This window comes from Saccopteryx leptura, chromosome 2 (genome assembly GCF_036850995.1).
Source record: "Saccopteryx leptura isolate mSacLep1 chromosome 2, mSacLep1_pri_phased_curated, whole genome shotgun sequence".
Lineage (NCBI taxonomy): Eukaryota > Metazoa > Chordata > Mammalia > Chiroptera > Emballonuridae > Saccopteryx > Saccopteryx leptura.
In genome coordinates this window covers 111,185,918-111,258,006 of record NC_089504.1, presented here as the reverse complement: position 1 = coordinate 111,258,006, position 72,089 = coordinate 111,185,918, and positions in this window count along the sequence as shown.

Genomic DNA, 72,089 nt, shown 5'->3' with positions numbered 1-72,089 from the left:
ACTTCAACATTTAAAATTTGCTTGAGTGTAACATATCTGCATACCAAAAATAGCTGTCCAAAGAGGACACATCTCTGTTCCATTTGGTGGCTTCTTCATTACATATTACTAAAGGCAGTGGTTTCCAGACTGCAAAGTACAACCTATTTTTGGATCATGCAATCAGCCTAATGGATTGCAAATAGCATTTTTAAATGAAATAGAATTTCATAGAAGAAAATGGAATTGAAAATAATATATCGCATTTAATAAAAATAGGTATTATTACGGAAGACACACATGCATTAGTGTGTATATGTGTGTGTGTGTGAGGTGTTCCTTTAAAAAAATCCATTTCTGACTGTAGACAAAAGGTTTAAAAGGCACTGCCCAGAGGATATTATTCCAATCCTTTACCTTCAAATGCCATTTAAATGTCAGTGATTGTGAAATGCGTATCCGTGTGCTAATTTTTTCTCTTGAACTCCAGCCACTTATTTTTAATTATCTGCTGGATATTGTCACTTAGTGCACAGGTCCCACAAATGCAGTATAATAGAATAATTAAAACAGTGGGCTTTGTAGTCAGACAGATCTCTGTTTGAATCTTAGCCTGTTTTCTCTCATCCTTATTGAGGTAATTGAAGTGTCTAAATAGAGTTGTTATAAGAATTTGGCCTTACAACAGAGCCTAGCACATAAAAAAAACAAAACAAAACAAATATTACATGAGCACCAACCCAGGCATTATTCTAGGCACTAGAGATTGATGAGAAAAGTCTGCCTTTCCAATAATAGGATAGTGCTGCTTCTCAGTAGTTCAAGAAAGGTTATGAAAAGAAATAAAACATCTCCTGAATGTTTTACTGGATACATACTGTAATCCTTTCATAATACAATCTATCAATACCCTTTTCAAACAGCCTTTTTGAAGTTTACTAGCTTGTGACCACAAGAACGACCTTCTCCCTGCTGAATGTCAGAAGGTCTCCTCTCCCCTCTGAGTGTCACAAGTTTTTCCCTGCCCTTGCTGGCCACAAGGCAATTTTCAGAGAGGTCTCAGTTGCACTGGGCTATATAGAAACAAATTTGTCATTTTGCTGTTAAAGAATTTGGATGTAGTGTTTCCTAAGCTCTGGCAAATAAGATGAAGTCTTTCTTACTCCTTCTGGGCTGCCGTAACAAAGCACCACGGACTGGGCAGCTTCAGAATAAGAGAAATTTATTCCTTAAAGTTCTAGAGGCAGGGAAATCCAAGATCAGGGTGCCAGCAGATTCAGTGTCTGCTGAGAGCCCATCTCCTGGTCACATACAGCCAGTCTTCTCGGTGTGTCCCCATATGGCAGAAGAGACAGAGGAGCTCTCTGTAGTCTTCTTTAGCAGGGTACTAATCCTCCTCACGAGGGCTTTGCCTTCATGACCTAATCTACTCTCAGAGGCCCTACGTCCTAATACATCACACTGGGGATTAAGCTTCAACATATGATTTTGGGGTAGGAGGGACACAGACATTCAGTCCATAGTGATGTCCTTTTCTTTTGAAAAGCTGTCTGACAGTGAACACATAAACAATCTGTGGTAACCTCCCAATTGACCTTTCTGCTGGCAGATCCACCCCCCTTTAATGCCTCCTTCACAGCAGAACCATAGACCCCTTTTAAAATGGTGTCTGGTCCTTTTCCTCCAGTTTCCAACCCTCCAATGACTACCTATTGCCATATGTAGAAAGTCTAACTTCTAGTGGGATTGCCCAGGCCCTTTACGATTTTATCGTCATCTCTCAAACATAGTCTGGCCTCCAATTCCATCTTCCTTTCAATCAGGATGATTGACAGTTCCTGACCCATTTAGCAGCCTCTGTCACTGCTTCTGGGAAAGCGTTTGGTGGGCCACAGGCTTTTCACTTCTCACGTTCCTCTCCCAACTTGCACCCTTCAGTTGAGGGCATGTTAAAATAGTTTATGTTCTTGATCCTCTCCCCTTTCTTCAAGAAGGCATGAAGGAAGAGGCTTTACAACTAAACAAAAAGATATTTGAAAATCATTCTTTACCTTATATTGAGGCCAATCTGTAAAAAATCTTTATCATTTATGAAATGATTGGAATAAGAATTCAGTAACAAACTGACATTATTTCAGGTGCAAAATATTTAATAATAAATGTGTTTTTTTGTATGTATATGTGTGTGTGCCTATGTCTGTGTTTCAAGGAAAGGTTATTTATCGTTAGTAAAAATGCTGCACTTCTTTCATATGCCTGTAACCTCATTACAGTTTACTGTTCTTATTTGATATATTTTTAAAATTTTATTTATTTTTTTAAAGACTTTAAAAATTTATTCATTTTATTTTATTTTTTTAATTTTTATTAATTTTAATGGGGTGACATCAATAAATAAGGGTACATATGTTCAAACAAAACATGTCCAGGTTATCTTGTCATTCAAAATTTATTCATTTTAGAGAGGGGGGAGAGAGAGAGAGAGAAAGAGAGAGAAGGGAGGAGGAGTAGGACACATCAACTTCCATATGTGCCTTGACCAGGCAAGCCTGGGATTTCAAACCAGCAACCTCAGCATTCCAGGTTGACGCTTTATCCACTGCGCTACTGCAGGTCAGGCTAAATTTTATTTAGAAAATTAAATTTAACAGGGTGACATTGATCAATAAGAGTACATGGGTTTCAGTTAAAAATTTCTATAGCATTGAAACTGTTGATTATGTTGTATACCTATCACCCAAAATTAAATCATTTTCTGTTACCTTATATTTGTCCTTCATAACACGCTTCTCCCCACCCCTTCTCCCCTCTCCTGTATGTCCCCCGCTTCCTGGTAATCACTTCACTTTTACCTATGTCCATGAGTCTCAGTTTTATATCCCGCCTATGTGTGAAATCATATAGTTCTTAGCTTTTTCTGATTTACCTATTTCACTCAGTATAATGGTCTCAAGTTTCATCCATGTTGTCATAAATGTCACTATGTCATCATTTCTTATGGCTGAGTAGTATTCCATTGTATATATGTACCACATCTTCTTTATCCAATCCTCTATCAAGGAACACTTTGGTTGTTTCCATGTCTTGGCCACTCTGAATAATGCTGTGATGAACAGGGGGCTGCATGTGTCTTTATGAACCAATGTTTTAGAGCTTTTGGGGTAGATACCCAGTAGAGGGATTGCTGGGTCATATGTTAGTTCTATTTTTAATTTTTTGAAGAACCACTGTACTTTCTTCCATAATGGTTGTACTAATTTGCATTCCCACCCGCAGTGAATGAGGATTCCTTTTTCTCCACAGCCTCTCCAATCTAACATGTGTGAGGTGACATCTTATTGTAGTTTTGATTTGCACTTCTCCAATAGCTAGTGGAGATAAGAGAGAGTCTTTTCATATATCTGTTGGCCATTTGTATGTCCTCTTGGGAAAAGTGTCTGTTCAGGTCTTCTACCCGTTTTTTAATTGGATTGTTTGCTTGTTTTTGCTGAGCTTTGTGAGTTCTTTGTATATTTTGGATATTAACCCCTTATTGAAGCTGTTGTTTGCAAATATCATCTCCCATTTAGTTGGCTGCCTATTTGTTTTGTTGTCAGCTTCTTTTGCTGTGAAGAAGCTTTTTAGTTTGATATAGTCCTGTTTATTTATTTTTGCCTTTATTTCCCTTGCCTTCGGGTCAAATTCATAAATTGTTCTCCATGGCTAAGGTTCATGAGTTCAGTACCTATGTTTTTTTCTATGTAACTTATTGTTTCAGTTCTTATATTTAGGTCTTAGATCCATTTTGAATTAATTTTTGTGCAGGGGGATAAACTGTAGTCAACTGTCATTGTTTTTGCATGTAGCTTTCCAATTTTCCCAGCACCATTTATTGAAGAGGCTTTCTTTTCTCCATTGTGTGTTTTTGGCTCCTTTGTTGAAGATTATTTGTCCATATGTATATGGTTTTATTTCTGGGCTCTTGATTCTGTTCTATTGGTCTATATGTCCGTTTTTCTGCCAATACCATGCTGTTTTGATTCTCGTGGCTCTATAGTATAATTTGAAGTCAGATAGTGTGATACTACAATTTTATTTTTTTCCTTAGGATTGCTTTGGCTATTCAGGGTTTTTTATGGTTCCAAACAAACCTGGTAATTTTTTGTCCTATTTCTTTAAAAAATGACATTGGGATTTTGATGGGGATTGCATTAAATCTGTATATTGCTTTGGGTAATATGGCCATTTTAACTATGTTGACTTCCAATCCATGAACATGGATCATTTTTTCATTTCATTGTGTCTTTTTCAATTTCTTTCAATAATATTTTATAGTTTTCAGTATATAGATCCTTTACATCCTTTATTAAATTTGTTACTAGGTATTTTATTTTTTTGTTGTAATTGTAAAGGGAATTGTTTTATTTTATTTTTTTATTTGAGTTAATTTTTTGAAGTTTCATCATTGGCATATAGAAAAACAATAAACTTTAGTACAATATTTGTCAAATGAAAAAATGAATGAAGATGCTGATGACTGAGGTGGCAAAGAGAGAATCCACGTTGATAATTATTGTTCTTAGAAAGAGACGCTTTATCCTTTTACAAACATGAAGTTGTCTAAGCACTTCTGCACCAGCTTGGGCAAGCTATATGCTGATTTGGAGACAGCTTTTTCTACTCCTCCCAGCAGGCCTTCCATGACCTTTGCCAATTTTTCAGCCACTATTGGTGGGAACTATTCATGTTTGGAAGTAAGGTTATGTTTATTTCCAAATGGTCCTTAATCAGAATTTTCACTCTTTACAATAAGCCTTATCTCTTAATTAGTCCAAAACTGAAGCTTATATCCCCAGTGTAATTATATCAGCTTTTTTCCCTTAGTCTCTTCTTTTCTCATTTGTTCCATTAGCTGTAAGTGGGGTTGAGAGAGAAGAATAAATTGTTTTCTCATGATGAGAAATTGGAATAGAATAATTAGGCCAGTCAACTCCCAGAGTGCAAAGGCTAAATTTTCTTCCTTGGATATGTACCATATATCTGAAAACTACAGCAAAACAGTTAGTTATCAAATATTCTGCAAATGTGTTCACATAGAACTCCCTCTGAGGCTGGTCAGAGAGGCTTAGTACAGATCAGAACAGATTTCACCTAAATGCTTACTGTGCAGGAGGGAACTCTGTGAGGAAAAGTTTTCCCCAACTTGTTTTATTACTATTAATATAAGAACAGAGGAAAAGAAGAGCTGGCTCTGTGGCTTTTCCTGTTCTGCGTAGCAGGTCATCTGTTTTATTTTATCTTTTTTTATAGGAAGTATTGAGTTGAAGGGTGAGGAGTAGAACCACTTGTCATTCATCTTCCTGTATCAATATTCACCATGTAGGAGCAAGAACATTTTGTTCTGACTGGTACAACCCAGATAAGACCAAATAAACTCCTTAATAAGGAAAATTCCCAAATGTCCTATATACTAAGTCAAATTTGCCCATCTGCCACCATGGTATGGGCCCCACAGAAGTAAATACCTGGGCTCAAAGCAATGCTCAGTGGTACCAATGAGGAAAAAGTCAGGCAGAATCTTGGGGTTTTCAAGGCCATGCTTCCCTTCTGTTTTATTTAAAAGAAAAGGTAAGTATACACAGTCTGAAGATTTGTGAATGCTAAATTTGATGATAGAAAGCCCTCCATTCCCACAGGAAAAGATAAACCAAAGAATGGGTTATGACCTTGTATACTACTCTTACTCCATTGGGCATTATCTGGCATATTTAAAGAAAATGGGGTCTTTGTTTTTTGAGACTAACACACACACACACACACACACACACACACACAAAATATATATATATATATATATATATATTTAGAGATCTTGAAGGTTGGTTGTCACTACATAAGCATGAGAATTATGTCTGAACAGACTCATTCTTGTTTTGGAAAAACCGTTTGAATGGGCCCTTGAGCTTCACTAATATAAATAAAATACAGAACCATACATCAGGGAAGAACTGTGAGGTTATTATCTGAATGCAGATGTTCAGAATGAATTAGATTCTATGTTATCACTCTCCTATCTGCTTTATGCTTTTATATATTGTGGTTCAGGGTCACAGCCCTCTTTTATTTTTTTTGAATAGGAAGTTTCTTCTCTCTGTTATTTATCTTGTTTTAGGGTAACTTATGAAAGAACTATGTGGCAAAATTATATTATTATGTCATTTAAGACTGAAAATGATATGTCATGCATTTTAGATATCTGTCTTATCACTATATCAACTCTATAAGGTGAGTATACTGGGTTTCTGCCTTCTTGGGGAAAGGCATAGTCTATCCCTGTTCATATAAAAATTGATTTTGGCATTTTATCCATCTTTTGGTGGAAAAGGTTGGGCTTGCTGGGCATTGTCTAAAAGATTGGAGTTTACTTGCAAAAGTCACCCAATTGACTATGCATCATGAAGATAAGGGACATAATTTTTTATTTTGTTTTGCTTTTTGATTGTGGGGAAGTTACATTCTATTCTCAGCACAGTGCCTGTCACAGAATGATTCTCAATACGAACTTGGATGAATACTACCAGACTTCAGTAAACATCAACTCAACGGTTTTTGTTAGCAATGAGGAACAGAATGAGGGCACAGTGGGGCAAGGAGGATGGCACTGCAAGCTTGAAGAACAGTTAGAGTCATGAAGTCAAATGTCATTTGTCCCAAACCTAGCAGCCCAGCAGACACTATCACAAAACACACAGATTCTCATTCAGTAGGTTAGGGTGGAGGTCAGGAGACTACATTTTAAAGTTAATCTGCTCTAAGCTACCCCTTGTTGATTCTGATATACAGCTAGACTTGGGAATCATTAGATCAAATCATTCTTAAGGTCATAATTGCAATGACTCTCTAAACATATAATTAACTTTTTCCTCAGTAGGAGCTATATCATCTTCAAATCAAGTTAAAACATGTGGATTAATTATTCATTCTTTCATACAACAGAGATTTGTTGCAAACTTTTAAATCCACAAACCACCTTTTAAGTATATACATGTGTGCTCATTAGGAGTGAGATGGGGCTGGGTGAGTAGTGATACCTCAGGCCTTAATGAAATTACATATAACACAGATAAGATATTAAAAAATAATTAGGGACTCATAAGGCATTACAGGAACAAAAATTCCAGTTCTCTCTCCAACACTGCCAAGCATTCATAAAGTTTCCAAAACCACAAATAGGGGAGTATCAACTTTCCGTGCCATCCCCTTCCCTTCTTTTTGTGATATGTGATCGTTTTTCTCTTTCTTCTACATAGTTCCTACTTCTCTATACTTATAATGTATCCCTAGAACTTTGTACAAAGAGCTTTTTTGATAAAGATATGTATCAAGTACATGTGCTCTGTGTACAGTCAGGGGGGAGTAATATACAGTTTTCATTTTTTTTTAAGGGAGAGAGGGGGAGGAAAGAGATGAGAAACATCAACTCATAGTTGCTTCACTTTAGTTGGTTTTTTGATTGCTTCTCACACATGCTTTGATAGGGGGAGGAAGGGACAGTGTTGGGGGGGGGCTCAAGCTGACCCAGTGACTTTGGAGTCAAGCCAGCAACTTTGGGATCATATTCATGACCCTATGCTCAAGCTGGCAAGCCCATGCTCAAGCTGGTGACCTCGGGATATTGAACTGAGGCCCTCCATGTCTAGGGCCGATGCTCAATTCACTGCATCAGTACCGGTCAGGTGATTTATTAGTTTTTAAATAAATCAATTACCAAGCAGAGGAGAATGGTGATTAGCTTCTCAAAATGGTTTCAGTTTTGTGCAAAAACAAAGAGGTATCAATAGGGTTCAAAAGACAAGAGAAAAATTAAGCAGAGAAAAGGGAATTGAAAAGACAAAAAGCAGCTCCGTTTTGGAGTGGCAGAGACCACTGTGATGGTGTAGTGTAAAGCAGCTACTGCATCAGAAGCAGCAATGTAGCAGTTGACTATCAGAAAGGTAAGATGAGAGGCAAAAGTTACACCATGGTGGCACCTCATTGGTCTTTGAAGACCAAAGCATAGACCACCTCTAGCAAGTGTAGGAAGTGGAAGATAAAAGCAGAAAAGAAGAGAGGAAAGTAGAAGTAGCTGCAGGCTCAGCAGAAACCCCTGAAGCAGTTAGTGTGGTACTGGTTCCCCACGGGGACCAGGCCAGAGCAGGTCTGCCTCAGGCCATCTGGTGGCATGTGCGTCTTTGGACTTTGTGCAGGGAAAATTTCACAATACAAGTTCAGGTGATTTTGAGAGTACATTTATTAAAGCTAGGGACAGTGAAACGAGGAAGGGTTTAGGATAGAAGAAGCAACAGGAGAGAGCCTAGGCGAGGCTGCTCTGGCTCTCTAGAAATGTTATAGGAAAGAAGACAGCCAAGGAGGAGCTGCTATTGTCCCACTGAAAACTCAGAAGAAAGGGGCCTGGGAGACAGGTTTAGAGGTTTTGTTTCCCCCTCTTCCCTGGTTGTAAGTCTCATGGGTGCCTGCACAGTTTTAAAAAAGCATGTGCCCGAGAGAAGGTCATTGTGCACTCTCAGGAGGGCGGCCAGCATCCCTTGTTTAGGGCTTTCATCTGTCTTCTGCAGGTGAGACTCCTAGGGGAGGTTTCAGGGGAGGGTATAATAGAATATTCATTAGTTTTCCAGATGTGTCCTTCAGTTCGTTGCTTCATCAGAATGAATGTATAGAGGGGTCAGGGTCATTTTCCGGTCAATTTCATCTTTAAAGAATGTCATTAAAGAGGGATTGGGACCAAGGTGGCTTTACCCCTGCAGGGTCTGGAATATGTAAATCATTTGCTTCTAAGTGTCCTTAGTTAGGGAAGATAAGACTGCAAATTGCTCAACTTGTTTGGTCTTGTTTAATTCTTTTGTCTCAGTTTCCCCATTCCACTTACCAAGGAATTTTTCTAGCTTTTTTTTTTCTTTTGTGATAGAGACAGAGAGAGGGACAGATAGGGACAGACAGACAGAAAGGGAGAGGGATGAGAAGCATCAATTCTTCGTTGCGGCACCCTAGTTGTTTATTGATTGCTCTCTCATATGTGCCTTGACCGGGGGCTACAGAAGACTGAGTGACCTCTTGCTCAACCCAATGACCTTGGGCTCAAACTGGTGAGCCTTACTCAAACCAGATGAGCCTGCACTCAAGCCAGTGACCTCGGGGTTTTGAACCTGGGTCCTCCGCATCCCAGTCTGACACTCTATCCACTGTACCATCTCCTAGTCAGGCATCTAGCTTCTTAAACTCCTGCTTCAGTACCAGGACCAGAGTCTGTGGGCTGCAGGGTGGGGTCTTTTTGTCATACAGGAGCCAGATGATAAGTCATCTGTCCCATACTCCACAGGGCTTTATGTCTTCCTATAACTATACCAACCTCACAGTATGATATTACTGCACACTTCTAGCAGTCACCCTGAGTGAGCACTTAAAGATCATATGATGTTAAATACACTCTTATTAACAAGGTAGGGGAGGAGATAGGCAAGATTTATCAACTGGTTTACTGTGAGCTTGATTCTTTATATGAAGTACATCATGGTAACCTCAGACCAAGCTATTGATATAAATACTACTATCGTTCTTGTTTTACTTTTAGACAATCAGCTAGTTGTGTGCTGGTAAATGTTTAATAACTAAAACATCCCTGATTTACAGTGTTTGCCAACTTCTTTAGTATAAATACTCTCTCATATTGGCCAATTCAAGCTACCAACATGATGTCACTGAATGCAAAGTTGGAGAGAGTTACACATTAGCACAACATTGTATAGTATAATGTAGTATATTTGTAGTGTACCTAAGAATATAATATAGTATACTATGTACAAAAGATGGAAATAACTTCAAGAACATAGATACTAGTAAAATGTAGTAAAAGAATAAGAAAATGGTGAGTACGGACTATTTATTAACTTTATTTTAAACATAATTTACTTAATTTTAACTTTATATATGTTAATTTTTAATAATGGCTATGTTTAGCAACAAGCTTATGAAGTTCTTGAAAATTTAATGATCAGTTCTGATGAGCCAGCATTGAGCTGGCTCCAGCACACCTCCGAGCCCATTGTGATTTGAAATGCATTCATAATTTTTAACCATTCCCGAAAAACAGTGGATTTTAAAATATCTTGCCTCTTTCAATCTTGTATTTTAAATTCTGTTTTCAGGATTTCCAAATGATCCAGGTAATCAGAGTCCTGCTATGGAGAAGTCTAAGACTGAGCTATGCAGAGGGAGGCATGAGAGACACCAGGAAACAGATGTCAGTATGAGAATCAGTATTCAGCCACAGAAATCAAAATACTTTTAAGTAGACCAAAACTTAATATAAAGACAGATCTTATATGCAGACAAGGTTGGACTTAATCCTGGATATGGAGAGTTTTGAACTTGCAGGGCAGGGTAGGTGAGGGATTGCACTTGACTAATGAAATGGACCTTGAGGTTGCCTCTCCAGTACCCAGGCCCCTGCCCTCCCCATATTTTTGTCATTGTGGAGGGGAAAGATTAAGCCACGAGCGTTAGAGCTGCTGACTCCAAACTGGACTACAAAAAAAGGCCATATGCTGGGGGGCTGAGAAAATCCGAGTATTCTCGGCTTTGAAATAAATAGTTTATTCTTCAGCGAGTGGAAGTATGGTGGTCCTGGAGGTTGTCGGCAGTCATGTTGGGACCGCAACAGCACAGAAGCCTGAGCACGGAGCTGATACATTGGAATATTAGAGGAAAGGAAAGAAACCAGGGCCTTGGCGATGCAACTGTGGCCCCGGATCATATCAGTCCTGATATCTACACACGTCTGGACTTCCAGTGATGTGAACCAGTAAATCGTTTTTATGCTTCAAGCCAGTTTGAATTGTGTGTTTTGGGATACCAGTGACTAAATGCATTATAACTGATACAGCCTTGAAACTAATCAAGCGGGTGTTTACTGAGGGTGGAACATGGCTAAACACGCCAGGGACGCAAGAGAAAAGAGTCAGAGGAGGCTTGAGGAGCTGCTGTTGCTGACGCCGGTGGCTCTCTTCAGAAACGCCTTTGAAGGAGATGTAGATGTGGCAGCTGCAGAGGGAACAGGCCTTCCGCAGGGAAGGCGTGGCCAGCAGGGAGGAACGTGCTGGGACTGGCTGAGCCCTTTCCCTTTCGACAGCTATGGGAAGGAATTCATTCACTTTCTGGTGAGCAGAGACTGCATCAGCTTGCTGGGCCGGCCTGGCATCTGCTCCTCAATCAGATATGGCAGGTAGAGGAAGTGAACGCCAAGTTGTAAAAATAGAAGAACAGGTAAAGGGAAGTTCTCTCCAATTTGCACCTGGAAGAACACAGGGGAAGTAGAAGCCAGTAAACCAAATTGCTAGTAATCCACGCATCACGCATAGATTATGACATGGTCATGAACAACCTTCTTTGAAAAACTTACCTTGACTGTCAAATGTGATTATTTTGGTGATGAGGGAAGAGGGGATGGTTGATTTTCTATAATTAGTTAAGAAAACTGTCTAGAATCTAAGTTAATGTACAGAACAAACCAATGGAATCAGAGCTGTGTGATGCACTCAGCCTGGAGATACTGTTCTTCAACAATTTGATAATCTGGCATCTGCCCCACACTTGGTGGTGCCACATCGACTCTTATGTGAACATAGAAATGGAGCTAATGAAGCTTATTAAGCCAAAATAACATGTAGCAAAAATCTGGAACTTAAATGGTAAGCTACTCAGTAGTGTGCCTTCCTCCAGCTGTCAACAAGAAATAAGGGAAAGTGTCTGAAACTGTCCTTAATAACTCAACCTGTGTCACGAGTGGTTTCTGGCCCTAACATGCTGGCAATTCTCCAGGACTTTCTGAAATAATAGTTTATAATTGCAGATAACCCTGCTGTAATTTTAGATACCACAGTCTCTGCTGATACTATTCAAATTGTTTCCTTTTGATAAGTTTTTTTTCCCCCATTAAATTTACTGCTCTGGTGTCTCTTCCTCTTCTAGGAGTCTGAAATTTCTCACACAAGCTTACATCAGAATATGATACATATCCTATTCCTCCACCTCTCTCAGAAAACAAGAATGGGGCAAGAATTCATGTGTGTGTGCCATAGAATATATAGAATTATCTGGAACCTTATCTGGAATTATCAACACAATGACCTTGAGATAAACCCAGACTACAACCAGAGTTCCCTGAATCATGGAGGCTATTCCAAATGCACTCACATCTCTTTGCACATCCAGAAAAGAACAAAAAGGTTTTCAAATTTACAAAATAATTTTCTTATAAAAATGAGAATTTTTTATAAGATTTTTTACCTTATGACCTAAGTTCTGTTATGAATTGAAACAAACTTGTCATCAAATGACTTTTTCAAAGAAGCAAGGTGTCATAATGGAGGAAGTCCAGACCCTGAAATTAGACAGAAATAGGTATGAATCCAAGTTCAAGACCAGCTCTGTCACTTCCAGCATATTACTTAGTCTCTCTGACCCTTGTTTCTCCCTTTGCTATAAGAAACGGCTCTTGATAACTGCATTTTAGGCATGTTGTATGATTTATAAAAAATAAAAAAACACACATTGTAACTGATACAGAACAGACACTCAACACACTATACTTAATTATGATTTTTAAAAGCAAACTAAGTTGAAACACTTGGAAACCAACCTATGCTTTTAGATCACTGTATGAACCAAGAAGGTTTTTCCCCCATAGAAATTTCCTGTAATTGTTGTGTATACTGGCTGCGAATCAAGTTATGAATCAAGGACAATATATTTTAATGACTCCTATTCCAGATTAAAAATAAATTCTAATGACTTGCCTCAAAAAGGGAAACAATCAAGATTCCCATCCAGACAAATTCAGTAACCACAAAAGCATACAGAGCTAGACAAGAGAAGATAGCACCATTCTTTCCATGAGTGTGTGATTCATTTTCAACTCAAAGACGGTGCACAGGAAACAAGGCTCATTTACAAACTAGACTGCCCAGAGCCTGCAGGGATACAGACCACACCCCACTCATTTTGCACATATTTGGGCAAAATGTGATGTCCTTCTTCACTGGACTCAGTTCCATTTCTACAGGTGTAACTTTTATAAACAACACTTTGGGGGGAAAGTGTCATTTGGGAGTTTATCCAATGCCCATTAGATGATGATTCATTCATTTGGATTTCTCTTTAACTTTTAGGCAGAAGAACGGCCTCCCAACTATTCTTGAGAAGCAAGGGCAGGGGGCCAAAAACATCAGAAAAAAATGTGATACTTCAAACATGTCTGAAAAGGACAGGTGTGCACTTTTGAAGAAGCCTTTCCCTCAGAAGTTTTAGCTTTTTTGCAAGCAGCCCAGATGTAGTTGACACTGAGGCTCTCCCACTTGGCAGCTTGATGGATACGAGTTTCATACTGTGTATGGGGAGATAATGCACCCAATGTAGCAGACAGTTGTCCCTGTGTTATCAAGCAGCCGTGTTCTCTCATTTCACTAACAAATGTGCAGACAAACGTACATTGTGGCAAATGCAAGGAAATGGCTGGTCTGTGTTTGAAATTTAAGCCTCCCCATTCTTTAGAATGGAGCATTATTCAGGTCAGCCGGGATCACTGGTACCAGCATAATCCTTTCTTCCTCAGACTCCTTGAAAACTCCAGAACACCACAATAGCTAATATGTTTCAGTGTTTGAGTAATTCTGATTATAGATAGACCATTAATGTGAAGACACTCTCATGATAATAGTTGTACCACTAAAAATAGTTTCACTGTAAAATTAAAATATTCAAAATGGACACTGTATTAGGGTGATCACTTGGTAAGTTATATGAATGTCTATTCACTATGTTGTACACCTGAAACTAATATATTATGTGTCAACTGTAATGGGGCAGGGAAAGTTCAATTAATCTCAAATATTCTATCATAAGAACTTTCCTTGCCTGATCTGTGGTGGTGCAGTGGATAAAGCATCAACCTGGAATGCTGAGGTCACTAGTTTGAATACTTGGGCTTGCCTTGTCAAAGCACATTAGAGAAACAACTACTAGGAGTTGATGCTTCCTGCTCTTCCCCTGCCCCCCATTCCCTCCCTCTCTCTAAAATAAATAAATAAATAAATAAATAAATAAATAAATAAATAAAGTAAAAATCTTACCTACATCCTGTATCATTTGAGCATGGTAATAAAAAAAATTCCATACTATTGAGAAAAAGTACTGTAAACCAGCAAACAAACAAAAATACCCTCAAAAACAAAATGAACACCAGCATTTTGCTCAAAAATCTGCCTCTTGTAAAGAAATCTGTTAAATATTTATCAAATAAATGAATAAAATGAAAAAGATATTTTCTGTGGCTTTTTATGCCCTTCTTTGGGATAATTGTTTTGCATTCAATCATAACTCATTCCTTTGAGATGAGAATGTTTAGACACAAAGTTATGAAAAGCTACCAACGTCATAGAGTTAAGAGTAGATTCAGGAACTCTATTTTTTTTTGCCTGTTCCTTCATGCAGTTCCTTTACTTTCTGAAAAAAAAAATCCCCTCTTCTTGGTACTTCCACCCCTGGAATATTTATAGGCTGATACCCTCTTTAGTCATCACTGAGCTAAGCTGCAATCTTTTCATCAGTTCTCAGAAGTCCTTTTCTCCACATGTTTAATCACTTCACTTCTGACTCCGCCCCATGTGCTTACTTACATCCCTTAGACCGAAGGTGCCAGAAAATGAAACGCAGCCCTTAAGGAAACCAGAGGGAGGCCCGGCAACATGGAGGCTCTTGATACTAGAACATGTCCTCACATGTGACTCCACAGATGTTTGGCTGTGACAGTCTTTCATTATTTGTCACCTTTTGGGCCGCTGCAGTCTTTACCAGAGCCCCAGGGGTGGCGCTGTCGCACAGGAGAAAGTCACTGCTGTGGGTGCGGTGCACACCTGGGTCCAAATCTTGGCTCTCTGATTTATTACTTTCATGACCCGAGGCAACTTATTTAGCCTTTATAAATCTCAGTTTCTTTGTCAGAAATACTAGCTACATCATAGGACTCTGATAAGAAATAAATTAGTTAATAGATGTGAATAACCCTATATAAAGTATATAGAAGTCTTTATAAAGTATATCTCTAGAGCTCTCTAATAAATACTTACTTAGCACGTAGTATGTACAGCACTCCCACCAACCTCCAAATCTAAGAGTTAAACCAATATCTCTGTCTCTTACCAGACTCTGCTCAGTTTACCGGGAATTTTTGTCCCTTCTTCCTTTGTTTTTTATGAACTCATCAATTCTCTCCACTTATCTGAGTCATGATTGAATCAGCTGCCACCTGATCTGAGCCACCGTCATTTCTTACTGGGACCGCTGTAACAGCCTGCTCCTGAATCATCGCCTGGCTTTCATTCTTGCCCCTGCATTCCATTCTCTACGAAGTATTGATGTCATCTTTTTCAAAGATTTATTAGATCAGCCCACTTATTTGAATAAAACCCAGCATAGATTTCCCAGTACACTTAGAAAAAAATCCAAAATTATTTGCATGGACTTCAGGGCCTTATATGATCTATTCTTACCTGTATTTCTGAAATTATTCTCTTCCATCACTTATGCTGCTTTTAGCTACTTTATTTATCTATTTATTTTTTTTAAAGCTTCTTGAACCCACTAAGCTTATTCTGATCCCAGGATATTTCCCTTTGCTGTTCCCTGAGCCTTGAATGTTTTCCCTCAGGTCTCTATATGACTAGTTGCTTCTCATCATTCAGGTCTAAGGCTGGATATCACCTCCTCCAAAAAGCCTCTCTAAATCACCAAATTCCATATTGATTGTCTCTTTCCTGGTTCCCCAGTCACTTTCTACATAGTATATTATTTTGTCTTTTTGTGCCACTTATCACTATCTGAAATGACCACATTTATTTATTTGCTTACTTGTAGAATGTCTAATTCGACATTATGAATTAGATGTGGGTCACATTATAGCCTCAACAGAATGTCAACTCTATGAAAGAAGGACTTCTGTCTACCTTGCTTATGTCTGTATTATCACCTTCTAAAATAGTGCCTGGCAAGAAGTAAGCACTCAATACATATTTTTCAAATGAAAGAATTGGTGTTATTAAGCCTCCTGGAAGAACTGAGCTCTGTCATACTTGCTGTGAATATAAAATCACCAAACGAGATAATGCATTCTTAAGGTGTCCCCATGAAAGTTTAATATCCAGACCCTAGATTTTGCATGACTGAAAAATTCTGAAGCATTACAAAGTGGCTCAGAACACAAAACATGTTTTAATTCTAGCTTAGCCATTGCCTATCTGCATGACCTTGTACAAGTTAGTTAACATATTACTACTGGTTTCCTCATCTAAAAAAAAAAAAATAACACATACATTAGAGAGTTTGTGAAGATTAAATGAGCTAAGCCTCTTGCCCAGTTCCTGGAACATTGTGCCCACTTAATAAATGGTGGTTATTATTATTGTTGTTATTATAGTAATTAATTCTGGCACCATGCTTTACAAAGGACAAGGACATATTGGAGCTTATCCAGAGGAGAACAAGCAGTCTTGTGAAGGGTCTGGAAACCACAAGTTGTGCAGAACGACCGAAAGTGCTCAGGATGTTTACCCTGGAAAAGACACATTTGAAGAGGCAACATGATAGCATTTAAAAAACACTGAAAAGAACTGTCTCATGTAAGAGGGATTAGATTTACTCAATGCTGTTCTAGAAGATACAGTTAGAGTCAAGGAAAAAATCTTGAACAATTTATGGTCTAATAATCAAACTGCCAAAACCAAAGTAGCACTAAATTGTTTATAATAGTAAATAATTAAGGCATGGTTATATACATTTTGATTTAAAAAATTATAGACTATATGAAGCCATTTACAATTAATGAAGATTTTGTGTGTGTGTGTATGTGTGTGTTTTAAATCATAAAGAGGGCATTAAGCTGTTCAATATCATTATTTTCTTCCAATTAAAACAGGCAAAATATACCTAATTCCAAGAACCTCAAAGAACTGGGCTCTATGGTCCAATGGGGACATCATGGTATCAAGGAGTAGATATTTCTGGCCACTATTTCTCTTCTGCCCCAGTAAAAGCCTGTCAACCTCCTTGAATCTCATTTTCTGGATCCTTTCTTGAAAAGGAGGAAATTGCATGCTTTCTAGTTCTAAATGACCATGATTCACCTGATTATTTTGTTTGATAAATATGAGTGTGGCCAACAGACTTAAACACCACCTGAACTTTGTAAATAAGGAGTTTCCAAGAACCCTAATGAATTTTAGGAAAATTTTGGTCCAAATATCAGGGAGTCTTTTTTCCCTGTCAGGTTCAGAAGCTAGTAAATGAATGGTTCCTTTTATAATTCAATGGGTGAAAACTTAAACTCTCAGAGCCAGGCATCCCTGAGTGAATTTTTATACTACAGGCTCTTTGTTTTATAGGCAAGGTGACATTAAACAGTCATCTACATTGGCTTCTTAGCCTTTGATGAAAAAAACCCACTCCAGCACTGCTGTTAAAGTTCCAGGAAGGGCTTTGCAGACTGTCCTCATCCTGGAAGGGCCAATAGAAGGAGGATTGTCCTTTTCAAGCACTGAGGACATTATCTGATCTTCCCGTGAAGTTAACCCCTCTCCCATTTTATACCTCAGATGATTTACAGTGGTGGCAGAAATGTGTACTTTTCCTTTCCCACTCAAAGAACTAACAGATGTACTCCCTGATTAGGCATTAGAGATATTGTAAAGGAGTGACCCCGCAGAACTCAAGACATCATCTCTAGAAGACTGGAGAAAACCCTGTTCTCTTCAAGTTTTTGGTTATAATTCATATAGAATATTTTGTGGGAATAACACAAAGTAAGTTCTGCTGAGTCATGCCCCCATGGTGAGAGTTCTGACTCCTATTTTTCAGAAGAAGAAATTTTAACATAACATAACAATGGTGAGAAAGACCGTGGCCTTTATGTCCAGAATTGACCCAGAGTCTTCAACACAATGACTTCAAGCTCAAATGGCTGACAGTTGTAGGAAAAATAGCCTTCTATTTCTTCCGGAGTTCAAGATTCTTTTTATTGTTAATTCTTTTAAAACAATTGAGGTAAAATTTACATAACACAAAATTAACCATTATAAGTGAACAACTCAGGGAATTGAACATATTCACAGTGTTGTACAGCATCACCTCTATCTACTCTGAAAACATTTTCATATCCTAAATATCCTAAATAATTTCATATCCTAAAATAACTCATATCCATTAAGTAATTACTCACCAACACTCCCTTTTCCCAGTCTCTGGCAAATATCAATCTGCTTTTCATATAAATTGAATCATAGAACACATGACCTTTTAATTTTGGGAAAACAGACTTTTAAATCAATTCCAAGTACATATTTTATGAAGAAGCCACATTTGTGCCTGACCAGGTGGTGGCATAGTGGATAGAGCATTGGACTGGGATGCGGAGGACCCAGGTTTGAAACCCTGAGGTCGCCAGTTTGAGCCCAAGGTTGCTGGCTTGAACAAGGGGTCAATTTTGCTCAAGAGTCTGCTGTAGCCCCTGGTCAAAGCACATATGAGAAAGCAATCAATGAACAACTAAGGTGCCGCAATAAAGAATTGATGCTTCTCATCTCTCTCCCTTCCTGTCTGTCTGTCCCTCTATCTGTCTCTCTCTGTTTCTGTCACAAAAAAGAAAAAGAAGCCATATTTGTATAAGGGAATGTATATAAATTGTTGAAGAACAAGATTTCAATCACATAAATTTGAAGATTTTATTTTTTATTAGTGTGGATAAAAAAAATAAAAGAAGGGGCCACATGCAGAACCTGGCAAGCTCAGAGGAGGCCTGCATGGTGGCCTTGCAGACTCAGAGACCTAACGTAACCACACAGGATGGTCTGAAATGAAAACTTTCTAACAAAAAGCAGGTCGTGGTGGGTAGCCATGTCCTAGGGAGGTATTTTTCTCTAAACAAAGGACAATGCTTACTTTACTGAAGTCTGCCTGTTGTCTTTTTGCATCTATGATAAAGTACCTGAAAACATGTCTTTGAAACATCAGAGTCATCTTCTTTTCCTGTCTGCATCAGGGCAGGCATCCCACCAGAGCAGGAACCAACAGACCCCTCATTGTTATAGTTATCATGTGAATCATTAACTGCTAACTGTCTTGTTCCTGGCTGTGTAAAAGAAGTTTCAGCACACACACTTTTACTGTTTACCCAATCCCAGAGATTTCCCCACTTTGCTTTCTCCGGCCTCCCTAATCGATCACCAGTCAATTTTATGCAACCCCCTAATGTCCTCCCTTTTGATTCTGATGTATAAAACAAGTGCTCAAAACACCATTTTCCAGAGCACTTTCTCAACCTGTTGAGACTTTACTTCCTGGCAGTTGTCGACAGTTTGGCTCAAATAAACTTATTAAAAAATTCTTACAAGTTTGGAAGTTTTTTTATGTTGACAATAGCAAAAAGAAAAGATTGTTTCAGGCCAGGATTATCTTCTTTTTTGGAGAAAAGAAACACTAGGGGGTCTTATGCAAATTCTCTCACTACTGCTAGTCATGAAATTTCAGACTGGTGATTGTAAGGCCAGTCAGTAGCCGTGGTCATTGTGGCCATGCATATGCAGGTTCTCACTGAATTCGGGCAGACAGTAAAGAAACAGCGGAGCCAAAAAATAGTGGGCCATTTCTTTATTCACTCTCGTACCGGCCGACGAGCAAACACACAGGGAAAACACTTCCCTCTTCATTCAGAGCTCACAAAGCTACTGGCACATTACCCGGTTCCACAACCAGGAGAATCTTTTCTGGTTCCTCCTAGAATCAAAGGCCTCACCAGTCCCAAAGCCCCTCACCTCTGGTCTCCATCTGCCAACATGGCTTCTTACTCTGCAAAACTGGCTTCTCTCTCTTTCCCTGCCATCTTGGCTTCTTCCTGCTCTCACTCTGCAAAAAATGGCTTCCCTCTCCCTTTCTCCTTCTCCTTCTCTCCTTTCTTTTAAAACTTTTCTGGCACACAATAGCAAGACAATGGCCCTTCCCAAGCAGGGAGGTAATTTGCAATTTCACAGATCACATTCCTGGCGCTGCCCAGCACCATTTTTAACAATACAAGTGAGCAAACTCAAAAAAACACAAATTTTACAAACTCATTTGCCCGACAGTGGTTTAGGGGTAACATTTCTGTGAGAGGTTAAAACTGCAACTAAGTCTTAGTTTGTTATTGTTGGAGCAAATGTCTCCATTTGGGCCTGTGTTATTTCTTTCTTAGCAACATTATTATGTTGATTTTCCTAAACAAGTATTTTATTTATTTATTATTTATATTATTATATTTTTAAAGATTTTTTTTTGTTTTTTGAGAGAGGAGAGAGAGAGAAAGAGAGAAAGGGGAGGGGGAGGAGCTGGAAGCATCATAGCAGCTGTTTCTCATATGTGCCTTAACCAGGCAAGCCTGGGGTTTTGAACCAGCAACCTCAGCATTCCAGGTTGATGCATTATCCACTGTGCCACCACAGGTCAGGCTACCTAAACAAGTATTTTATTAAGAACTGGCATTTGCAAAATACCTAAAGTGACTTAGGAGCACAAAGAAGCCCATTGTCTTTGTACCGTGGGGAAGGGTAAAAAATAATTTTATCCTACCTTTCTGAATTTTTCTGGCTGAACAAATAATCAAATTAACAAGAGACAGATTAGCAGGAAAAAAAATGACCAAATTTATTATGAATGTATATACAGGGGTTCCATAAGAACAGGAGACCCATGAACATATTGGGTAGTTGAGACTAACATGCCATCTTAAACTAAGGAGAAAGGGGTCAGTTTGGGACTTCAAAGGGCAGGAAGGCAATTCACATGCAGAGAGAAAGCAAATGTTTGATAAATAAATGTTTGCTGGGTCTCTCACAATGGGACAGGAGAGGACTCTGATGGAACAGGGTACGGCTAGGTTCCTCCCTGTGACCCCAACTTCATATTAAACTATAGTTATCTATATTAATAGCTCCCCTCCTGGAGCAGGTTTTCCTTCTAAAGTCTTTCGGCAATTAAGAAAAGGTAAAAGGTTTTTCCCGAGTCTTTCATTTCTTAAAAATAAGCTGCTTAAAATAATCAAAATACCAAAAGGCATAGTTGGGGTGACAAACTCTGCTTCCCCTCAATACTCAAAGGATCCACAGTTTGGGAAGAAGGTAGCAGAGAAAGAGACTGAGAGCCAAGCAAGAGAGGCTACTTACTTATTGTTTCTAGCAAGCAAGAGAAGCAAAGCAGAAAAGGGAAGCTTGGAGCTCGGAGGTTCTCTCCTGCCCACATCAATAAGAGGTCCGTGTATTAGGATTCGTGGTTGCAGGTTCCAGAAATTCAACTGAATTAGCCTAAACTCAAAAGAGGGAAATTTATTATGGAATGGCTGGGGGCTACAGCATGTGATAGTAGAACAGAGCCTAGGCTCAAAAGAGAAGCTCAGTGAGCTTTTTTTTTTTTTTTTTTTTTTTTTTTTTTTTTTGCACTTTAGTGTCAGTTCATTCTTTGTTCACTGTTCATGTAGGCAAAAGATGGTCATTATTACAGTCCCCCAGTTTCTGTCTCCTCTGTTCTAAAGTGGACCTCTGGCATGCAGGAGATCCTGGGCTCCAGAGCCAGACAGGGGTGAGTCTATATCCCAATTCAGCTGTTTACTGGCTAAGTGACATTGGACAAGCCACTGAACCATTTTAACCCCTCAGTTTCCTCATTAATAATGCCACTTACTATAAGGTATTTTTCCCTGCCGAGAAAGAAGGAAGGGGCCGGAGCCACAAAGTGTGGAATAATAAAAGGCTTTATTGAGTACAGTGAACTTCCCACCTGACAAGGTCCTCTAGGTCGGGGGGAGGCAGAGAACAGAGGAGTTGCAAGGTGTGACCCGTGTGAGAGATATTTAAAGGGTCCCTAGGGTGGTCGAGCTAATATGATGTGGTGAAATCTCACTGGCTAACGGAGGTGTTGCTCTTTTCCAAAGGGTTCCTGAGAAGTTTCTTTTGGTGCGCTTGATTGTTCCCGGCTAGGGAACCCATGTGACCTTCCTCCATTGCCCACCGACCTTACACTTACCTTACAAGGTTATTAAGAAATTTGAGAAAACACAGGACTCCCCCGCCCCCCACAAAGATATCAGAAATTAGAGAGAAGAGGTCTGGAGTGAGACGTTCCCAGTGGAACCCAGGCCAAAGGAGGACCAGGTCAAAGAAGGAGAAACATGTTTCGAGCTTCCTGGGCTTAGATTAGAGGTCTCTCTTGGGCTAGTCTTTAGAAGCTTTGCTGTTGCTTATTTAATTCAGCTGGTGTTGATTAGCTAACCTGGGTTTTGAAATCATTATTTACCTTCCTTTTTTTTTTTTTTTTTTTTTTTTTTATCACGTTAGCTTGCTTGAGTTGTTTTTTTATTCTAGCTGACCTTTAATTTTAAAGTTATCTTAATTGTTGTTAGCTTATGGCTTTCTTGCTGAGTAAGAGGTCATTTATTTAACCTAGTTTTAGCATCAATTAATCTTTTTTTAACTGTTCTATCTTATTTTTTATTCTAAGTTTTATTGCTGTTTTTAACTGTCATATTGTCTACAATTTTTAGTTCTCTGAAATACTGTCAGTAAAAAAACCAAAATCAAACAAACAAAAAGCCCTGTAGATGTTCTGAGGGATTGAATTAGAAAGATGGCCCCTTCCCCTAAGAGGCTGATGGGTGCCCATTTCCATTTCAGCCATCCTATGGGAGCTGCCACCCCTGAAGCCGATCTCCACGCCAGTCTCACAGCACCTCCAATTCCCCTTGACTAGCCCCTCTGCTAAGGGTTTCACCTCAGGCTTTTTCTCTCCTCACTTTGTTTCAACTGCCCAGGGAAAGTGTCTGCCGTCAGTAAACCAAGTAGGCAGTGAGCCTTACTGCTCTGGACAACCAAAAGATCACCACTCTGCCACAGAATCGGTGAGACAAGATGAGCCACTCCAGATGAACTAGGAGGGTGGAGGTGGGATAGATGGTGACGGAGGGAGACTTGACTTGGGTGGTGAACACAGAATGCAGTATACAGATGAGGTGTTGTTGAATTGGGCTCCGATACCTGTATAATTTTATTAACCAACGTCACCCCAATAAATTAAATTTAAAAACTTTAAAAAAAAAGAACAACAAAACAAGGTTTTCTCATCACTGGAGAACTACAGGACAACCCTAGTGTAACTGGACCACTTCCGGGCCAGGGCTGGCCCCACCCCAGCACAGTCTGGGACCTTTTGCGTGTCCGGCAGCCTCCAGGTTCTCAGGCAACCTCCAGGTTCTTGACTCATGCAGGAGAAATTTCAAGACACAAGTCCATGTGAAAGTGACAGTAAGTTTCTTACTTGGGACCATGAGGCAAAGGAAGTGTCCCCTGTAGACAGGATCGGGGGTAAACGTGGGGTGAGCTGCTGCTGCCCACTGCTCCCCTGGGGGCAAGTCTCACCGGGACTCTTAGAGCTCAGGATAGAAGAAGCAAAGTATACGCCTGAGGAAAGAGGCAGAGTTGGGGGGAGGATTTTAACAGAATATGCATGATATTTCTGGGTGTAATACTGGTTGGTGGCTGAGGTTAGGCAGTTTCACATTGGATTGGTAGAAACTGCAGATCCAGAAAGCTTTGGGCCATTTCTGTTTAACAGAGTCTCCCAACAGTGGACAAGCAAACAAACAGGGGAAACTGCTTCTCACGGCAGCAGGCAAATGAACAGCAAAACAACCCCTTGCAGTGGTGGGCGAACCATCTGTGCCAAAGGAAAGCACCCGCAGCCTTACATAGGCTATACGCACGTGGCCCTGCCATGTGCTTGTGCACTAATCATGCCCAGCGCAAGTGAGCAAGTGTAACACAGCTGTTTTCCTAACATCAGGTATGTCACTTAGTGTGCTGATGTATTGAAATGAGCACATTATAGCATTTGGGGTCATTCTCTGGTTAGTTTTACCTTTATCTTGGATTAGTCTGGCTTTAATTGTGGATTTTTTTGTAATCCATCTCTCTAAGGTAATTTAAACAACCTGCTCTTAGGTATCTTTCATTAGGGAGGATAGAGTCTTATGATTTATCAGCTGGCTGTGAATTGCTTGGTTGTTTTGGCCCTTTGCTCAACCATTTGTCTCAGTTTCTTCAACCCAATTGCCAGGGAATTTTTCTGGTTTCTTAATAACCTCCCACACTAGGACTTCTCTCCTCTGTCCACACTTAGTAATTAGTCCTTGGTTGATCTCTTAGATACTACCCACACGTCTTCAGAACTGAGCCTCTTTGCTGGACTCCATCAACCTCACTTTCCACCGATATCTCAATTTAAATGTTCAACAGACAACTCAACCTTTTTGTGTCCCAAACTAAATTACTGATTCCCCCCTGCTAAAACCAGTGCCTCCCAAAGTCTTCTCTCACTCAGGTAATGACAACACCATTCTTACAGTCACCTAGGTAAAAAACCTAGGGGCCATCTTTTACTATTTTTTTCTTTCATATCCCATCTTCAATTAATCAACAAATTTTGTTGGTTAGAACCTTTCAAATTTCATCACCTTTCACTGGGGTTGTAGCCTACATACTAGTCTCTCTCCTTCCATACCTTCCTTCTAAATTCTATTCACTATATAATAGCTAATGTGATCCTTTAGTTATTTTTGTCAGATAATATTCTGCTGAGAACCCTCCAATGGCTCCTCATCTTATTGAGACTAAAAGTCTTAGTCTTGCCTATGAGCTACAGGGACAGACATACATGATCTGGTCCACCATCTCTTTGCTCCCAGCTAGCTATCTAACTTAATCTCTCAACACTTTTCCCTGGTTTACTCCATTCTGACTCTGTTGGCTTCCTTGCTGTTTCTCTAACACCAATTATGCTCCCACTTATAAGTCTTTTGCTTTCTTCCCTCCTCCTGGAACTTTCTTCTACCAGATATTTACATGGTTTAATCCATCAGTTCTTTTGAGTTTATACCGAAGTGTCACATTATCATCTTATATAGAATAGTACACTCTTCGTCATTCTATCCTCTTGCCCACTCTGTTTTTCTTCAAAGTATTCATCACCATCTGCCACAGTTGGTTATGACCTGCTTCCTTTTACTAAAATGTGAGCTCCAGTACAAGAGAAGATATTCTTTCCAATTTGTTTACTGTTGTGTCCCTAATGTCTAGAATAATATCTGGCACTTGAAAATGCTCAATAATTGTTTGACAGCTTATTGAATGATTAAATAAATAATTTAGAATTTTCTGATATATATAATTGAAACAGCATTTTCAAACACTGAGGAGAGGGATATTGGGAAGGGGGGAAAGAAAATAAAAAAGAAAGGTATCACCTATTGATTGATCACCTGGCACCTCTGTGCCAGGCACTGTGTTAGATGTCTCTTCTGGCTTATTGCTTTTAACCTAAATTTTGCAAGATACATGACAATATTTGCTAAGCTCTAGTGGGTTCTCTGAAACCTATCTCCCATTATCTATTATCTTTTCACTCAAGCTATAGCACCGCTTGCCTGTGAGAGATATAGTCTTTAGAAAATAGGTCTTGAATTTGTATGATTTTCCCCTGTCTATAGGAAAACAATTATGACAGGTAAAGGTGGACCGGCCATATTTATCCTGGTGAATTCAAAATAAAATGTAATCCATGAAAAAGGATACGAAGTATTACAGGTTTATAATGAAAGGAGGAATTAACCTTAATATGTGGAATCAAGGAAGACTTTAGTAAGAAAGTGACATTTGATCTGGGCCTCAAATAATTGACAAGCTTTGTAAACTCAGAAATCTGACACAATGAAAATATAGTGTAAGAAAGGGCAGGGACCTCTTAAAGTGCATGGTGTGCAAAAATCTTTACATAAACAGATAGGCAGCCTCTAAAATGCACCCCTTGCCTTCATAAACCCTTTCCTGGTTTTTGTGCAGTTGTGTAATCCTTCACTTGACCAATGACTTACTTCTAGCCAATAAAATAAGGTAATGTGACTGGAATGTCACTTCCATAATTAGATAACTCAAGATTGAGGCTTCTGTGTTGCTAGCAGTTTTTCTCAATTTCCTTCTTGGCTTGTATACTTCGATAAAACAAGCTTTCACATTGGAGAAGCTCAGGTGGCACGAAACTGCAGGAGTCTCTCTAGCCAAGAGTCAAGGAGTTGAGGCCCTCGGTCTAATAGCCATCCCTGGTCAAGCCATAAAGTGAGTCCCGGTCCTTGCTGACACTTTAATTCTAGTCTTGTGAGAGAAACTGACCCAGAGGATGCAGCCATGCCAGGATTCCTGACCCACAGAAACTGTGAGATAATATTGTGTGTTGTTTTAAGCTAGTAAGTTTTGTGGTAATTTGTTACACATAAATACATAACTCAGTAAGGGATAAATAGAACATTAGCATTTTCCTTCAAATCTTTTTTGTAGCAAATATTTTAATTTATAATTCAAGCATTCATTCAATAAATATTCATTAGGATACTTCATGTAATTACTGTTGTTAGTTACTATAAAGCTTGGAAAAGTCAAGCAGAGAAAGACTCTACCCTCAAGAAGTCTTGTGCATATAGTAGGTAAAATGTGCTCACAAATAACTATCAAACGAGGTAGAAAGGACTAAGTCACCAGAAGTATTCAATAGTTAGAGATGATCCATCAAGGACTAACAGTAGAAGGACATTTGAGCTGAATCTTTAATAGCATGTTGGGCATGCAGAGATAGGCAATGTACTGTGCACAAACAAATACATGGTGGTGATGACTATGGGGAAATACAACAGATGGAAGCAACTCCTCTTGGCTATAAAATAGGACACATTCAGGCAGGGTGCGGTGGCCATGCAGGTGAATAGACTTGTGAAGTGTCTTCAACCCTGGGTGAAGGGCTAATAGTTGCTACATTTTTATTGAACATTTGTTCAAACTCCATTGCCAAAATCAATCCAGTTTTATTTCCTATATGAAATCTTCCTAATTCCATAGCTAATACTTTCAAATATTGGGCCCAAGGTAAAACCTCTTGGACTTTTATCTTGTCCCAGTTCATTCAGTATTCCCACTGAATCTCATCTCATCTCTGTCCACACTTAGTATTTAGTCCTTGACTGATCGCTTAGATACTATCCATATGCTCTCAGAACTCAACCTCTTTCTTGAACTCCATAAACCTAAGTTTCCACTGACATCTCAATTTAAATGTTCAATAGACAACTCAACTTTTGTGTGCCCCAAACTGAACTATTGATACTCATTCTCCCTGCTGAACCAGCGCCACCCAAAGTCTTTCTCTCTCAGATAATGGCAACACCATGCTTATAGTCACCTAGGCCTTTGAAAAGACAATTTGTACTTGGATATTTACCAGCATACAATCACTCAGACAATTCATTTCAGACCATCTTGAAATTAATCTTCACTGGGGGCTTTCTTTACATAACCTCTGAGAGTTACAAAATTCTTTATAGAGATTCTCAAGTGTTTCAAAATCTTTCTTTTCACCTAGCAACACATGGCTCATTTTATAGTCTCCTATATATTATTTAGGGGGATACTATAAGTTTACCACTTTGCTCACCTAACAGTACAATTTAATTGGCAATCCTCTGTCATTATGTCAGTATCTAGTTAAATGTCCCAAACAACTCATAGCCAAGTAGTCCCCAGGCTTTCAAAATATCAACAAATAGAGATTTTTGACCTTGTTTCTCTCAAGTTTGTACTGTGTATATCTAATCACACAGCAGGGGTAATGTTATGCTGTCCTAGGACAGTCAATGACAAAGGACCACATTACCATTTCCCCACTTTCCCAGATAAAAACAATTCAGCATCACAGTTTTTCTTTTTTGATTGATGATGTTTAAGCAGCCTGGAGAATTAATGAGGTTCAGCAGAGGCCATAGTCTTAACCAAGGTTTGTAATTGATATCTGGGAGTCTGCAGCCATTTCCTTCTTGAGAGGCAGTCTAATTAGTGAGGACTGCCTGTTTGTGCAAAGTCGGGGTGGGGGTGTGGTTGAAATCCCCTGAAGGTTGGAAATACCTTGGCTCTTTTCCATTCAGGACAGGTCCACAGATGCAAGAAAGGCAGAGTGCTTCTAGAAATTACATTCATAATTCTCCAACTAACATTCAAAAGAATTTAGTAGTTTACTCCTCTATATCTTTATATAAAACATATATTTATTCACTTAAAATTACTTTAAATTATTCACTTAAAATTATTTAAAAATTTCAAAATAACTTACTTGGGCGTCTGTTTAAATAGTAAGTTCCTTGATTCACTTAAAATGACTTCATAATACAATTATTAAGTTATATTTCACAATAAGTTTCTTTAAGGACTATTATTCGATTTTTAAAATTATAATTCATACTGCTGTATTTTAAATTTTGCATATACTTAATGAAATGATACTGTGTCTAAATATTTCTACTTCTTTGTTTCCAAATGATTGCCAAAAATAAAGAAATTTACTTTTAGACTCTCTGTGATCCTGATTACTGCAATTTTCTTTTAATTTCATTCTGTCAAGGTCAAAGAATACTTGCTTTTTATTTCTGCCATGATAGCATAGACCACAACTCTCTTGAATGCTTTCCTCATAAGTTCCCTATCTATTAAATTGAAAATTTACTCAGTAATCCACACAAATCCTTTCTTATATTTTATCTTCTCTCCTACCTACATTTACCTATCATTTCACTTTCTATCCTTTTTAAGGTTTTATAAATTATTCCACCCAACCCATTACATGAGTTAGTATGTTCATATTCATTCATTCTAAACACATTAATTTATCAATGACCAGAGTTTAAATAATTCAGCAGATCTACATTCACTACTAAATTTAGAATAAAGCTGAGCAGACTGGTTTTCAGGAGATAATATTTGTATACGAGATTGTAAATTCCAGGAAAACAATGACCATATGGTGTTAACTTTTGTATTCTGCGTGCTTAGCAAATTTTTTCACACATAGAAGGTGTTCAGTAAGTATTTGTAGAATTAATGAATTCTGGGAGGTAGGTACTATGATATTCTCATTTTTATTGATGAGGTGACATCATTATTAAGTAGTAAAGCCAAGGTCCAAACCCAAGTGGAAAACTGGTATTTGCATTCTTAATTACGATGCTATAATGCCTTTTTTAGCAATAAAGGATAGTCATAAAAAAATTCCACTCAGAATTAGGCTCTGTTAAATTAGACTCTGGGATATTAACTAACTTATCCTAGAAGAAAAAGAAATTACATCATTACGTTAAGATTTTTTAAAGTAATAGAATATTCTTAAACAATCTTATTCAATCATGGAAAACATAGTCAGAATATTAAATGTTTAGATGTTGAAAAATTGTTAACATATAATTTCTGCTGTAGAATTTGATTTTACTCAAATGTCAAAATCTTGTAATTGCATGCTTGCTAAAACAATGAATGAATGAAAGGGTCCACTCCTAAGGGTATGAAAAGACTGAGATCAATGTTACGCTATTACCACTTGGCTTGCACATCAGAAGAAAGATGAGGCAAATGCCAAGAAAACACAATGAGATCAGGCTATTTAGCAAACAGTTGGATTCATCTCTGAGATGTCAGTAAGCAGGTCTTAAATATTCTCCCTAGAAAACTTGTGTGTCTAATTTTTATTTTAAAAGCCCAGGTTTATCTTTCTCACCCTAGGTTAGGTTGCAAATTGTAATGATAGTTAATAGTTTAGTACAAATTAGTTGCTTCTGAATATCCATGGCTACCAAATCTTGACATTACTCTGTACAAATGATATATTTGGTCAGGAAAGAACCAGAATATGATGACACACAAGTTTGTAGTGATTCAGGAATCACTACAGCGGAAACATACAGCAACCAGTTAGTGTCCCAGTAGGCTGTAAATGGTTTTATGTCCATTTTGTTTAAGAATTGAAAATCTTTTGAATGATGAAATCCTAAGGCTCTGGCACAGGTGCTCATGGGACAGAAGTGCCCTCTGTTGAAGTTCAGCCATTGGGCATGGGGCTGTGGGAGTGGAGGGTTGTGGGAGTGGATTATTGAGCCCAGGAAATAGTCTTCATAATTATTCATAACTTATGAAACTTAGTAGAACCACCCCCCTAAAATATGCATAAAAATCCAATCTCATTTTCTTAAGAGTTAATGAGATGATTTTTTTTTTTTTTTCATTTTTTCTGAAGCTGGAAACAGGGAGAGACAGTCAGACAGACTCCCGCATGCGCCGGACCGGGATCCACCCGGCACGCCCACCAGGGGCGAAGCTCTGCCCACCAGGGGGCGATGCTCTGCTCATCCTGGGCGTCGCCATGTTGCGACCAGAGCCACTCTAGCGCCTGAGGCAGAGGCCACAGAGCCATCCCCAGCACCCGGGCCATCTTTGCTCCAATGGAGCCTTGACTGCGGGAGGGGAAGAGAGAGACAGAGAGGAAAGCGCAGCGGAGGGGTGGAGAAGCAAATGGGCGCTTCTCCTGTGTGCCCTGGCCGGGAATCGAACCTGGGTCCTCCACACGCTAGGCTGACGCTCTACCACTGAGCCAACCGGCCAGGGCAAATGAGATGATTTTTGAGCATATTTTAACCCCATGAGTATCAAATACAAAAAAACCTCATGGATTTTAACAAACTAATTTGAAATATATCTTTTTTTCTTATGAAAAAATGTCATTTAAATGAGTGGGAAGTGGTTTACCTACTTAAAAAAACAAACATCCAAATGGCATAGAATAATAATTTACATAAAAGTAATATAACTGTATTCTAAGTAAAAGCTCGCATTGATTTTATTAATTCAGTTATTATATTTATTTTATCCAAACTAGTGGAGATTTGCCATCATTGTTTATTCAGTCTGTATATGTTAAAATACCTCTGACTTAATACAGCTATTATTATTATACTATCAGTCTGTAGTCACAAAATATTATGTTACTGATTTTCCAAAATCAAGACTTAGTAATACTTTCAGTTCTTTGCTACTTCAAAATCCATCTCTCAGGTAACACAAATAATTAAAACCATTATTAATTTTTATCTTTACCTAGATATGAAGCGTTTTCTGAGGTTGGAAAATGAGACCTGTTTTTGTATATCCAGCATTTAGGGACTCTACAAAAAGTCCTGAAGTGTGCTCTTCCCTCAAGTCAAAGAGACTCTATATAGCACTGAAAGTACACCATGAAAAATATTGCTGTGAGCTTCTGGAGCTCAGTGTAAAATTGGATGGATTGGCATACAATCCAGAACTAAGTAACTTTTTGAGATTGAGATCTAGGAATCCCAGCTCTGGAAAAGACATTTTCTAGACTATTTCTTCTATGTCAAGTCTAAAGATGCAATGGCACCTCTAAACCTAATACCTAGCATAATGTCTTACCCAAAATAACCTGCCAAGTTGTATTTATTGAATTGCTAGAGAAGGATTAAGTCTTAGTTTTTATCAACAGTAACCAGTCCATGGTCTTTGTCCAATCTTTTAGTAATTTATAAATATATTTATAAATATTTATTTAGCATATGATTTGATGAAGGATATGATAATTCTTTATTTTATTTTTATTTTTTGTATTTTTCTGAAGCTGGAAACAGGGAGGCAGCCAGACAGACTCCCGCATGCGCCCGACCGGGATCCACCAGCCACGCCCACCAGGGGGCGATGCTCTGCCCATCCGGGCGTCGCTCTGTCAGGACCAGAGCCACTCTAGCGCCTGGGGCAGAGGCCAAGGAGCCATCCCCAGTGCCGGGGCCATCTTTTGCTCCAATGGAGCCTCCGCTGCAGGAGGGGAAGAGAGAGACAGAGAGGAAGGAGAGGGGGAGGGGTGGAGAAGCAGATGGGCGCTTCTCCTGTGTGCCCTGGCCCTGGCCGGGAATCGAACCCAGGACTCCTGCACGCCAGGCCAACGCTCAACCACTGAGCCAACCGGCCAGGGCCGGATATGATAATTCTAAAGTGTCTAGGTGGAACCCAGGACTCCTGCACGCCAGGCCAACGCTCAACCACTGAGCCAACCGGCCAGGGCCAGATATGATAATTCTAAAGTGTCTAGGTGAAGAAAATAGATGAGTCGCTGTACGAGGAAGTGGAATGTAACAACTTCTTTACTTGAAACGATGTATCCTACTCTATCTCTGTTTATCCTACTATTGAAACTACATGTTTTCGAAGTGCTCAATACGGATGACTGAGTACATACATCAGTTCTGCTAATCATCACAACTCCATTGAGGATTGGTTGCATTTATAGGGAGTAATCAAAGCCTAGAAAGCTGCCTGCATTTGAATACATTTGAGCAGGAGAACCAAGATGAACTCATGTAGATCTTACCAGGGACATCCTAAGTTCATCTCTGGGAGCTGCTTTCCAACAGGGCCTTCCAAATTTTAAAGGTTAGTGTTGCTCAGAAGCCACATGGAACTCTGTCATTCAAACTTTAAGCTGTTCTTGGTACTATAAATATTGCCTAAAATTTCTTGAAGAAAAATGACTTTTTAATTTAATTTTATGACTGTTTAATATTATTTTATGACTTTATTTTCATTAGATAACTGCATGCAATTCATATGATATATACTCAATGTGCTCTTTTTTTATTTTATTTTATTATTTTTTTTCATTTTTCTGAAGCTGGAAACGGGGAGAGACAGTCAGACAGACTCCCGCATGCGCCCCACCGGGATCCACCCGGCACGCCCACCATGGGGCCACGCTCTGCCCACCAGGGGGCGATAATCTGCCCATCCTGGGCGTCGCCATGTTGGGACCAGAGCCACTCGAGCGCCTGAGGCAGAGGCCACAGAGCCATCCCCAGCGCCCGGGCCATCTTTACTCCAATGGAGCCTTGGCTGCGGGAGGGGAAGAGAGAGACAGAGAGGAAAGCGCGGCGGAGGGGTAGAGAAGCAATGGGCGCTTCTCCTGTGTGCCCTGGCCGGGAATCGAACCCGGGTCCTCCGCACGCTAGACCGACGCTCTACCGCTGAGCCAACCGGCCAGGGCCTGCTCTTTTCTTTAGAGCAGAGGCTAAGCTACTGGTTCTAGAGTCAGACTATCTAATCCCATAATATTGGCTCTAGTGGGACTTTGGGCAGGTTACATTATTCCTTTGAGCCCATCTCCTTATCTTTAAAAGGGGGTTAATAACAAAATCTTTCTAATAAAGTTATGAAGATTAAATGAAAAAAATCTACAGAAAACACATAGTATAGTGCCTAGTACATATTAAACACTCAATAGATATTATTTGTCTTCATATTTCCCATTTCTTTTTTTATTTATTCATTTTAGAGAAGGGGGATATATATATATATATATATATATATATATATATATATAGAGAGAGAGAGAGAGAGAGAGAGAGAGAGAGAGAAGGGGGAGGGACAGGAAGTATCAACTCCCATATGTGCTTTGACCAGGGAAGCCAGAGGTTTCAAACCCACAGCATTCCAGGTCGATACTTTATCTACTTCCCCACCACAGTTCAGGATTCCTGTTTTTTTTTTTTGTTTTGTTTGTTTGTTTTTTTGTATTTTTCTGAAGCTGGAAACGGGGAGAGACAGTCAGACAGACTCCCGCATGCGCCCGACCGGGATCCACCCGGCACGCCCACCAGGGGGTGATGCTCTGCCGCGACCAGAGCCACTCTAGTGCCTGGGGCAGAGGCCAAGGAGCCATCCCCAGTGCCCGGGCCATCTTTGCTCCAATGGAGCCTTGGCTGTGGGAGGGGAAGAGAGAGACAGAGAGGAAGGAGGGGGAGGGGGTGGAGAAGAAAATGGACGCTTCTCCTATGTGCCCTGGCCAGGAATCGAACCCTGGTCCCCCCGCATGCCAGGCCGATGCTCTACCGCTGAGCCAACCGGCCAGGGCCTGTTTTTTTTTTTTTTATTCAGGCTATTATGATCCAAATATTGAAATGACCAAAGAGAAATGAAGCTAACATATATTAAAGTCAGTTAACACAGAAACAAATAAAAAATACAATGATTTTCTTCATGTATATTCTTCTATCATATGGCTGATTAGTGAGTAAAACTCCTCTAAAACCATCAGTAGAAATTTATAGACTCTCTCCTCTTCATGATAAAACCCAATTTTAAAAAGTGTTCTAAAATTTATTTGCATTAAGATGTAAATTTATTCAATAACAAACATATATGAAAGGAATGGTTTTAACTGATTAGAGATAAAAATACTCCCAGGAGTGCTTACAGAAACATATACTTCATAATGAAAACAACTTTTCTAAATAATTTCTTCTGATATGACTATGTTAAAAGATGAGGAAATTGAGACCCTAAGTTTTTTTTTATTTTAATAAGACTCAAAGAAATGAAACTTTATTGGTGACATTTTGGCATACATCAACAGATTTGGGTGATATACCAAGGGGATAACCTCACTAAAATCAATCAGCTAGATAGCTGTCCCTCAACTCCCTTAAATGACAGTTATATCCATAGGTTCAAGGAGAGTTAGTTATTTGTTTTGGGAGGGGGAATACCAACAATTGCTCCCACAGGCTTACAAAAGTGTTTGGGGCTTACTTTCTCCTTACTACTATGCTCACCATTATCATTTCCAATAGGATTAATGGTGAAAAAGTTGTATCTTTATATGATTTTCAAGTAATTCTTTTTTTTATTCAGTGAGAGGAAGGGAAGAAGGGAGACAGACTCCCACATGCACTCTGACCGGGATCCACCTGGCATGCCCACTAGGTGGCGATGCTCTACCTATCTGGGATGTTGCTCCATTGCTCAGGAACCAAGCTCTTCTTAGCACCTGAGGTGGAAGCCATGGAGCCATCCTCAGCGCCTGGAGCCAACTCATGCCAATAGAGCCATGGCTGCAGGAGGAGAAGAAAGATAAGAGAGAGGAGAGAGAGAAGTGAGAGGGAGAGGGGTGGAGAAGCAAATGGGTGCTTCTCCTGCATGCCCTGACTGGGAATCGAACCTGGGACATCCATAAGCTGGGCCAATGCTATATCACTGAACCAACTGGCTAGGGTAATTTTCTTTCTTTCTTTTTTTTTTTTTTTTTTTTTTACAGAGGCAGAGATAGACAGGGACAGACAGACAGGAATGGAGAGAGATGAGAAGCATCAATCATCAGTTTCTCATTGCGCGTTGCGACTTCTTAGTTGTTCATTGATTGCTTTCTCACATGTGCCTTGACCGTGGGCCTTCAGCAGACCGAGTAACCCCCTGCTGGAGCCAGCGACCTTGGGTCCAAGCTGGTGAGCTTTTTGCTCAAGCCAGATGAGCCTGCGCTCAAGCTGGTGACCTCGGGGTCTCGAACCTGGGTCCTTCCGCATCCCAGTCCGACGCTCTATCCACTGCGCCACCACCTGGTCAGGCTGGCTAGGGTAATTTTCAAATAATTATAAGCAGATTCTTCTATCTTAACACCCAAATTTTAAGTGTTTTTAGCTAATTAAAAGGGTAATAAGAAAACAGATCAAGAATCATGTGACAATCTTATGTATGAACAGAATGATCATTAACTGAGAGGATCACCTAACTTTCAGGCTATATCTCTGGGAAATAAGAAAATGGAAAGCCAGGTGCAGTGCAGATGGCATCCCTCTCACAGACAGGGCAAGAGTAAAGTGACTACTAATTCTGGAAGCTATGTTATGGCCAAAGAATAGAACAGTCCATTTCTCTTTGTCACTAGATCAACATTTCTTTCACTACCAAGTGTGATCAGTGAAACAGAGATGAATTTCCAGACCAGTCCAGAAAATGAAAAGCCGAGTCCAGGGGCAGCATCTTTAAAAGACAGGTTGCCACAGAAAAAAGGTATAAACATGACAAGGTCTTCAGTTCACTGAAAAACCCTGTTGCCTTCCATTTGTCACAACACAGTACCTATGACCCTCTTGAAACATACCCTTTTGCTCTTGTTTTTATCTGAATACAATGAAGTACTAGTTGACAACTGTATCCTGAGCACAAAGTGATGACTCTTGAATCTCTGAAAACTGACTATTGCCACTTTGTCCACTTATCAAACTTACAACTTCTCAGAAAACAATTGTAACAAAATGTCAAATCAATTTTCCTATGGTATTAGAATTTTAGTGGAGGTCCTAATGTTGAGTGTAATGAGACCAAAACCAGTTGAGTCGAGCTCATTAACTCAGGGCAGAGGAACTGTAAACTTGATGTGTGAGCCCTGACACATACAAAGGTAGAGTTTGGCTCATCCCCTGTACTTTAACAGTGTGTGCTATGAATGTTTCCTGAGAGAGACTTATCAGTGGGGTCTGCATCCCTCCCTCACTCCCCCACATGCAAGGACATAGATGAATGAAGTGCTTCTACTCCCCAGTGACCACACCAAGGAAGGCGGCTTCAGAGACCCACCTGGAGAACTACACCTCTGTCTCCTAGAAGTTAGGAGATGTAGGCTATTGAATATGGCTCCAACCTGAAAAAAGTTAAACATAAAATTTAGATCCTGAAAGCAGAATGAAAAAAAGAGAACTATAGTAAAAGTAACTGCACTCCCACCACTGAGGGGACAAGAGTGTACGTATTTTGAGGACCAAATATGGATCCCATAGCAAAGCCCACCTGGAAGTTTATAGTAAGACCCACAGAGAGAAGCTGAGGGGCATGGCACACTAGAAGTCAGCAACTGAGGAGGAAATGAATTCTGAGTGTAATGAGTCCGTGACTGATTGTAGGAGGCATCACCCATGTCAGGAACCTATAGATGGACGAGTCTAGGTGGGCACTCCCGATAACTCATAAATTCTCACCTTGAGTATTGGTAAGCTAAGAGAGCTAAGGAAAACCTTTCCAGTCTCTATATGTCTTTCATCCATCCTCCTCCTGCCCAATCCCAGAAATCCAGGGGCAGTCTGCTCAATGAGGAAGGAATACAGGAACTTGGAAAAAGAGGAAAAGACACCACCCAAACCCATGTTTCCAATTCAGAGCTTTAGCCAGACTTGAGATGGGATGGATGAGATAAGAGATTAAACTTATGGATTGAACTGTACTAGACTGTTTAAATATCTGGAAATGATACTTACATGTCATGAAAAGCTGTGGTATTGGCCTCTATTTCACCCAAGGGAAGGGGATAACCTGTTCAGAATAGGTTTAAAGTGAAATGAATGGGAAAGGATGAGGTTACCTTCTGTTTACTTTCTATCAACTCCAGTTTGTTTAGTAAAGGGTTACATTGTATTTATACACACATTCTGTGATTAGTCTGTGGGTCTAAAAATTACATTTGTGTAAATAATAGCAATAATGTCTTATGTTTATACTGACAGCTTATATGAGTCAGATATTGTGCTAAGTTTTTTTTTTTTTTTTCTTAAATGAGAAGCAGGGAGGCAGAGAGACAGACTCCCACATACGTTCTGACTAGGTTCCACCTAGCAAGCCCCCTATGGTGTGATGCTCTGCCCAGCTGGGGCCATTGCTCTGTTGCTTCACAACTGAGCTATTTTAGTGCCTGAAGCAAAGCCACTGGAGCCATCCTTAGTACCCGGGGCCAACTTACTCCAACCGAGCCATGGCTGCAAGAGAGGAAGAGAGACATAGAGAGAAGGGAGGGGGGAGGGGTGGTGAAGCAGATGGTCACTTCTGTGTGCCCTGACCGGGGAATCAAACCCAAAACATCCACACATGGGGCTGATGCTCTACCGCTGAGCAAACCAGGTAGGCCCTCGTGCTAAGTATTTTTATAAGCACTATCTAATTTGAGCTTAATGATGACATTAAGAAATTCACTAAAACCATAGCTTGGTATTCAAGCTTTGGCCCCAGATGGGGTTGCTAAGTGGATTCTGGTCAGGGTGCATGTTGGAGTCTGCCTCACTATCTCCCCTCCTCTCACCTTAAAAAAAAATCCACTAGACTTATTTTACAGTTAAGGAAACCAGGGCTTAGGTTAAAACCTTGTCCAAGGTCACATAACTAGGAAATGATAAAGCAGGACCTGAATTCAGACACGCTGTCTTCAAAGCCTAAATTCTTATAGGCTTCTCTTGTAAAATATCATACAAAATAACAAAAATAGTAAGGGAGACTGACCTATGGTGGTGCAGTGGATAAAGCATCGACCTGGAAATGCTGAGGCTTGCCTGATCAAGGGAGTTGATGCTTCCTGCTCCTCCCCCCTATTCTCTCTCTCCTCTCTCTCTCCTTCCCTCCTTTCTAAAATGAATAAAAAAAAATAGTAAGTGCTTAAATGTCTATACCCATATCTATTATATTACTCTTTAAAATTTAAATGTTCAAAATTCTCACATATTTTACATTTTTATCTAGGTGGCATGAGTGAAGTTCAAGGGCAGCACTGTCCAATAGAACCCACTGCAGTGAAGGAAATGATCTGTACTGTGCTGTCCAATACAATAGTCCCTTGCCACACTTGCCTGTTGGCTATTAAATGTGACTAGTGGAACTGGGAAACTAAGTTTTTCTTTTTTTTTTTTTTTTTTTTTTCATTTTTCTGAAGCTGGAAACAGGGAGAGACAGTCAGACAGACTCCCGCATGCGCCCGACCGGGATCCACCCGGCACGCCCACCATGGGGCGCCGCTCTGCCCACCAGGGGGCGATGCTCTGCCCATCCTGGGCATCGCCATGTTGCGACCAGAGCCACTCGAGTGCCTGAGGCAGAGGCCACAGAGCCATCCCCAGCACCCGGGCCATCTTTGCTCCAATGGAGCCTTGGCTGCGGGAGGGGAAGAGAGAGACAGAGAGGAAAGCGCGGCGGAGGGGTGGAGAAGCAAATGGGCGCTTCTCCTGTGTGCCCTGGCCGGGAATCGAACCCGGGTCCTCCGCACGCTAGGCCGATACTCTACCGCTGAGCCAACCGGCCAGGGCGAAACTAAGTTTTAAAATTCAATTTTAATAATAATTTGACCTCAGATTTTAAGGTTGATATGTGCCTAGTGGCTACAATATTGGAATAGCCAAAGATGACAGTGCAGGCATATCTTGGCCTGTCTGTCTGTTGGCCGAGCCAGGTATACCCTCTATGATAGACTATTAACCAAGACCAGGTTCTTTGGAGGAGAAAGCTCTAGATCAGGGGTCCCCAAACTATGGCCCGCAGGCCACATGCGCCCCCCCCCCAGGCCATTTATCCGGCCCCTGCTGCAATTCTGGAAGGGGCACCTCTTTCATTGGTGGCCAGAGAGCGGATGTATCCTGTGCTCCTGGAGTACTGTATGTGGCAGCGCCGCAAAGCGTGGCATGGCTCACATACAGCACTATATACTTCTGGTGACGCGGGATGCATGCATCACGGCTCCGGAAGTGCGTCATATCATTTGTTATGGCTAGCAGTGACAAATATGGAACCGGACATTGACCATCTCATTAGCCAAAAGCAGGCCCATAGTTCCCATTGAAATACTGGTCAGTTTGTTTATTTAAATTTACTTGTTCTTTTTTTTTTTTACTTTAAAATAAGATATGCGCAGTGTGCATAGGGATTTGTTCATAGTTTTTTTTATAGTCCGGCCCTCCAACGGTCTGAGGGACAGTGAACTGGCCCTCTGTGTAAAAAGTTTGGGGACTCCTGCTCTAGATCAAGGATGAGTTAGGTGATTCATATCAGCCAAAAAAAATCTCCTTAACAAAATCTGCTTTAAATTCTGGGATGATGTTGAAGTTTCAAAGATCCTTTAGGGTTAGTGATTTCCAATAAATTTTGGGATGTTCTCACAGAATTCAAGCAAATGCATGTTTTTATGTCACTGAATTAATTGTCATTAAATACTTTCTCAGTATAAAAGAATAAACAAAAACCAAACAAACAGAAAAAACATTTCCCAGTGCTTATACTCAGAGCAAGCTCGCAATGTACTGTACTGTCTGCAATCAAATTATTTTTCCCAACAGTGAGAACATTAAATTAGTTCTGGGCAACATTTTAAGAAAGACATTCTGAAAATGATTCAGAAGACAACAATCAGGATAAAAAAATAAAAAAAAAAGGGTCTGGAAGATGGTCATGTGAGAAAACATGGGATAGTCAGCCAAAAATAGAGAAGGCGCAGAGGTTGTTTGAGCGCTGCCTTCCAGTGACAAAATGATTATCATGTAGGAAAGGGATCCCTGTTACGCTTCATTATTCCAGAGGGCAGAACTAAGTTTGGAGGAATCAGGTGCTCTCAGTGTAAGCAAGAGCAGGAAGTTGAACTGTTTAGCAGGAGAATTTGCTACTTAAAAAGTGATGCACTCCAGCTGCTAATTAATTATGTTTAAGCAGATTCTAGAAAATCTAAATTTTCAAAATTTAAAATATTGTTAACATAAAATCCATACATCTCAATGGTATTAATGAGAAATTGTCACGGGAGCCTTGAGAATGCAAAAGCCTGAGTTAGCCATTCTCTTTTGTTTAAAAAAAAACAAAAATGTTTAGCGAACACTTATATATTAGTTATCATAAAATTGAAGTTATAATTATATCTATTCTAGATTTTGTCATCAAAATTTAAGTTTATTTAAATGTCTCTTACAAAGGACAAAGAACTACTTTATAAGATTATATAATTTGATTTAACAGTTCTAAAGACTATTAATGTGTAACTGTCACACTATAAGTCTGTTGAAAGACATTTGTTGAAATGTTTAGAAAATTCAATGTATTCTAATGAAGTTGTGAATTAGGTTTTTATGAGAAGCAGAATTTGTTCCTCAATCTTGTGGAAATTAACCCAACTAAGACATCACTGATATATTTATAGTTAATTCAACTGCTATAAAGTACTCATTAAATTCTCTTAGAATTAAAAACATAACTAAAAGTATTCCTCCTTATAATTTTACAAATTAGAGAAATACTACTTTCAGAGATGAATTTTAAGATACAAGGCACAAATATTGATATTATTATTATTTTTTGCAAAACCTCATTTTTTTTTTTACACTTTTGCCAGGAACACTCTCTTCACCTTTTCTATCTACCCAATTCCTGCCTATTCTTCAAGGTCGAGTGCAAGCCTCTTCTCTACCAGGAAGGCTTCCCAGCTTGCCGCAGCCCAGTGTGAAAACTTGTTCTTTTGAATTTACACTATGATCATGTCTGAATTACTCAGCGTTACTCAGCTCTTATCATATGATTCCTTATTTGTATTGTATGTTGACTATGTTGGCTTATTCCTCTTTTAGGTTGGTGTCTTATAATAAAAGCATATGGTAAATGTTGATTAATTGATTGAGAAAAGTTACAGAATCCATAGATGGAGGAACTGGCCAAATTAAGAAAAATTTCTATTCCAGTTATCTTTACTATGAAACAAACTACCCCCGAAATGAGTGGTTTAAAACAATCATTGCAAAGATTTTATTGACTTCTCTCTGCTCTGTAATGATGATGACCTCAGCTGGGAAGACTCTAAGGCTGGGAGAGCTCAATGGCTGGGGGCTGGAATCATCTGAGGATGTGATCAATCATATGTCTGTTGTTTAGGTTGGAATAACTCAAAAATTAGGACTGTCAACCAGAGTACCCATTTGTGGTTTCTCCATGCGCTTGACTCCTTCACCTGGTGGCAGCCTCAGGGAATCACACAGAACTCCCTGGCTGAGCCCTCCAGCCAACCCAGTGAAGCTGTATTCTAGCCTACTCTCTGAAGTCACATAGTGCCATTTATACATGACTCTATTGGATGAAACAGTTGCAAGCCCGCTCAGATTGAAGGGGAGAAAACATAGACCCTACCTCTTGATGGGAAGAGTGACAAGGTCCCATTATCAAATAGCAAGTGGAATGAGAAATACTGTTGCAGCCTTTTGGGAAAGTATACCCTACAATATTTAAATTCTTTGGGGGGAAAAAGGCCATTTTTGAGCCACTTCTAGGCTATAAGAAACTACAGTGTTTGGATATGCTCAGTCTGTCACCAAATGCTCTGGAACTAGATGGAGTCCATGCCAAGGTACAACGCAATAAAAGACACCATTTATTGACAGATACTATTGAATAATTACTATGTGCCCGACAAGCATGATCACATTTTATCTTCAAAACAACCCTTTGAGAAAGAGATTATTATTATTCTATTTTAAAATGAAAAAATTGGGGCACAAAATAGTCAAGTAACTTGCTGAAGATCTGATCTCATCAGTCAGGGTCTGTCTGACTCTGAAATCCAGATCCCTCACCCTGAAGCTGTACTGCCCCCTTATGAGAAATTATTAGTCTTAAAGTGTTCACAGCCTTTCAACCCCCTAGGAAAATACTTAAATCTATTTGAGGAGTGCCATTTTTTTTTTTTTTTAAATCACCGACTCCTCTCGTAGATGTTATATTTGTCCCTGATTGTGTGTAGTTTGCAAAAATCCTTTCTGGAAATTTGTAAAATTATTTATCTGTTCGTTTCTCTAACCATACCTTAGTCATATGTAGTTGTTTCTGGTGTCTGTTTTCATCAGCTCAGAGCATTGTTTCTCCCTTTGTTCTGGCCTATAATCCCAGTGCAAAAGCAGCAAGCAAAAACACATCCACTGAGTTTTTATCTTCTAATAGTAACTTCTGTTCCTTTGTTTGAATCCTACTTTAGGGCTCACACCCTGCTTTGAAGTAAATGTCTCATTGCATATATTTAGAAGAGGTTTGCTTGAGTGCCTGAGGCATGGCTTTCTCTGATTAGGGGGCAGAAGAAGGTTGGTTTTACTGCTGCTAGAATTTTTCCCATCTGGCTAAACACAAATTAGTGAAACCCAAGATACCCCAGGGGCTAATTAAAGAAAAACTGCCAAACCTCTGTGAAAAAAGAATTTTTGCATAGATTTCCCTATAGCTATACTTACCAATTTGTAGTATACTAAGAACAAATATTCCATATAGGGATTAACAGTCTGATTGAAAATTGCACACACATACAGAAGAATCATTTAATAAACTAATATGGAAGGTACAATTGTAGACAAGCGCCTCCACATTACTCTCCTTAGAGGTTCAAATACAGCAATGAAATTAAGCAGGTACTCAAAGGGAGGTTTTTCCCCCTCCAGAAAGGGGATCATGTTTCACCCCTACTCTCTAAATTCTTTTTTATCTTGTCAGGAGTCTGTCCCTGGTATTACACAAGAATAGAAAGCCACAAATTGCCTAAAGGCAGGTGGTCTAGCTTTGAAAGGTGCTAATATTCACCATTCAGTTTAAATGTCCCAGACTGTTTAATTGGAACTGGCCTTTTTTTTGTTTAGTATTAGCAAGGGAACAGAAAACCGTCTTTCCTTCAGGCTGTAAGCTCTGGGGAATAGGTGTTCTCAACATCAATTTAAAAGCCAAGAAATAAGAACTATTTCTGGTAACAAAACACCCACTGAACTTTACACAATACAATTACTCACACCATCTTGGATAGCTGTGGAGGGAAACACTAAGAGCTTTTATCAAGTACTGGTTCCTGCCTAGGTTTTAAACATTCCATTCTAAGAAAATGTGTGGAAATATCAAAGCAGAAGACATACTTCTGTACCAGTAAGAAAATAGCTGAAATGGAAAAAGAGAAAAACACAACTCTGCCTGGAAAAGCCACTGAATTATAGCCATGAACCAAAAAGACAGGTGAAACCTCAATGGGATTCTTTCAGAAATCTAATGAGGTTATTCTATATACAATCTCATTATGTATATGTATAGAATATGTATAGTATATGTATAGAATAATCACGATGAGAACCGAATGCCTTGGTCAAGTGATAGACTATAAAGCTAAAAGGAATCTCAAAATAATAACTCTGCTTCTTATTTATACAGTACTTTATTTTGTTTGATAAGAGGGCAATATAGAAAAAGTGGATGATTAGCAGTATAAACAGAACTAGCTACAAGCCCCCTAACTCTTAGACCACCTTCCTATCATTTATATTTATTTATTGTTACCATCTATCTTTTGTAGAATAGCTTACAACATTGTCATATATAACATTTCACTAGATCTTTATACAAGGTAAGGTGTCAGAAAAAGCATCAGTCCATTTTAAAGATACAACATATTCTTAAAAGCAATTAAACATAGAAAGCTGAGAGTCCTAATGTTAGCTACCTAGGTAGAAATACCAGCAAAATTAAATCCTAGGCCTCCAGCTTTCTAGTCCTATATTCTTCTCACTGGTTAAGATCCCAGGTAAACATAAATACTCATTTTTAAAATTTGTATTTATTGAGGGAGAGGGAGGGAAAGAGAGAGACAAAGAAACATTGATTTGTTGTTCGGCCCATCCATGCATTGGTTGATTCTTGTAAGTGCCCTGATTGGAGATCGAACCAGCAGTCTTGGCACACTGGGATGATGCCCGAGCCAACTGAACTACCCAGCCAGGGCCAGAAATATTTTATAAATAAGTTTCATCTAATATCTACACTGGAGTTTAAATGACGGTGTCCACTGAATATTACCAAGTACAAGTACTTGTTACACTATTCTACACAGTGATACCTTCGGAAAATGTTCTTTTATAACAAATCCTTTCATAAGGAAGATCATGATAGAAAATAAAGCAGATGCAATGGGCACACAGTAGCCAGTTTTTACAGGTAGCAAGATACAACACCAACCAGCAAAGCTGCTGACTCAGTTACTTTTTTTTGGCTTTGACTGTTTTGAGAAAAATGTAGCGACCAAAGTAAGGAAAAGTTTGCTTCTGTCATCCCTTCATCTTTAGCCACCACAATTTTCCCTAACTTTTCTCATCATCTCTTTCCACAGAAGGAAAGAAAGGCTTCATTTATTTATATAGTCAATCATTCACCCATCATCTGATCATCCATTCAGAGCTATTTATTACCAATCTAATCCATGCCAGAGTTATGTTAGGTGTAGGGGATACAATGGGGAACAAGACATGCCAAGAAACTCCCAACTTAGTATAAGATGTAGACAAGTAAAATGCCTTTCACATATAGCATGTTAAGCGCTCTTATGAAAATGGAATGCCTTGGCCAACCATAACCCCCACTGATGAGCTCAGCAGAAAAGCTCCTGGAGAAAATGACTCTAAGCTAAAACATAAACTAGGGAAGGGTGAGGAATTAAAGAAGAAGTATTTGAAGGAGAAGTAGTTATAAACGGGCAGAGACAAAGGGTTTCCTGTTAAAAGAACTGAAACAAGATGGTGGAATTGGATGGGGAGGCCAGGGTTACATCTCACTGAGTGCTGTCACCGGTGTGAAGGGCTTGAACTCAGTCCTTTGGACAATTAAAGGGTTTATTTAGGGAAGACACAAATAGATATGAGTTTCTGAAAACACTCAAGCCAGTTAGGGGACCAGTTAGATGGTTACCATAATCCAGGTAAAAGATAACAATGGCCTAAAAAGAGTTGCATAAACTGTTTAACTAACAGCACACAAATTGTGTCCTCTATTCTGCTCCTTTACTTTACATTATTTATTTCCTATTTTGGAGAAATTCTTTCTTGTTAAAAAATTTAAGACATAACCAAGCAAATACAAATGCTTTAGGAACAAGAGTTCCCAGCACTGCACACATTCTTAAATCCCACTAGACTTCTGTTCCCCAGAAGATGACAAGCTGGGAGCTGGTCTGGAGAAATCACTCCCGTTTTGTAACTCCCCCTGCCCTGTCCTCGCCCCAGCCTGGTCCACTTCTTTTAAATCTTTTTTTCATGAATCTAACCTATTTTCTCTTCTCTTTCAGTCTTAAGTTTTCTAAACATATTCTTGACACATACCCCTTTTCCACAGAGCTCTTTACTATTTTCACCTCTGATTTTTGAAAAGAAAATTTGACCTAGGTATGCATTCTCTTTATTAACAAAAGAGTGACTAATCTTGAGTTTTTTAGTGCAATATATTTAAAATTGTGCCTTGAGCATATATCTACAAGTTTACCTTCTTCCCTTGGGCTCACACATTCACTTTGTGTCCCCACAACTAATATTAAGATTTTTATTTTAAAAAATCACATAATTAAGGTAATCATACAATTTATCATCTAAACAAACAGTTTTGAGAGTAGAAGGAGCTACTGATAATCACCAGGATAACATACAAAATCCAGGCCCTGAGGAAACCAGAACTTTTGGTTATACTAGTAGGAATATCTTCTGTAATAGTATATTGATTTTTTAAATTTAAAATTATTTGTTTATTATACAACACATAAGATGATGAGATGGTTTTTAAAAACTTACTGTAGAAGGGGTTTTTAAGCCATAAAAAGACACCTAAGCTAGATTGTGCTATATTAATACAATCCCTTTGTTTCACAAAAAAGGATCCTAAGCCTAAATAGGCTAACAGACATGACCAATGAACTATGGAGAAGCTAGAGGAAGATTATACCTATTTTCTGAATGATGGATGGTAATTATGGCCAAATTCACAATCTTGCTCCAAAGAGTGAACCTAGGAATTCAAAACATAATTTTAAAAAGTACTTCATAGAACTCTAATAAGTAATGTAAAATAACTAGCCCTTTTAATAAAAATCATGAAAAATAATTCTTATTAATAATAGTCTAAGGTTTTATACCACATTTATTCATAGAAACTCTCCTATCAATGTCAGGGGCAGCAGAGAGTACTAAGGGCATCAAAGGTGAGACAGAAATGTCTGGACTGACAACTCGGGCAGCTCCTCACCCGTATGTTCATGGGTAAGGCAGATTCTAACATAATAGACAACCGAGGCTGCAAGCTCATCCCCTCCCAGCCCCTTTCACATCATGGTCCAGTCAAATAGCAATAACTGAGCATAAAAAGTTCAGTGAAAGGACTGTCATCTCAGTGCCCAAATGTAGAAGATTCAAGATCTGGATAAGCAGGGTCAATCCACAGCAGTGGACAAAACTGCTTCTGATCTGCACATACAGTTTACAGCGACCCTGAGACTGAGGCAGATGCAGTTGCCTTTAGTGGCCAAATTAGGCTTTAGTTCTCACTTTTCCTTCTGTTTTCAAATAAACTCAACCCCTAAGAATTCAGTAAGCCTCTTCTGAATCCTTGGATACCTTCGAGAGAACTGCACTGAGGTCTTAATAAGAAGAGATAGAATGTTCTGCTGAATGACACCAGGAGCATCTTGAGCAACTAATTGGAAAAACAAGACATGATCAAAGCTGTACCTCAGGTAGGTGATATGGTTTATAGCAGTTTTCACGAAAACCATTCTAAAGGGCTTATTTTAATGCTTAAATTAAAACGGTATGAAATCTAGTGGAGATAAAATGGTAATAAGTAAAGTTGGACATTATAAGTTCAAAGTTCTGGATAATTAAGTGATTCCTACATAATTCTAATATATTGCCTGACAAATCGGAAATAGAAAAGAAGTAAAGAATAAGAGTTATGTCTGAATGGAAGACTAAAGGCAAGAAGTGGGGAAAATAATGAAGAAAAGTGAAAGAAGATAGTTATAATGAGGGAAGTCAGTGGTGGAACTTACTGGGGGAAAATCTTTCCAGTGTTATTAGTGGCATCTTTTTTCACTTATTTTGTCTTTATAATAACATTTGAGCTAACTCCTTTAGTTCTGTAGAGAAGAGAACACTCGATTTGAAGACAGAAAACTTGAATTCAAATCTTTGCCCCACCATTGACTTGAAAACTTCACTTAGCATTTTTTTGTTCTTTTTTCCTTTTACTGGAGAGGAATAGGAACATATTACAGAGCTTATGGAAAGAAATAGATAAAATAACTACATAAGCATTCTTAACATATAGAAGACCATCAAATACATTTATTTTTTCTAAGAACATTTAAAATTATATTGAGGAATACTTTTAAAGAATGTGTAAAAAATAGATAAATAATAAAGTAAATATGAGACCTTGATAAACCTTGTAATGTGTTAACAGCCCCTTAAAAGTGCTCATTAGCATTTGATAACCTTTGCAGTTGGCAAAGTGCAATTCTGAGGATTCTATTATTATACAGTATACAACTAGCAATTAATGAAATAAGAAAGAATTAAGATTTAATCCATCAGAAAATTGCCAGTTAGTAGAACAGAGATTAAAATACAATTGTAATTTGAGAAAAGACATTCATAATTTAAAGGTCAAGATGGTTCACCCCTTAAAAACTCATGTAACATAGAGTTTATAATACAAATTATAACTTTGATTAGCTATGCAAGGGAAAACTTCTCCTCTGAGCATACAGACTTCTAAAAAAGAACAGATGGTCTATTTTCCCTACCTGAAAAAAATTCCTACATTTCTGCTATTTGGTCTGTTCATTACCATCACCACCATCAGCCATTCAATAAATGCTTCAAGGCCCAAGGATAAAAATGTGTAAATAGTTGTGCTAAAAATAATTTTTAAAAAGCCACTCCAAGTAGGAATTCAGAATGAGATATAAAAGAAAAAACAAGAAAAACCACATTTTCCAGGCCAAATTCAGGTCATCATGGTCACCATCAGCATCATAATCTTTATTTTATTAATGGTTATACACTGTAAAGCATTTCTTAAAGTTTCTCCTAACAAATTCCAGAAATCTCCAGAGATAATTTTGGATATATTCAATATAAGCCTCATAGATAGCACTTAGTATCTATCACTTTTCTGTATCCCTGTCCCAATAGCTACGGTAGCAGCTGCAGAACAGGGACAGAATCAATGAGCACCGGACCGATGCCATGGACAATTCCTGGGCACAATGTCCTCCCATTTCTGCAAGTTTGGCCCAGGCTTGTTTAGCTCACACTCCCCCTCTCCAACACACAGAGTAGAGAAAACACTCATTACTGTCTTTTAACCTGCTTAAACTGTAAAATCTCCATGATAAAAATATCTTAAGATGCTCTAGTGAAATAAGTCACCTTTTTTGAAATGTATAACTATTATATTGAACTATGACTTGAGAGAAATTACAAGGCAATTTTGTCTTGTTTTTCCACTGTGTTTAAATTTATTCTTGGGGCTAGATCTTCCCCTCACCTGGGATGAAATCTCGGGCAGGTCATAGGCCCATTCAGGTTACTTATATAACACAGTGAGTATTAAACTCAATCTGCTGAGACTGACCAGAGTCAAATGACATATTTCTCCCTAACACCACATTTAGTGAAGTCATGTTGGAAGCTTGAAATCAGTCATGGTGGGCAAACACTACAAATCATATGTCCCACCATTGGAAATCTCATAGTTAATCACTTACCACCCCTGCAAACAATTCTCTGGTTATTTCAAAAATAAAACTCATCTTTTAACAATGAAAAAATCCTGTCCCTCATAATAGAAAAATATGAAAAATTGCTTTAAAGTTGGAGCTCTCATCTTTGTACCACTTAGTTTTAAAGCAGGTAGGACAGTCTGCAGGGGGGAAAAGAGAAGGCAGTTAGCTTCTTTTTCTCTCTCCTTAACTACAGTTTCTCTCCTCATCTTGCTGCTACAGTTCCAGGCTCTTTCAAGACCTGTCTGGGATTATCAGGACGTCCTAGTGTTAGGGGTCTCTGACTCGGCATCTGCACAGAGATAGATGACTGTCTTGTCTGTGCTTTGGTAAATTCTTCAGCATTTCCAAAGTCTGAGCTTTTTTGACTAGAATAATAAAAAGATGATGGTTAGAAGATTTTAGTTTAAACTGGGGGGGGGGGGGTTAGTCTCTGAGGTGGACTATAGCCAAGATTACCATGTTTCTATGCCTACATGGCAGATTAGAAATAGTGGGAAAAAAATGTACCTATCTGTTGCCTAGTCACTGTTACATGACTTGAGGTTAATAATACAATATGTACTGATGCTGTAGCAAGAAAATAAAAAGCAAAATATGAATATTAGATCTAAGTGATAGATTTGCTAAAAGCAATTTTTTTTAACCATTTAAGTAATTAATTATTCTGTAATTTTAGAGTGACATGACTATGGTCCAAAAAGCTCAACAAGACCTTATTTGGCATTTCCTTCAGCCTTACTGGATAATCTCCCTTGTGAGATTAAAGACAATAGTCAAAGGTCAAGTATGTCTTTCTTGAGGGAACCGGAATAAACCTGGGAAGTTGTATTCATGGAGCAGCCCCTAATTGATGTTATTGTTGTTGAGAGGTATACTTTGTAAGCAAAATGCAATGAAGTGCAATTCACCTACAATCTGTGTGCTTCAGTCCTCATTTTCGCCCATTCTTCAAATCCAGTCTTCCATGGGTTTAATTCAGATTCTAGCTCCCTATCTGCTCTACTGCATCTCTAATGAATTCTATTGAACTCAATGGATTACACACACACACACACACACACACACTCACACACACACCAAAAACAAGATTTAATTTTTACAGTCAACATATGATGCATACTCTATAGTATAACCTAATAAAAACACACACATGCATAAATATAACTGAAATATGTTTGGTACATAATAATTACCCTGATGCATATATTTTAGTGTTTGTTATTTTATTTTAAATTCTAATTTTTATGAACTGTCTAATTGACCTAATAATGAATTTCATCCTGCAGCTTAAATCCATTTGCTTTATATTCAATTTTCAGATTGTACCCTGAAATCAATCAAATTTATTACATCACACATTTTGTATTCCTGAACATATTGTGAGTTTTTAAGGGCATGCACTTCTCTTTTGCAACTCTATGTAATGCAGCATTAGAGGCTAAAAGAACTCTGGATTTCCATTTGCAGCAACGACAGAGCCCATAGTTCTGACAATTTTATACAAAATGTAAACAAGCATTTGCTTCAAGTCACTGGAAACTCAACAAGGCAGTGAGTAATTGCTGGGTCATAATCCAGAAGAAGAGGGAAATCAAGAAAGGAAGGTTAAGATTTAAGCTCACTTTCTTCCCCTGGGGCTCTTGCTTATGTTGGAAGAGGCTGCTAACAGGGCAAGAGGTTGAGCACTGCTCTTGACATTATTCCAAAAATAGGTAACAGAAACTGGCATTCAGGGTCTGCTTGGGAGCAGGGTAGTTGCTGGTAAATCTTGTGCACTTTGGTCAAGACTCTAATGAATTACACTTGAAGAGGGATAGTGAATCAGAAGTGGTCTTCCATTGGAACTACAGTCAAACTTTCAATCCCGTCAATTCCAGAAATTAAATTGAGGTGATCACAGATTGGTAGCGCCCAGAGGTGACTGTTGAAACAAAAGTAAATCATCTCTGGTAAAAGATTTTTTTTTGTATTTTTCCGAAGTTGGAAACGGGGAGGCAGTCAGACAGACTCCCGCATGTGCCGGATGGAATCCACCTGGCATGCCCACCAGGGGGCGATGCTCTGCCCATCTGGGGCATTGCTCTGTTGCAACCAGAGCCATTCTAGTGCCTGAGGCAGAGGCTACAGAGCCATCCTTAGTGCCCCGGCCAACTTTGCTCCAATGGAGCCTTAGCTGCAGGAGGGGAAGAGAGAGACAGAGAAGAAGGAGAGGGGGAGGGGTGGAGAAGCAGATGGGTGCTTCTCCTGTGTGCCCTGGCCGGGAATCGAACCCGGGACTCTCGCATGCCAGGCCAATGCTCTACCACTGAGCCAACCAGCCAGGACCTCTAGTGAAAGATATTATACCAAGACTCAGTTTGTACAAACAATTTTTAAGTACAATGTCTGGCTCATAATAAAAAAGTATCCACACGTGTGAAAAGACAAGATAAAGCAAATGAGAACCAGCAGAAACAATGGGCAGTTTAAAAAGCCTACCCGGGCTGCAGATGTTGGTGTTATCAAACACAGACTTTAAAATCACTATGCTTACAATAATTAAGGTTATGGAGATAGATGCAGTTGAGAATTTCAAAAGAGCTAGAAACTATGAAAAAAAAAACAGTATGCCTTTAAAAACAGAGAAATTTTGGAATTAAAAATAAAACTGACAAAATAAAAACCTCATTGATGGGTTTAACACTAGTTAAGACACAATAAAGAGAGAATTAGTGACATATAAATCAGAAGAACCAGTTTAGAAGCACAAAGAGCCAAAAATAAAAAAGGACTAAAAATACAGAAGCAAGGATAAGAGAGGCGAAGGATAAAATGAGATCTAAAGAGAGTGTAAAATGTGCCATTCCAGAAAAAGAGGGTTGAGAATATGGAGCAGAAATAATATTGAATAATGGTTGAGAATATTCTAAACTGAACATTCTAAGACGTAGATTCAAGACACCCTACAAACCTGAGTAGGTTTGATAAAAAGATATCCATGCTTAGGCACATCTTAGTAAAACTGTTTATAATCAAGAAGAGATTGTTTACGAAACAGCAAAAAAAAAAAAAAGATTACTTCAGAAAGAGCAGTGATAATATTGAGATTTCACTTCTCAAAAACAAACAAACAAACAAACAAAAAAACCCCATAAGATGCTGGAGATAGTGATGTATTTAAAGCATTGAAAAAAAATGTTAATTTATAATTTGAATAAAGATGAAATAAAATCATTTTTGGATGAATAAGTATCGAGGGAATTCATTACCAGCAGACCAATATTAAAAAAAAATATCCAACAATGGAGAAAAGAAAGCCTCTTCAATAAATGGTGCTGGGAAAACTGGAAAGCCACATGCAAAAGAATGAAACTGGACTACAGTCTGTCCCCCTGTACTAAAATTAACTCAAAATGGATCAAAGATCTAAACATAAGACCTGAAACAATTAAGTGCATAGAAGAAGACATAGGTACTAAACTCATGGACCTGGGTTTTAAAGAGCATTTTATGAATTTGACTCCACAGGCAAGAGAAGTGAAGGCAAAAATTAATGAATGGGACTACATCAGACTAAGAAGTTTTTGCTCAGCAAGAGAAACTGATAACAAAATAAACAGACAGCCAACTAAATGGGAAATGATATTTTCAAACAACTGCTCAGATAAGGGCCTAATATCCAAAATATACAAAGAACTCATAAAACTCAACAACAAACAAACAAACAATCCAATAAAAAAAAATGGGAAGAGAACATGAACAGACACTTCTCCCAGGGAGAAATACAAATGGCCAACAGATATATGAAAAGATGCTCATCTTTGTTAGTTATTAGAGAAATGCAAATCAAAACTGCAATGAGATACCACCTCACACCTGTTTGATTAGCTATTATTAACAAGACAGGTAATAGCAAATGTTGGAGAGGCTGTGGAGAAAAAGGAACCCTCATTCACTGTTGGTGGGACTGTAAAGTAGTACAACCATTATGGAAGAAAGTATGGTGGTTCCTCAAAAAACTGAAAATAGAATTACCTTATGACCCAGCAATCCCTCTACTGGGTATATACCCCAAAAACTCAGAAACATTGATACGTAAAGACACATGCAGCCCCATGTTCATTGCAGCATTGTTCACAGTGGCCAGGACATGGAAACAACCAAAAAGCCCGTCAGTCGATGACTGGATAAAGAAGATGTGGCACATATACACTATGGAATACTACTCAGCCATAAGAAATGATGACATCGGATCATTTACAGCAAAATGGTGGGATCTTGATAACATGATACGAAGTGAAATAAGTAAATCAGAAAAAACCAGGAACTGCATTATTCCATACGTAGGTGGGACATAAAAGTGAAACTAAGAGACATTAATAAGAGTGTGGTGGTTACGGGTGGAGGGGGGAGAGGGAGAGGGAAAGGGGGAGGGGGAGGGGCACAAAGAAAACTAGATAGAAGGTGACAGAGGACAATCTGACTTTGGGTGATGGGTATGCAACATAAGTGAACGACAAGATAACCTGGAGTTGTTATATTTGAATATATGTATCCTGATTTATTGATGTCGCCCCATTAAAAATAAAATTATTAAAAAAAAAATATCCAAGGGAATTCCTCAGGTGAAAGGAAATGAAAGCAGGTGAAAGATAAAAGATGCAAATAAATAAATAAATAAATAAATAAATAAATAAATAATAAAATAGTAAATTTGTGAGTAAATATATTTGAATATTGATTATAGAAAAACTAATAAAAATTAATAACATAAGTAGCATTTATAAGTTAGGGATGGTAAATAGCTGTAAAATACTCTAAGATTATTATAGTTTATGAAAACAGATTAAAAGTAGTAATTATATTAGACTTTGATAAGTCAAGGATGCATGTTGCAATTGGTAGGATAACACTAGGAGCTGATAAATGCCAATATATGAGAAAAGTAAAACAAATGTAAAGGAATCAATCTAAAAGAGGAAGAAAATAAATACAGGACAATCAGGACAAATAGAAAGCACAAAATAAGTTAGGTTTAAATCCAAGTATATCAGAAATTACATTAACATAAATGTTAAATGCTCTCATTAAAAATGAATTATTGAACTGGATAAAAATAAAACCCATATATTATATACAAAAGATATATCTAAGCAGAAAGATTCAGAACAATAAAGAAAGGATGAAAAGACTTTGCAAATATTAACAAGAAAGTTAGCTACATTAATGTCAAATTAACTAGAGTTTAAGGTAAAAAGCATTATGAGAGATAAGAGGGGCATTTTTATTGATCAAATATATACCCATGAGATGGCTAAAATGAAGGAGTGAAGCAGAGGAGAACATGGCGCAATGAAAATTCTCACACATTCCAAATGGGGGCATGAATAAGAACGTCTGGAAGATGTTTTTGCATTATGTACTAAAATTAGTATGTGCATACATGCTATAGACTGAGTATTTGTTTTCCCCTAAAATTCATATATTGAAACCCTAACCTCAGCCCTGGCCAGTTGGCTCAGCGGTAGAGCGTCGGCCTAGCGTGCGGAGGACCCGGGTTCGATTCCCAGCCAGGGCACACAGGAGAAGCGCCCATTTGCTTCTCCACCCCTCCGCTGCGCTTTCCTCTCTGTCTCTCTCTTCCCCTCCCGCAGCCAAGGCTCCATTGGAGCAAAGATGGCCCGGGCGCTGGGGATGGCTCTGTGGCCTCTGCCTCAGGCGCTAGAGTGGCTCTGGTCGCAACATGGCGACGCCCAGGATGGGCAGAGCATTGCCCCCTGGTGGGCAAAGCGTCGCCCCATGGTGGGCGTGCCGGGTGGATCCCGGTCGGGCGCATGCGGGAGTCTGTCTGACTGTCTCTCCCTGTTTCCACCTTCAGAAAAATGAAAAAAAAAGAAAAAAAAAAAGAAACCCTAACCTCAATGGAATGGTATCAAGGGGATGGGCCTGGGCCTTTGGGAGCTAGTAAGGTCATGAGGGATGAGTCCTCATGCTGGGATTAGTGTTCTTTAAAAGAAGAGACATAAGAGAGCTTGCTCCTTCCTCTTTGTTCTCTGCCATGTCAGGACACAGCAAGATGATCACCTGCAAACTAGAAAGCGGGCTTTCACCGGACAGTGGATGGATGACACTTTTATCTTGGACTTCCCATTCTCTAGGACTGTGGGAAAGAAATATTTGTCAGTTAATCCATGCTGTGTATGGTAATTTGTTATAGCAGCTCAAACCGACTAATACTCTATGACCCAACAAATTCACACATGGATGCAAAAAAGGTATATACAGATACATCAGGATTCATAATTTTCAAAAATCAGAGAGTTCCCAAATTTTTATGAACATTAAAATAAATAAATTGAGCCTACTCATACAATCAAGTAGTATAAACAATTAAAATTAAAAAAATTATGCTAAAGACAAAAACATAAAAGTATCTTCCAATTATAATTTTAAGCAAAAGATGCCAGACACATAAGATTGCATGATTCCATTTGAAAGTAGTCATTACTAAATTAAAGCACTTAGAAATATGTATGTGGGTGATAAAACTCTAAAAAAAAGAAAGGAGTGACACTATACATTCAGCAATAATCTTTGTGAAGAAGGGATGTGGGATATACTTTCAATGTTCTACTTCTTGACCTAGAAGTGGAGATAGTCACTTTGTAATAATTTATTGAGCTCCATATATTTTTCTGTTTTGCATTTTATTCTGTTTTTGTATGTGCACTTTATTTTTTGTTATGTTTAAAATGTGTTAAAATAAACATATAAATAAAAGTCCTTTGTGAAAATTTGTAGCCTTACCTGATCTTTTATAATCTGAACTGGGTAGTGGATCAGCCAATTAAAAGTTCATTAAAATAAAAATCACTTAAATAAAGATGCTTCCATATCTAGAACATTTCATTTTAAGTTAAAATATATGCAATTCCACTCCTAAATATTTATCCAAAATAAATGAAAACATATGTCCACAGAAAGACTTATATGAAAACAATCACAGCCACATTATCCATGATAATCCCGAACTGGAAACAACACAAATATGCATCAATACAATTTGTAATATGTCTACACAATATACAGTACTGATAAGAGATTTGTGGTAGATCTTTACAACAAAATCCTAGTCAGCAGAATCCAGGATTGTACTGCTGATTCACCTAACCACATGGTAGGGTAGGGAAAGCCCTGATTTGTAATGTTTGCCAATTTCTATCATGTAAATATTGCTCCTTCAGTATTCCCATTTCACCTTGAAGTCACTGGATGCAGAGTTGGGAAGACAGGCACACAGTTAACTCTCACACCTGGTTTGAGCTGGCTCCCGTGGGCCACTGGGTGAATCTTATAAACATTATGTGAGTAAGAGAAGGACAGACACACAAGAGTACACACTCTCTGGTTTCACTTAGATGAAGTTCTAGAAAACAAAACTAAAAAAAAAAATCAGAAAAGTAGTCACATCTGGGGAGTTGGGATGAGGTGATTCCCTGGGAAGAGGTATGAGAGAACTTTGGGAGAGAATAATTTATATTGTGATAAGGGAGTGTATTACACAAGTATATCAATTTGTCAAGTATATACAGCTATGACTTGTGCATTTTTTTTTCTTTTCTTTTTTTTTTTTTTTTGTATTTTTCTGAGGCTGGAAATGGGGAGAGACAGTCAGACAGACTCCCGCATGCGCCCGACTGGGATCCAACTGGCACGCCCACCAGGGGCGATGCTCTGCCCCTCCGGGGCTTTGCTCTGCTGCGACCAGAGCCACTTTAGCACCTGGGGCAGAGGCCAAGGAGCCATCCCCAGCGCCCGGGCCATCTTTGCTCCAATGGAGCCTTGGCTGCGGGAGGGGAAGAGAGAGACAGAGAGGAAGAAGGGGGGGGGGTGGAGAAGCAAATGGGCTCCTCTCCTATGTGCCCTGACCGGGAATCGAACCCGGGTCCCCCGCACGCCAGGTCGACGCTCTATCACTGAGCCAACCGGCCAGGGCCAATTTGTGCATTTTAACGCATATAATGTTTACCAAAAAAAATAAATAAATAAAGGAATCATAGAAAAATAATGAGATTAGTTGGAAGAAGTGAGTGGAAGCATGCATCATAATCCAGGAAAGGCGGAAGGTTGATAATAGTTAAAGCTGGGTAATGGCCATGTGTAGGTTTATTATATTATTCTGTTTACTTGGTATATGTTTTAATTTTTTTCTGCAATAAAGAGCTCTAAAAATCACAGTGATAGATGAAGGAATGACGATTCAGCAATTTTTCTAATGTAATGTAGTCTGTGGCCGTTCCTTTGATCACGGGTCCTCAGCTTTGCTTTGTCTTGTTGCAGAAGCCACCTCACACATGTTGCTTTGCCTTTAAAATAAAAAGACACATGTAAACCCATCTTGTACAGAACTTTAGATTGTTACATTTTTTCCTATACAGCTTTTTTCCCCTCTAACAGTTGTCTTTTCCATACCTAATAGGACAGTTTTCTTTTTAGCCACCAAAATTTATTGTACCATTCCATAACATTACATTTAGTGGCCATAACATCAACCAACCTCTTTCTGTTTGCATTCATATTTTATTATCCATATAACTTTTAAAGTTTGTAATTAAAATTATAGTAACAGAAATATAGGTTTGGGAACAAAGTCAGACTCAAGTAACTAACCCTCAAGTAAGTCATCACAACTCAGTTGACATGCAGAGGTCCCAGGATACACCAGAATATCCCCAACCACGGCCCAGACTCCCGTGTGTCTAGTTTTCTTCTGCTGAAGTATCTGACATGTGCCCTCCCCTATTAAATACATGACCAGTGGTCACGACTATTAGATTCTTAGACTGTTTCATTAACCCCTAGTGTCCCTGAGTAACATACAATTGATATACCTCAACTATAGCTAACTAAAATATGTATCATTTTTCCTTTTGGAAAATGTATGTTGAGTACCCACTTTCACATATTTCAGCTGTCCAGTAGTGGTTCTGCCTAGCAGTGACATTTGAGAACAGAGAGAAAGAAAGATACTAGTAACTTCTAAACTAGGTGCCTTTGCATAAATCAGGCCACTAAGCTCTTCTTACAGTCTGAATAAGGCCAGACACAAAGGATTACATACTTTATGATTTAAGTACTATAAAATTTTAGAAAACTAATGAAAATGAAAAAATAAATTAGATGAGTGGTCACCTTGGGGGATGGTGGGTGGTTTTATGGAACAGGGGCATGAATGAATACTAAACATATACAAAGGACATTTACCCTGGGCAATAGGGATTTCAGAACAATAATCTTATAAGAACCGTAGAAAGGAGGAAAGAAAACTGGGCGCAGCTCTATCTATTTATCTGTTTATCCAGCCTGAACTCACCTCAGACAAAAGGTTGTTGTCTATTGCATTATTTAACTTCCTGGAGGGGAAGTTAGAATATGAATAAAGAATGCTTTCTTTTTTTGTTCCCTAAGAACCATGGTCAGAAATACCCTGGCCAATGGATATCCTTCAGTGGCTAACAATGGGCCTTCATCTTAGTCTTTTGAAAGTCAAGAGAGCAGGAGAGACTAACAACTTTGTGACTGACAGATCCAGAGAATAGCTCTGCACACCTGTGCTGGCTGACCCTGAGGCCCACTGTTCATTCAGGCGCACCTTTGGAAAATCTAGGTAATCTGAGCCTCTCCATTTCATTACGTATGAAATACTGAATTTCATATGGAATAATAGCAATAATATCAACTCTTCATAGACCTTTTCATTTGTACCAGGGAATAATCACTATACAAAGATTATCTCATTTGACTGTCCCAAAAATCCAGTGTGGGAGATGCTATTATTGTTCACATTTTTTAAAACCAAAATAATGAGACTCCAATGGTGTTAATAACCAGCCCAAGATTGCTTACTTAACAAGAGCTAGAGCCTGGATTCCAGCTCATGCAGTCTGACTATAGAGCATACATTATTAAGTCCTGAGAATTAAATTGATTAACATTCTAGAAGGAGCAGGGTGGTGGTGGTGGTGGTGAGCAGAGTCCCATTCTCCATTCTTATCGTTAGTGTTAGCCAGCAAGTGAAAAGATGCAAGATATAGCTGATGGGTCTGGGCTCAGATCTGCCTGGTGATCTAGTGTCTCTAAAACAGGGGTCCCCAAACTTTTTACACAGGGGGCCAGTTCATTGTCCCTCAGACCATTGGAGGGCCGGACTATAAAAAAAACTATGAACAAATCCCTATGCACACTGCACATATCTTATTTTAAAGTAAAAAAACAAAACGGGAACAAATACAATATTTAAAATAAAAAACAAGTAAATTTAAATCAAGAAACTGACCAGTATTTCAATGGGAACTATGGGCCTGCTTTTGGCTAGTGAGATGGTCAATGTGCTCCTTTCATTGACCACCAATGAAAGAGATGCCCCTTCCGGAAGTGCAGTGGGGGCCGGATAAATGGCCTCAGGGGACCGCATGTGGCCCGCGGGCCATAGTTTGGGGACCCCTGCTCTAAAAGCTGATGAAAACACATCTGACTAAGCGGTGATGCAGTGGATAGAGCATTGGCCTGGGACGCTGAGGACTCAGGTTCAAAACCTTGAGGTCGCCAGCTTGAGTCCAGGGTCGCTGGCTTGTGCATGGGGTGGCTGGCTTAAGCATGAGATCATAGACTAAGGTTGCTGGTTTGACCTCAAACGTCATTGGTTTGAAGCCCAAGGTCTCTGGCTTAAGCAAGGGGTCATAGGCTTGGCTGGAGGCCCCCAGTCAAGACACTTATAAGAAAGCAATCAATGAATAAGGCGCCACAGTGAAGAATCGATGCTTCTTATCTCTCTCCCTTCCTATCTGTCTGTCCCTCTGTCTCTCTCATTAAAAAAGTAAAAATAAAATAATAAAATAAAATAAAAGCTGATGAAAAGAAAATGATACGATTACCATTGGTGGTGGGATACAAATAATTTAACAACTGGTTCTCTGCCCTAATGATTGTTTGAAGTATAAAAAAAGATATAATGAAAAGTAGTTTATTATTTCATGCATTTAACATTTAAATAAGAATAATAAAAGAAGTATACTAAACTAGATTATGTTATAAGAAAGAATTTTAAAATATTAATTAAAAAATATTAAATAATACCTGACAAAAAACAATACAAGCTGTCACCCCCTGGTTGTTTGGCACTTTTTCTCTTTACATTATATATTTGTTTACCGAAGTAACAAATGCAAGGGAATTAAAATGTAGTATTTTATCAAAGGTATAATGAGTCTTATGAAATAAATAAATAAATAAATATTACAAGCATAGTTTCATCAAATTTTTTCTACCTATGGATGGAATGAACATTACCACGGGCACTTAGAATACACTGTTGCACAGATGAACATTAAAAAAGAGTAAGGAATGTGAATTTGTGATTTCCACATTGGGCGGCTGCCCAGGCGCCACCTTAAGAGAGAACCCTGATTACAAGTGCCATTTTAACAACCGGTTCACCGAAATGAACAAAAAATTAGGTATCGGTTCTGCTGAACCGGTGTGAGCAGTCTGAACCCCACCTCCCTGAGTACTGTCCTGAGAAACTAGCAGAAGCATTTTAAAATCGCAGGATTCAAAATCAAGAGGATCAAAATGAGCTCTGTATTGCTTTTATGCAAAGTGGAGAGAGTGAGAGATGAGGTTTCAATTTCTTAATGACATTCTCATTTATATTAAAACATCATGTTTACTCTAGGTTTCATGAAGAAAGGAGATTAATGTGTATCATTTCATATTCTTGCAGCTTATATAAGACACGAATTAGCAGAAATTAAATGCCTCAGATAGTATATGTTGAATCAGTTTACATTACTACTTTGATGTTTTCATTTTATACAAATCAGACACATTTGTCTCCTGTTCCTACAGACAAAGGAACTATTAATAGAAGCAAAACACACATTCATTTATATATGTGTTTATGTAGATATAGTATAAAAATATATTTCTGTCTTGTCAAAATATAGACTTTTGACAAGTCAGAAAGAACAAACCATATTAAAAGTATCACCATCAAACACAATGTTCTATGACCCTCTAGAATAAGTAATAACAAGAATGAAAAATTTCTTTGTGAAAGGACTCCTTGTTTATCACCTTGAGATTATTTTCCTAAGATATAGTACTAGGAGAGGGTAATGACATAGTTAGTTCTGTGACCTTGGGCATGTGCTAAAATTCTTATTTTAGAATAAGAGAGCTAAGGTTAAGGCTCTAATTCTGAGTTCTCCTTCAGTCATAAGATTATCTAGGTTGCTGCTGCAGCATGATTGGGGTGAGAGGTATAATGAAAGAAACTTTTACCTGACCAGGTGGTGGCGCAGTAGATAGAGCATCGGTCTGGGATGCAGAGGACCCAGGTTCAAAACCCTGAGGTCGCCAGCTTGAGCACGGGCTCATCTGGTTTGAGCAAAGCTCACCAGTTTGGACTCAAGGTCGCTGGCTTGAGCAAGGGGTTACTCGGTCTGCTGAGGGCCCATGGTCAAGGCACATATAAGAAAGCAATCAATGAACAACTAAGGTGTTGCAATGAAAAACTAATGATTGATGCTTCTCATCTCTCTCCATTCCTGTTTGTCTGTCCCTGTCTATCCCTCTCTCTGACTCTCTCTGTCTCTGTAAAAAAAAAAAAAAGAAAAGAAATTTTCTATGTGTTCATTCAAACTCCACATTCCAGTTCCGCATTATGGAGGTACTTACAGAATAGTGGAAGTTGAACTAAGACAGTGGGCTTCTGCTTTAGTTTGCCACTGTCATTGCATCTAAGTTTTGAAAAACCATCAGACCTTAGAGGTATGTATTTCTAAGCCCTAGGAAGCTCAATTTTTTTTGACAAGTCTTGTAAGAAACCTTACTTGAGTAGCAATAGGAAAAAGCATCTGGGAACACTTACCGGAAGCTCCAGCTGACTGGGAATGAATGGGCCCTGTACTTCGCAACAGCTGCGACAACAGAGGGCTGGGCCTTGTGGACACACATACAACACGCTGAGCTGGGGCCTGGAATTTCCCGAAATGAAATCTGAGAACGATTTAGGTTGACCTTCTCTCTCTCAGCACAGTTGACCCTTAAGAAATAAGAGATGACACATCCCAAAGCACACTAAACTTTTACAACAGTAGCTCCAAAAAAAAAAAAAAAAAAGAAAAAAGAAAAAAAAAGAGTTGGAAAATGCATGGGAGTCCTGTGGTAATGCTGGAAGAATAAGCTGGTTGACTTGACTGCCCTTTGTTTGGGGCAGAAACAAAGAGATTATTTAAGAATCATATATGCTGGGGCTGCTGTGGAATGCGCAGTTTCCAGAAAACGGATTTATCTCTTGATTATAATCAGGCTTCCTACACTGCAGGGCCCACTTTTACACAGCAGTCATGGTTACAACGACATAAAACAGAATGTCATGAACTGTATTTAGAAATGCTGATCTTTAAAAAATTCTGCGGGGAGAAAGATTGAAATGTTTGGGAAAATATTCAGAAGCAGGTACAGTATAAATGAGAATATACATTCTTTTTCAGTAACCACAGCCTCCTCAATAGCATTTTCCAGAAGTATTAAGAAAGATTTTCTTAGCAGAGAAATCATATAAGTGGGGATACCTCCTGGGTAAGTGTATAAAAATACACCTTAAAGGGTTTCTCTAAAGTAGGTTTCTCCTGTGGAAAGTAAGGCTATTTTGAGATATAGCCCCTCAGAATACACTTCCATTTGGCCTAATGTGATGGTGCTCAGTAGGGTAGACTAGAGTGGCAGCTGGAAATACCTGTCCTAGATAAGTCTCCTCTTTTAGCTGTGACTAGGGCAAGTCATTTAGCCCTTGGTTTGTGCTTTTGATCCTTATAACATAGGCCTAAATAATTTTGTTAAAACTGTGCCTTATATTCACAAGCAGAAAAGAAATAAGAGCAGTCCTACAGATAATATGGCAAGAAACACAGGCACAGGTAATGCTCTACAAGTACTCAGCTGGGAGGGACCTTAGAAGCCATCTCGACCCTTAGCTTCCATATGTTGTTAGCTTGAGGATCTGTGTTCTCCCATCCAAGTACTAACCAGGCCCGACCCTGCTTAGCTTCCGAGATCAGACGAGATCGGGCGCGTTCAGGGTGGTATGGCCGTAGACGAGGATCTGTGTTCTTTGTACTTTAACAATCGGAGAAAATACAGATCAGAGGTAGCGCTGACTCTATATCACAAACACAATGCCTACCGATATAATGATTTTAAAGAACTATTTTACACCAAGTGCAACAACACAAATAAAAGAATGGCAAAACACAAAGAGTTGTCCTTTACTCCCATTTTTTTATTCAATAAGTCTCTTGGCCCCAACACTAGCAACTGGCTTTATCAAGGTTATAATAAGTCATGTTGCCAAGTCTATGCTCAGTTCTCAAACTTCACCTTGACCTGTAAGCAGTATTTGACACAGCTGATCACTCCCTCCTTCCTGAAATGCTTTCTTCCCTCAGTTCTGGAACATCACACTCTCTTGCTTCTCTTGCCTCACTGGTTAGTTCTTCTTCATCCTTCCTTATCCATCCAGCCTCTAAATATTGAAATGAATTTGTAAAAGCGCTCTGTAATTCATTGTGCAGGATGTCAGTAGTTTATCAGCCTAAGGAAAAACAAAAAGAAAATCACTAATTATGTGCACATTGAGTGTACTGGGAAAAACTTTCCTTAGCAGGAGTCCTCTCAGCAGCTGTATCTGAAACACCAATCAAGGGTGGACCCTGCTCTCTTGTGTCTCCAGGAAAGCAGGCCACTACCACGATCTTGTTATTTCTACAATATAGAAAGCAGAGCAAACTCTGGATCCTTCATCTTATCCAAATGTAAACTTTACTACCGAGTGATCAGGTAGTCTAGAAACATAGGCAAATGATCGCCATTTTCAAGTGACTAGATAATACCTATAGTTGATAGATGGGGAGGTCATTAGAGCGATTCTATCAGCATGGTGCATAACCCCATTGTGCCACCCTTGGGGGGTTGGATATCTGTGCAAAGGCTGATGGAAAAGCTGCTTTGTGCACCGTGCTCATTGCAGTTTTGCATCGCACACTAAATCATACATCATGAATGAGAAATTACAGTGGACACACTACACATTATAAAGTAATATCCATAAACTACTTATCATAAGTCTTTTTCTATGTTTCCAAGATTTTATTGTCACCCTGTATGCTATGGACTAAAAGTTTGTGCCCCCCCCAATCTGTACATTGAAATCCTAATCCTCAATGTGGACAAGAAAATTAGTATTTGTGTAGTTACTAGGGATAGTCCTGGAAACTTTTACTTATCCACTCCATTTAATCCTTGTGAATGCATAAGGCAGTGACAGCCCTTAATCTTCATTATAATTATATGACATGAGTACTAACACCTGTTAGGCTCCAAGAGATTAAGGAACTGGGATGTAAACTCATTTTTCCTATTTCTAAAACTAATTGTCTCTCCTCTTTTTTCTGTCCCATTTTTATTTATTTATTTATTTATTTATTTTTTTAAAATTTTTTATTTATTTATTTATTCATTTTTAGAGAGGAGAGAGAGACAGAGAAAGAGAGAGAGGAGAGACAGAGAGAGAGAAAGGGGGAGGAGCTGGAAGCATCAACTCCCATATGTGCCTTGACCAGGCAAGCCCAGGGTTTTGAACCGGCGACCTCAGTATTTCCAGGTCGATGCTTTATCCACTGCGCCACCACAGGTCAGGCTGTCCCATTTTTACAAATGAGTAAACAGAGACTTAAGAGGTCAAAAACTTTGACTAGGATTATATAGCCAATATATGGCAAAACTGAAATTCAAACCTGGCTCTTTCAGACTTTAGAATCCTGTGTTCATGCCACTATATAGCAGAACAGTTATATATTCTTTTAAAACCATGATAAAGAGAGAAGATGGAAGAAAAGTGAAGAGGGAAGTTTGGTCTGAGTCTTTTTTTTAAATTTTTTATTGATTTTATTTATTTATTTATTCATTTTAGAGAAGAGAGACAGAGACAGAGAGAGAGAAGGGGGAGGAGCAGGAAGCATCAACTCCCATATGTGCCTTGACCAGGCAAGCCCAGGGTTTTGAACTGGTGACCTCAGTGTTCCAGGTCAACGGTTCAACCACTGCACCACCACAGGTCAGGCTGGTCTGAGCATTTATGCTGGTCAGGCATGAGCTTGACATGTGAAATAAAAGAGTAGATTTCAGAACATTTATTATTCTGTATTTCTAGCACCTTGAGTAGTTGAATTGGAACCATGCCCAAATTAGGACCAAATTAAAGTTTGAAATAACTGTAGTTATTTCTAAGGACAAAAGTATAACGTTAATGAAGTCAGGGTCAGGCCTTCAGACTGCCCACTATTCTCTGTTCTTGAGCCAAACTGCAAAGTTCCTCCTATGTAGCCAATTCAGAAACTCACCCTGTTGGTCACAAGTAGAACCCAGGGAGAGATCAGGAGTCAGTACGTCATTGTCACTACCAAAAAAAACAAAGTTTGAGTATGTGTCCTATAAGTGGTATGTCAGAGTCACTAGCTTCATGATATATTCAAAGGAGAGCCTTTGAGGACGTGGGCTTCAACTGTGGATTCTCTCAGGGGCAAAGCTGCTAGGATCCAGTTACAATAGTCAGAGCAAATGAAGAAGACATACTCTTCTGTGCTGCCCTTCCAAGGATTTGGCTCCCTTCCCTTTAGCCTCCAGGCAAAGATCTCCCTGTGGAGTGAACTTGATTGAGCTAGAAATATACATCCAACAGTTAGGCCATCGAACCCTAATATTTACAGCAGCACTAAAAATAATACTCATTTGCCTCAAAAATAGTAAGCATTCAGACCAAACTTCATAAAATTTGGAATTTTCATAAAATGATGAGTTATTTCAGAGAAGTACTTTATAAAAGAGCTAAGGTGTTAAGTCTAGTAGAACCTTGATTAGACTGGAAACGTCTGTTCTGTCTTCAGCTCTCATATTATTTAATGAAAAAAGGTCAAGAGATGAGTGTTGTCATAGAATGGAGGGGACAGTGAGGGACTAGCCTTTATTTTTATAGGTTCATAAAAATCACAAGTGACAGTTTTCAGAACATTACAACAAAAATGTGCAGCACATTTTACACAGAGCTGTTTCCCTTTCAAAGATGGGAGCTAGGGAGGTAGGTAATGCATCCCCTTTGGAAGATTTCAGCCGGAGAACAAAAGCAGCTCTGTCTGCAGTTTATTTCCAGGTGATTGTGATTATACTGACTCATTCTTCTGCCTTGAAAAAGGGCTGGTCTCTGAGAAAGACGACTGGCCCACTTGGTTAGATTTTCTGGCAGCGGGACCTAGGAGAGTCCTGGGTATGTTTTCACACCCAGTGCATGTGAGGCCAGAGCCTTTAAACTGTTTTCTAAAATAAGTATTGGTTACCTCCTCTGATAGCCAGGGTCATTTCAGCCCTACGTCCTATGTCCTAATATACACAGTCCTGGCCTCCAGCCTTTTCTTTTTAATACATAGTGCATTTGCCCATGCTCACTGACAGCCAGGAGTTGTTCTCGACTTTCTCCAAAGGGCTTGGTTGTCTAGTTAAACATTTCAAAAGCTGATGGGAACTGCACATCCTAACTTTCTCTCTCTGGGCTGCCTACTACTGTGGTATGTTTGTCTTTAATGTTCTGGCTGTCTTTTCCTACCTTGAGTTGCTATCCAAACAACAGTATCTATTAAGACTGAAAGAGTCATTAGTTCCATATGTAGATCCACAAGGATGAGCCGGTGTGGAAAGGAAGGGAAGAAAGCACCATGAATCTCCAATCTGCCAATAGTTTTGTCTATAATGCCTTGAAATGTCTTAAAGTACTACATAAAAAATGTCCGTAGACATTAGACATTGAGTCCAGTGAATTAGTCACCTACTTATTAAAGAAACACACCGTACTTTAGTGCTTGGCACATCTATACCTGCTAAGTACTTCCTGGCTCAGCTGGCTCAGTTGGCTAGAGGTCAGCTGCACAAATTTATTTGTGTTGTGTATACAGACATTGACTCTACTCAGGGGTCATTGTCTGAACCCTCACTTTAATACAAACAATTGATGAAACTAGTCAGGATCATGGTCTGTTGCCTTCATGTGGAAAGGGCAACCCCTCCTTCTGGAATGTGGAAATGGAAGTTAGCCCCATCATTAATTGAATCTAACTAACCACTGCATTATTTGCTGACAAAAATGATCTGCTTACAAAAAAAAAATCTTGCTCTTCTAGCCATGTGGAGGAAGAAAGGGCATCTGTTCCTGGCACCTCAGACTCAGCCTTATTCCACCAGGAGATAACAAAGCCCTCTGCTGAGCTGAATGCTCAGAATGGCACTTGGAAATGAGGTCGGCATGGTGGACTAAGGCAGGCTCCGCTCAGAGGAAAACCCGGCTGGACTGACTGGAGGCAAGCTTTTCCTGCTTATGTTTCCAAATGTCCTTTTCTCCACTCTGATTTTTCCAGCAAGCTCCCCAGTCCCTTTTGTCTTGTTAACAAAGATAGAAGCCAATGCTAAGATTAGTCCTTGAAAAATAAAATTGGAAACGAAGAGATAAAAGCTGGACCTTAGAAATGGTCTTATTTGTCCCTCATATGGAGCTTTTCCCCTCATAAAGTTCTTTGTATTGTGTGGCAACATACCAGCTTCTCAATATGCTCATTGTAGTAGGTAGACAAATGTCATAAATTAGCCAGGTAATATGTCATTGGTTTTATTTATTTTTTTATTTTTAATTTTTATTTTTTTGTATTTTTTCTGAAGCTGGAAACGGGGAGAGACAGTCAGACAGACTCCCGCATGTGCCCGACCGGGATCCACCCGGCACGCCCACCAGGGACGACGCTCTGCCCACCAGGGGGCGATGCTCTGCCCCTCCGGGGTGTCGCTCTGTTGTGACCAGAGCCACTCCAGCGCCTGGGGCAGAGGCCAAGGAGCCATCCCCAGCGCCCGGGCCATCTTTGCTCCAATGGAACCTTGGCTGTGGGAGGGGAAGAGAGAGACAGAGAGGAAGGAGGGGGTGGAGGTGGAGAAGCAAATGGGCGCTTCTCCTATGTGCCCTGGCCGGGAATCGAACCCGGGTCCTCCGCATGCCAGGCCAATGCTCTACTGCTGAGCCAACCAGCCAGGGCCTGGTTTTATTTTTTTTAACACCAATGAAGTTTGGCCAGAATTAATTAATATGTTATCAATATCTCAGAGTTTATTTATTTATTTTTTCAATGCATGCAAGACAACTTGGCTAAGTGATATTCTGAGGAAATGCATTTATTACTTGGGCCATTTGCTTTCTGTACAGGACTTAATATGAAAGGCTAGAGAATTTCAAGTCATAATTCAATTCTAACTTTTGCTTTCTTTACCTTTGGGGTTCATGGTTGACTTTTCTTATAATTTCAGCCTTTCTTTATGAGGATTTAACTGAAACACCATAATGTGTACTATCATTTACCCATTTCAATAGCCTCACCTTGAAACTGGGCAAGTTCCCAAGGATATAATGTCAAAGTCAAGTTGAACTACTTTTCAAAGGCTTTTTTGGTGCCCTTTTCTAACCAAGGGAACTTTATTTACCTTGACTCATGGTTTCAGGGCCTTAGGGAAACATTTGCTGCTAATGCTGCTAATACGTAATAACTTTTTTCAAATTACCTAAATGTTAAACAAATGCCATCTATAATTAACTGAAAATTATCAAATGCCAGATTTGTAGCATTTGATATGTTATCTTTTTGACTTTTTTAAAAAGTTGGCTGTTCATCTTGGCAAACAGAAAAAGAAAAGAGCACTGTTTTTCTTTAAATCTACAATGAAGCTCAGTTACATGGCATAATTATGAGGAGCTGGTCTAGTTGACAGCTTCCCTGTTACCAACCAGTTGACCGACCATGTGAAGCTTCAACAGCTATGCAGGGATAGAAGATGCAGAATCTGGGGTCTTTGTGCTTATTTTCTTAATCTCTTTAAGCTTCTGTTTCTGCATCTATAATACAGAGATAGCTTAGCTGGAGAAATATGAAAAACCCACCTGGCACTCAGAAAACACTGATTAAAAAATCGTGGTATTATCACAGAGGCATGTTCTATACTATCATCTCCAAATGTTACCCGACCTAGGGAGCAGAAAATGCTCAATGCTTATTCTTGGAAGAACTGATGAAACAGCAACCAAACAAAAGCACAGTTCCACTATCTTAGTCTTTATCACGGGCTCCATTCTGCTCCCACCTCCAGAGGTGGATTAAGGTCGGTTGAAGCCATGAGCACAGCAAAAAATATTAGGCCCCAGTAATTTTTTAATTTGTCCGCCCAATTTTCTGTTTCCCTCTTATTCCTCTCATCATAACTCTTAGTCAACCAACACCTAAAAGCAAATCATTTTATTCTTGACCCAAATTTTTTCCTTATTTGCTTTTTTGTGCTCCCATACCCCCTTCTTTTTTTTTTTTTTTTTTTGCCCCTTTATTACTTTTCCCCAATTCAGGCCCTCCATTACAGGCATTGTTTGTTATAATTCACAGTTCACCACAAGATTTTCTCAAGAAAGATGGGAGAGGAGAGGAGAGGAAAAAAGGAGGGGGGGAATAATTTCCTTTTTTTAAAATTTTTATTTTATTTTATTTTATTTCATTATTAATTTTTTTAAAAAAACCAACTCTTTTTGATTTTTTATTTTTTTAACTTTTTATTCTTTATTAAATCTCATTATTATTATCAACAAAACCACCCTCAGATGCCATTAAGGAAGAGAAAATCGAATATCATGGATACAAAAGAAAGAGAGGTAACACAGATAGATGAGAAAAAAATCTATGGAGAAAAAATTTAATATATTGGAAACTTTGGAGCTAAATGACAGAGAATTCAAGATAGAAATCCTAAAAATCCTCCGAGATATACAAGAAAACACAGAAAGGCAATTTAGGGAGCTCAGAAAACAACTCAATGAACACAAAGAATATATGTCCAAGGAAATTGAATCTATAAAAACAAATCAAACAGAGATGAAAAACTCAATTCACGAGCTGAAAAACGAAGTAACAAGCTTAGCTAATAGAACAGGTCAGATAGAAGAGAGGATTAGTGAAATAGAAGACAAGCAACTTGAGGCACAACAGAGAGAAGAAGAAAGAGACTCAAAAATTTAAAAAAATGAGATAGCCCTACAAGAATTATCTGACTTCATCAAAAAGAATAACATAAGAATAATAGGTATATCAGAGGGAGAAGAGAGAGAAAATGGAATGGAGAATATACTCAAACAAATAATAGATGAGAACTTCCCAAGCCTGTGGAAAGAACTAAAGCCTCAAGTTCAAGAAGCAAACAGAACTCAGAGTTTTCTTAACGCTAACAAACCTACTCCAAGGCATATCATAATGAAATTGGCACAAACCAACAGCAAAGAAAAAATTCTCAAGGCAGCCAGGGAAAAGAAGAATACAACATATAAAGGAAGGCCCATTAGATTATCATCAGATTTCTCAGCAGAAACTCTACAAGCTAGAAGAGAGTGGACCCCAATACTTAAAGTCCTGAAAGAGAGGAACTTTCAGCCACGAATACTATACCCATCAAAGCTATCCTTCAAATATGAAGGAGAAATAAAAACATTCACAGATACAGAAAAGATGAGGGAATTTATCATCAGAAAACCCCCACTCCAGGAATTACTAAAGGGGGTTCTCCAATCAGATACAAAGAACAAACAAAAAAAAAGCCACAAGTAAAAGCTCCAAGAAGAACACAATAAAAACAAATTTAAACTGTGACAACAACAAAAAGAAAGGGGGGGGGGGGAGAAGATGGAGATTAACAGTAGCAAAGGACGATGGAGTGCAAAAGTACTCACAAAATAGTTCGCTACAATGAACAGGGTAGGAACCCTTTTCATTACTTAAAGGTAACCACCATTGAAAAAACCACCACAGAAGCACATAAGATAAAAAAGATAGCAACAGAGGAAAGATGTATGGAATACAACCAAATAAAAACAAAAGATAGAAAAATGAAAGAGAAGGATCAAACAAGAAACAAAACTAACAGAAAACAAGATATAAAATGGCAAGAGGGAACTCACAAGTGTCAATAATTACACTAAATGTAAACGGATTAAACTCACCAATAAAAAGGCACAGAGTAGCAGAATGGATTAAAAAAGAAAATCCAACTGTATGCTGCCTATAGGAAACTCATCTAAGTAACAAGGATAAAAACAAATTCAAAGTGAAAGGCTAGAAAACAATACTCCAAGCAAATAACATCCAAAAAAAAAAACAGGCGTAGCAATACTCATATCTGATAATGCTGACTACAAGACAGCAAAAGTACTCAGAGACAAAAATGGCCATTTCATAATGGCTAAGGGGACACTGAATCAAGAAGACATAACAATTCTTAATATATATGCACCAAACCAACGAGCACCAAAATATATAAGACAGCTACTTATTGACCTTAAAAGAAAAACTGACAAAAATACAATCATACTTGGAGACCTCAATACACCGCTGACGGCTCTAGATCGGTCATCCAAACAGAGAATCAACAAAGACATAGTGGCCTTAAACAAAACACTAGAGCACCTGGATATGATAGACATCTACAGGACATTTCATCCCAAAGTGACTGAGTATACATTTTTCTCCAGTGTACATGGATCATTTTCAAGAATTGACCATATGTTGGACCACAAAAACAACATCAGCAAATTCAGAAAAATCGAAGTTGTACCAAGCATATTTTCTGATCATAAAGCCTTGAAACTAGAATTCAACTGCAAAAAAGAGGAAAAAAATCCCACAAAAATGTGGAAACTAAACAACATAGTTTTAAAAAATGAATGGGTCAAAGAAGAAATAAAT